The 71,441-nt window shown below is 43.6% G+C and overlaps 3 protein-coding genes and 1 long non-coding RNA gene across 6 annotated transcripts; 2 read left to right on the forward strand and 2 right to left on the reverse strand.

Annotated features, from left to right (window-relative positions):
* Positions 1-8,282: 8,282 nt before the first annotated feature.
* TRIM4 (tripartite motif containing 4) lies at positions 8,283-31,991 on the reverse strand. 2 transcript variants are annotated; one of them, XR_006889404.1, is made up of 7 exons: positions 31,276-31,991; positions 23,238-23,333; positions 22,077-22,307; positions 18,067-18,089; positions 17,706-17,803; positions 15,331-15,795; positions 11,780-11,908 (listed from the first exon to the last, which is right to left on the reverse strand). XR_006889404.1 is itself a non-coding variant. In XM_046667011.1 (6 exons), exons 1-6 carry the CDS (start codon positions 31,873-31,875, stop codon positions 11,322-11,324), a joined length of 1,635 nt encoding a protein of 544 aa, XP_046522967.1. In that variant the 5' UTR covers positions 31,876-31,985; the 3' UTR covers positions 8,283-11,321. The 2 variants fall into 2 exon arrangements, 1 of the variants encoding a protein (XP_046522967.1); XM_046667011.1 differs by lacking the exon at positions 15,331-15,795 and having other exon boundaries at positions 8,283-11,908; positions 31,276-31,985.
* Positions 31,992-36,014: 4,023 nt separating this feature from the next.
* GJC3 (gap junction protein gamma 3) lies at positions 36,015-41,357 on the reverse strand. The gene is made up of 3 exons (XM_046667052.1): positions 41,337-41,357; positions 36,557-37,341; positions 36,015-36,245 (listed from the first exon to the last, which is right to left on the reverse strand). The coding sequence occupies exons 2-3, from the start codon at positions 37,338-37,340 to the stop codon at positions 36,238-36,240; spliced, it is 792 nt and encodes a 263-aa protein (XP_046523008.1). The 5' UTR covers position 37,341; positions 41,337-41,357; the 3' UTR covers positions 36,015-36,237.
* Positions 41,358-51,171: 9,814 nt separating this feature from the next.
* Positions 51,172-53,843, forward strand: LOC124242243 (uncharacterized). Of its 2 annotated transcripts, none has more exons than XR_006889409.1 (3): positions 51,172-51,292; positions 52,843-52,977; positions 53,688-53,843. It is a non-coding gene; the product is annotated as an uncharacterized LOC124242243 (long non-coding RNA). The 2 variants fall into 2 exon arrangements; XR_006889408.1 differs by lacking the exon at positions 53,688-53,843 and adding an exon at positions 53,219-53,427.
* A 626-nt stretch (positions 53,844-54,469) lies between these two features.
* AZGP1 (alpha-2-glycoprotein 1, zinc-binding) lies at positions 54,470-60,477 on the forward strand. The gene is made up of 4 exons (XM_046667049.1): positions 54,470-54,626; positions 56,458-56,718; positions 59,005-59,280; positions 59,872-60,477. Exons 1-4 carry the CDS (start codon positions 54,551-54,553, stop codon positions 60,195-60,197), a joined length of 939 nt encoding a protein of 312 aa, XP_046523005.1. The 5' UTR covers positions 54,470-54,550; the 3' UTR covers positions 60,198-60,477.
* Positions 60,478-71,441: the final 10,964 nt, after the last annotated feature.

Genomic DNA, 71,441 nt, shown 5'->3' on the forward strand with positions numbered 1-71,441 from the left:
AATACATGTCAGCTCCAAAGACAAACACAGGCTAGGAGTAAGGGATGGAAGTCAATACTCCAAGCTAGTGGAAAACAAAAGAAAGCAGGTGTTGCCATACTTACATCAGACAGAGTAGACTTCAAGATAAAATAGGTAATGAGAGACAAACAGGGGTAGTATATAATGATAAAAGGGACACACCACCAAGAAGACATGATACTTATAAATATATATGCACCCAACACAGGAGCACCAAAGTACATAAAGCAATAATTAACAAACTTAAAAGAAGATATTAACAACACAATAATAGCAGGGGACATTAACACCCCACTTACATCAATGGATAGGTCATCCAGACAGAAAGGCAACAAGGAAATAGTTGATTTAAACAAAAAACTAGACCAGATGGATTATAGCACACTTCATCCAAACACAGCAGAATACACATTCTTCTCAAGTGTACAGGGAGAAGTTTCAAGGATAGACCATATCTTGGGAAACAAGGCAAGCTTCAATAAATTTAAGAAGATTGAAATCACATCAGCATCTTTTCCAACGATAATGCTATGAAACTAGAAATTAACTACAAGAAAAAAGCTGGGAAAGGGACAAAGATGTGCAGTCTCAACAACATGCTACTGAACAACCAATGGATTGTTGAAGAAATTAAAGGAAAAATCAAAAAATATCTGGAGACAAATTAAAATGAAAATACACCATCCAACTCATACGGGAGGCAGCAAAACTGCTCCTGAGAGGGAAATTCATAGCAATACAGCCCCACCTTAACAAACAAGAAAAATCTCAAATAAACAATCTTAAACTACACCAAATAGAATTAGAAAAAGAAGAACAAACAAAACCCAATGTCAGCAGAAGGAGGGAAACAATAAAAATTAGAGCAGAAATAAATGAAATTGAAACAAAAAAAGACAGTAGAAAGGATCAATGAAACAAAGAGCTGGTTCCTTGAGAAGATAAACAAAATTGACAAACCCTTAGCCAGGATGACTAAGAAAAAAAGAAAGAAGCCTCAAATAAATAAAATTAGAGACCAAAAAGGAGAAATTACAATGGATACCACAGAAATTCAAAGGATTATAACTGAATACTATGAAAAACTATATGCCCACACACTGGACAATCTATAAGAAACGGATAACTTAGACTCATACAACCTCCTAAAACTGAATGAAGAAGAAATACAAAATCTGAATAGATCAATCACAAGTAAAGAGATGGAAACAGGAATCAAAAACATCCCCAAAAATAAAAGTCCAGGACCAGATGGCTTCTCTGGTGAATTCTACCAAACATGCCAAGAAGATTTAATATCTATCCTTCTCAAACTATTCAAAAAAAATTGAGGAAGATGGAACACTTCCTAACACATTCTATGAGGCCAACATCACCCTGATACCAAAGCCAGACAAGGACAACACAAAGAAGGAAAATTACAGGACAATATCGCTGATAAACATAGATGCAAAAATCCTCAACAAAATATTGGCAAATTGAATACAGCAATACATTAAAAAGATCATACACCATGATCAAGTGGGATTAATACCAGGGACACAGGGATGGTTCAACATCCACAAATCAATCAACATGATACACCACATTAACAAAATGAGGAATAAAAACCACATGATCATCTCAATAGATGCAGAGAAAGCATTTGACTAGATCCAACATCCATTTATGATAAAAACGCTCAATAAAATGGGTATAGAAGGAAAGTACTCACATAATAAAGGCCGTATATGACAAACCCACAGCCAACATAATACTCAATGGGGAAAAATTGAAAGCCATCCCTCTGAGAACAGGAACAAGACAAGGGTGCCCACTCTCACCACTCTTATTCAACATAGTACTGGGGGTTTTGGCCAAGCAATTAGGAAAGAAAAAGAAATAAAAGGAATCCAAATAGGCAGTGAAGAAGCGAAACTCTTGCTGTTTGCAGATGACATGATTTTATACAGAGAAAAGCTTAAAGAATCCATCAGAAAACTATTAAAAATAATCAACAACTACAGTAAAGTTGCAGAGTACAAAATCAACTTACAGAAATCAGTTGCATTTCTATAAGCTAATAACAAACTAACAGAAAGAGAGCTCGAGATTACAATCTCATTTACAATTGCAACAGAAAGAATAAAATATCTAGGAATAAATTTAACCGAAGAGGTGAAAGACCTATGCAAGGAAACCTATAAGACATTTCTGAAAGAAATCAATGATGACATAAAGAAATGGAAAGATATTCCATGCACATGGATCAGAAGGATAAACATACTTAAAATGTCCATACAACCAAAGCAATCTACAGATTTAATGGAATCCCAATCAGAATCCCAATGACATTCTTTACAGAAATAGAACAAAGAATCCTAAAATTCATATGGGGTAACAAAAGACCCTGAATAGCTAAAGCAATCCTGAGAAAAAAGAACGAAGCTGGAGGCAGCACAATCCCTGACTTCAAAATGTAGTACAAAGCCATAGAAATCAAAACAGCATGGTACTAGTACAAAAACAGACACACAGATCAGTGGAACAGAATTGAAAGCCCAGAAATAAAACCACACATCTACGGACAGCTAATCTTTGACAAAGGACCTAAGAACATACAATGGAGAAAGGAAAGTCTCTTCAATTAACGGCATTGGGAAAACTGGACAGCCACATGCAAAAGAAAGAAAGTAGACCATTATCTTTCAGCATACACAAAAAATAACTCAAAATGGATCAAAGACTTGAAGGTAAGACCTGAAACCATAAAACTCCTAGTAGAAAACATAGGCAGTACACTGTTTGACACTAGTCTTGAATAATCTTTTCAAATACCATGTCTAATCAGATGAGGGAAACAAAAGGAAAATAAACAAGTGGGACTTCATCAGACTAAAGAGCTTCTGCAAGGCAGATGAAACCAAGACTAAAACAATAAGACGGCCCACCAACTGGGAGAAAACATTTGCAAATCATATATCCAACAAGGGGTTAATCTCCACAATATATAAAGAACTCACACAACTGAACAACAACAACAACAAACCTGATCAAAAAATGGGCAGAGGATATGAACAGAAATTTTCCAAAGAAGATATACAGGTGGCCAGTAGGCACATTAAAAGATGTTCAACATCACTAATCATCAGGGAAATGCAAATCAAAACTACACTAAGACAGCACCTTACACCCATTAGAACGGCTATACTCACCAAGACAAGAAATAACGAAGGTTGGAGAGGTTGTGTGGAAAAGGAAACCCTCGTACATTGTTGGTGGGAATGCAAACTGGTGCAGCCACTATGGAAAACAGTATGGAGATTTCTAAAAAATTAAAAATAGAAATACCATGTGACCCAGCTATCCCTCTACTGGGTATCTATCCAAAGAACTTGAAATCAACAATTCAAAGAGACTTATGCACCCCTATGTGCATTGCAGCATTATTCACAATAGCCAAGATGTGGAAGCAGCCCCAAGTGCCCATAGACTGATGATTGGATAGAGAAGATTTGGTATATGTATAAAATGGAATACTACTCAGCCATAAAAAAGACAAAATCCTCCCATTCACAACAACATGGATGGGCTCTGAGGGTATTATGTTAAGCAAAATAAGCCAGACAGAGAAAGACAAACACCATATGGTTTCACTCATATGTGGAAGATAAACAAACACACTGACAAAGAGAACAGTTTATTGGTTACCAGTGGGAAGAGGGTTGGGGAGTGGGCACAAGGGGTGAAGGGACGCATTTATATGGTGACTGACAAATAATAATGTACAACTAAAACTTCACAATGTTATAAACTATTATGACCTCAATTTTAAAAAGCTGTACATGTTTAATGAATAAAACTTGATGAGTCTGGATAAGTGTACACCCATGAAACCATCGCCATAATCTACGCCATAAACATACCCATAACCTCCAAAGCTTCCTCCTGCCTTTCTTCGTATTATGTTTTTGTCAGAAGAACACAACCTAAGATCTCCCTCTTAGCAAATCTTTAAGTATACAATACAGTATTGTTAACTGTAGGATCTATGCTGGACAGTAGACCTCTAGGATTTATTCATCTTGTATAACTGGAAGCATGTACACTTTGACTAACACTTCCCCATTTCTACCTCCTCCTAGCCCCTTGCAATCACCATACTAATCTCTGTTTCTATGAGTTTGACTATTTTAGATTCTTTATATAAGTGGTATCATGTAGTAGTTGTCCTTTTGTGTCCGGCTTATTTCTCTTAGCTAATGTCCTCCAGGTTCATCCGTGTTGTCACAAATGTGTGGATTTCCTTTTTTAAAGCCTGAATAATATTCTGTTGTGTGTGCATACCACTTTTCTTTATCCATTCATCTGATGATGGACATTTAGGTTGCTTCCATGTCTTGGCTATTATAAATAATACTGCAATAAACATGGGAGTGGAGATATCTCTTTGAGATACTGATTTCAAGCCTTTTGGCTATATAGTCAGAAGTGGAATTGCTAGACCATATGATAGCTTTATTTTTAATTTTTTGAGGAATCTCCATACTGTTTGCCATAATCTTTTGCTTTCTTGATAACAGCCATCCAGTGAAGTGTGAGGTGATATTTCATTGTGGTTCTGATTTGCATTTCCCTGAAGATTAGTCATGTCACGTGCCTTTTCACATACTCTGTTGGCCATTTGTATGTCTTCTTTGGAGAAATGTCTATTCAGATCCTTTGCCCATTTTTAATAGGGTTATTTGATTTTTGGTAGAGTTGTAGGAACACCTTATATATTTTGATTAACCCTCTATCAGATAATGGTTTGCAAATATTTTCTCCCATTCTATAGGTTGCCTTTTCATTGATTACTTCCTTTGCTGTGTAGTTTTCAGTTTGATGTAATCCCCCTTGTCTATTTTTGCTTTTGTTGCCTGCACTTTGGTGTCATATCCAAAAAATCCTTGCTAAGGTCAATGTCAAGAAGCTTTTTCTCTATGTGTTATTCTGGGAGTTTTACAGTTTCAGGTCTTATGTTTAATTCTTTAAACAATTTTGAGTTGATTTTTGTGTATGGTATAAGAACACGATTTCATTCTTCTGCATGTGGATATCGTTTTCCCAAAACCACTTATTGAAGAGCCTATAATTTCCTCATTGTGTATTCTTGGCATCTTTGTTGAAGAACTGTTGACCAAAATGTCAAACTTAAAATTATTTTTTAGGGGCCAGCCCAGTGGCACAGCAGTTGAGTGCACACATTCTGCTTTGGTGGCCCGGCGTTTGCCGGTTTGGATCCCGGGTGCAGACATGGCACCGCTTGGCAAAGCCATGCTGTGGTAGGCATCCCACATATAAAGTAGAGGAAGATGGGCACGATGTTAGCTCAGGGTCAGTCTTCCTCAGCAAAAAGAGAAGGATTGGCAGCAGTTAGCTCAGGACTAATCTTCCTCAAAAAAATAAATAAAAAATAAAATTATTTTTTAAAAGATGTATAGCTCTTTAAAGATCCAATAGCTGAAACAAAATAAAATTTTTAAATATTTTACTAATCCAAAAGAAGGCAGGAAAAGAGTAATAGAGAAAAAATAGGCCAAATTTTAAAAAGCAAGTTGATAGATTTAAATTCAACTCTATCAATAATTCAAGTAAATATAAACGAACTAAACAGTTCAATTAAAAGCCAGAGATTTTTACACTGGACGCAATGGATAAAGCAGCAAGAAAGTATGTGTGTCATGCTAAATGAGAAACCCAAAATGGGATGATGTGTCAACAAGAGTTCCATAGGTCTACACCATGACACCAATAATAGTAAGACTGTGAAAGCTGTTCTTCCAAGTGTATCCAGAGGACCCTGATGCCTTTGACACTGGAAATCTTTTTCACTTCAGAATCACCTATTTCCTGCATTCTCTTTTAGGCCTGAACCGAACCCGGGTCACTGAGAATTAAAGGCTGGAGTCTCAGCATCCAGACTCTAGAGAAGCTGTGATTTCCTCTATCTTTCCTGAGAGTCTCTCTTGGCTGCCTGAATATGGTCTATAGCTTCTAAGTCATCAGTATGGATACTCTATGACAAATATCTTTCCAAGATCTCTCATGAATCTTCAGTTACCTAGGTTTCTTCATTGTGTCTCCTTTCCATTATTTTTTTAAAGATTTTACTTTTCCTTTTTCTCCCAAAGCCCCCCAGTACATAGTTGTGTATTTTTAGTTGTGGGTCCTTCTAGTTGTGGCATGTGGAATGCTGCCTCAGCATGACTTGATGAGCAGTGCCATGTCTGCGCCCAGGATTCGAACTGGCAAAACCCTGGGCCACCAAAGCAGAGCGCGCAAACTTAACCACTGGGCCATGGGGCCGGCCTCATGTCTCCTTTCCATTTTTGCCTGTGTGTGTGTTACTGCATACCCCCTTACCCTTTTCAACATACCGGAAGAAGATGTTTAAAGCAAAAAAGTGTTTAAAGCATTAATAGTAACAGTGAATTGGGTGTTTATTGCATGTGTAAAAGTGAAATGTATGACAACAATGGAGCAAAGACTGGGAATCAAGGCCATACTGCTATAGTCTTTCACCACACATGTTTGAAGGTAGATTCAGATTGTTCAAAATGTACAATGTAAACCACATGGCAATGACTAAAAAAGCTTTCATTTTTTTAAAAAAAAGCTTTTAAAAGAAGTATAAATAATAAGCAAATAGAGGAGACAAAATGAATTTTATTTTTAAAGTGCTCAATAAAACTAGAAAAGGCAGAAAAAGGAAAAAAGAAACAGAAGAAATGAAACTAACAGAAAACAGCTAAGAGTCTATTTTAATACAACTATACAAGCAATAACTCTAAAGTAGAATGGCTTAAAAATAACAGTTAAGAATTGACAGACTGGATTAAAAAATGCAAGACCCAACTACATAAGCTTGTATTAGTCAGGGTTCTCCAGAGAAACAGAACCAACAGGATGGAACATTGACCATTGGCTCATGTGATCATGGGAGGCCAAGAAGTTCCACAGTCTGCTGTCTGCAAGCTGGAGAAACAGGAAAGCTGGTGTAATTCAGTCCAAGTCCAAAGGCCTGAGAACCAGGGTGCTAATGGCGTAAGTTCCAGTGGGGGCCCAAAGTCCCAAGAATCAAGGGCCAATGGTATGAGTCCCAGTCTGAGTCTGAAGGCCCAAGAACCAGGAGCACCAACGTCCAAGGACAGGAGATGATGGATGTCCCAGGTCAAGCAAAGAACAAATTTGCCCTTCCTCTGCATTTTTCTTCTATCCAGGCTCTCAACGGATTTGACAATGTCTACCCACACTGGTGAGAGTGACCTTCTTTACTCAGTCTACTGATTCAAATGTTAATCTCTTCTGGAAACACCCTCACAGAACACCCAGAAATGTTTTATCAGCTATCTGAGCATCCCTGAGTCAAGTTGACACAGAAAATTAACCATAATAGAGCTCTAAAAGAAACCTATTTTAATAATATGATAGAAGACTTCCAGTTTCAGCTCCAACATATAAAGAATTTGGAAGTCCTAAATCACATCCTTATAAGAAAGAGATGAGAAAACGAAATTAATGGCTTTTCTTGGACCCATGAGAGAACCAAGGTTTCACAGCAAATTACCACCCCAATTCTGGACAGACAGGCAAATCCAGAGTCAAAGCTGAGATGTGCTTACCTGAAGCAAAATCCACTGGAACAACAAACTGATAAGAATACTTAAACGGTAGTTTCGATGAAGTGCTAGAAGTTGGGTGTGGACTAGCTTAAGAGTGAGAAACTTCTGGGAGCTGCAGTATTGGAGCGGGGCACATATTCATGGGATTTAACTCCAAGAACTCCATCAAATTCTGAGTGAAAGGTTGAGAAAGATCCCCTCAGAGCTCTGGCAAGGGGAGGATGAATAGAAATCATCAAAAAATGTGCCAAGAGTGTTTTCCATAACAAAAGCCTAGTCTCTAGGGAAAAGACTTTAGCAGAGCCTTACCAGGGTCACAGTGTGCGCAGCTTACAGCGCCAGTGCACGTACCCACCAACTTTGGGGGCCAGGGCAGTGCAAGTCTAGGTCAAAATCTGAGATGGTCAAGATCTGAAGAAAGCGTAGGATAAACAGTCATTGCCAAACTGTCTTCTGGGAAGTCTTAATTGCTGCTCCCAGAGCTAAAATTTCTGTGGTGAAATAAGCTTGAGAAATGCTGCATAATGAATATCACTCCTAATGATTCCTATAACACATTAACATAGAAATTCATAGACTCAGAAATTAATACAGACTCAGGGAAATCCAAAGCAAAACTGAAAACTACTACAAGTTTATTCTTAATGCTGTTCGGCATGAGAAGCATCAGAAGAGTTTGTTTTATTTGTAATAAATATGACACCTGGGCCCCATCCCATACCTGAGATAAGAGGGGCCAACAGCAAGACTCAAAAAAGAAACAAAGAATTGTAAATAAGAAGGGTAGAGTAGAACATTTTTTTTCTCAGTAAAAAATAAGTTCTTTGCAAGAATTAGTAGTGATGGAAACCACAATGTGTCAGCCCAAAATATGCCTCTTTAACATAAAAACTATTTTGAGGTGAAGGCAGTTAAGCAGCAAACCCAGAAAAAAACTCCCAGGTTTCTGCCTCAAGGCAGGATATACATTCTCCTTTACTGGAGACAAACTCTTAGCTCAGAGACAGCAGCAGGGGAATCTGCAAACATTTCTCCATTAGTTTCCTCACATACGTTTATGTTCCCACAGTCTGCCACCCTTGGCAGCCTAAAACTGTCATTTCTTTCCTTTAGCATTTCTCCACAAATTTACTGTTGTTGAAGATACTATGTTAGCCAGAATTCTAAGCCACCGCTTTGAGTTACAATTCATTTTAGGTTTCTCCTGCATGATGTGCTGCATGTGTGAATAAATCATGGTTTTTTCTCTTGTTAATCTGTCTTTTTGTTCGAGTCCCAGCTGAAAACCTAAAATGGGTAGAGGTCAAGTTTCACCTTCCCTACAGCAGTATGACACGGGGCTCACAGAGGCTTGAGAAAAGAGGAAAAGATTTGGAATCACTGCCACCAGAGATATAAAAAGAAATCAAGGGATTAAAAAAATAAAGTTTGTTTACCAAGCAGCTCAAAGAGCCCACTTGAAGTCAAGAGAGATACTTCGTGGCAGAACCTGTCAACCTGGTTCCACAGCCCAGAAGGAAGAGCCAAGGAAAGGGATGGATGAGTTTCCCCAAGGACTGGAGATTAACCAGGCAGGGATGGAGAAAGGCCTGATGGGCAACTGTAGAAGTTTCCTGGGGCTGCCATAACAAAGTACCACAAACTGGGTGATGGACAACAGAAAATTGTCTCAGTTTCAGAAGCTAGAGGTCCAAAATCAAGGTGGTGACAGGGACATGATCCCTCAGAAGCTTCTAGCCTTTTCCAGCTTCTAGAAGCCCCGGGTATTCCTTGGCTTATAGCAGCATAAAGTCAATCTCTCCCATAGCCATCTTCCCTCAGCATCTTCACAGGGCATTTCCGTGTGTGTGTGTGCATGTACAAATTTGCCGTTAACTATAAAGGATACCAGTCATATTGGATTAGGGCCTGCCCTAATGACCTCATCTTAATTTCCAAATAAGGTCACATTCACAGTCAGGACTTCAACGTATCTTTTTGAAGGGCACAATTCAACTCATAATAGCAAGTATCTTGAAGAGTTAAGGAGGACTCAGCAGAAATAACTGAATGAGGGGGTTCATTCTTCCTATTCAGGCTGGACAGGAAGACAAGCCAGGATAAGCTGGGACATAGGAGGGGGAGGAGGGCTTAGGGAGGCTGCTGGAAGTTTTGTGAGAGGCCTCATTAAATCACTGCCAGAAAGTCTTTCAAAGTCTATGGAAAGTCTGGGAAGAAATACACTAAAATGTTGTAGAGGTGGGATTACTGATAATTTTAATTTTCTTTACACTTTTTTTATGTTCCAAATTTTCTACAATAAGTACAACATGACTTTTATAACCAGAGAGAAACAATCATTATTTTAAAAATAACTACCCAGTAACTGCCATAATCCTCTGGGTGCATGCCATCTAGAGAAGAAAGTGAGGAAAATACGCATACAAGATGAAAACAGATCAAAATAAAAACCTGAAACAAAGATGAAGCTGATCCACAATCTTCATGGTGGGATCTTCACGAACTGGTGGGATCAATCCCACAAAGTGATCCCACAAATGAACGTACAGGAGAAGAATGCAGGCTTTCACCTCAGAGAGATCTGGATTTAGTCCCAACGCTCCCATTTGCCAACTGAGCAATATGGAGCGAGTTACTCCAAAGGTATGCTCTCTCACTTGACAAAAAAGTATTTTAATTTCCATCTCATCTAGCTGTTCCCAAGAGTCACACGAGAGCATTATGTGAAGAGGCGTGAAAACTTAACAAGTGCTCCCAGCGTGTTCAGTGTGACGTTAATTATCTTGTATATACAATGTATGAATCTGACAAACGGATAGCGTAACACAGGAGGGCAGAGACCTGGTCAGGTGAAGAAGAGTAACGACACGGGCAGAGTAAGGGAAGATTTCCTCAATCTTCTGATCCAGAAAAGTGAGGGATATCAGAAGTTACTGGAAAGAGAAGGAATTACGTGACTAAATAGAAAGAGATTCTATAAATTCGTCACATTTCAGAAAAGGTGAGATAAGCCGCTAAGGTGAGATGTCCATGCTATGAGTCTATAGCACGTTGGGATGCTTCAGAGCGCAAGTGATGAAAACGAAACTACAATCACCTTATACAATAAGGGAGCAATAATCTCATATAACAAGAAATTTGGGATTAGTGAAATTTCAGCAACTGAACAATGGCAACAAAGACCATGTTTCTTCTTCCTTTCCACTGTTACTGTGCTTTCCTCAATTCCAATAGAGCAGCTACCATCAGAGGGGCTGCGTCTTCCCCTTCACACACTTCTAACATCTCTTTAAAAGCTACAAGAACTTTCCCCAGAAGCACCTTGGGAAACTTCTCCTCCTATCTCGTTAGCCAGAAACCCCTTGCATGGGACTGCCTCTCCTGAAGCACGTGGAGGGCGCATACTAAACAGCTGAATTAGGAAGAATCAGAAGAGAAGGAGAGAAGTGGGTGGGGCAAGTGGTTACTGGAAAGGCAACCAACGTGGTCTGTGCATACGACAGCCAGGGAGGTAAACAAATCATGAAATTGGCATCTGAATGGATAGTATTGATGTACTATCCAGGATCAATATGCATGAAGTGAAAGAAGAGGACCAAGGGATGTATGTCCCTGGGCTGGGGTATAGGAAGACTCTTGGGCAGAGAAAGAACAGCCTCATTTCCCACCAGTCACTGATGGAATGACTAAAGATGCTAATGGACTCAACCAAAAAAACGGCCGGAGACATGAGGCAAAAGAACAAGAAAAAGTGTGCAGATGCACTCCATCCACAGCATTGTAGAAGGAGACCTCCCCAGCCCCATAATCTAGGAAAACGCCCACCCGTTGAAGAGCTGGCTCTTGCTTGGTAGGACTTACAGGGAAGCTTGTTAGTGGCCGACAGCCAGCAGGACTCCAACAAATAGCCCAGATTCCCAGATTGGGGGACACTTTTGAACTATCAACAATCCCCATGATGTCCTCCCGACACACCCCCACAGCAATCTCCAGGCTATCTCGGTTCTCAACTTCCCAGTAATGTTTCCCTGAAGCGAAAACGTTTTTTCCCAAAACACAGGGTAAATGCTGAAATCTCTCTGCAAACTGTGTGGGCTTCTGAGGATTCCTCCATCCAGTAAAGTAGCTCCACGCTGTCGAAAATAATGGCCAAGAACTGGCTGATGCTCCATTTTTCACATATCTTCCGTCCTGGGAGAAGATAAGTTTGGGATGAGCTGTGTCTTCAGCTGGATTTACAGCCACTGTAGAGAAAATGAGAGCTGAGATAAATAATGCAATCGCTTACCACCAACCCTCCTCCAGAAATGCCCATCTTTTCCAGCTTCAATTCCAACCTTCTCCTCCTAACAAGTACCGTTAGAGATGATCCTCAGCTGGGCCTAGCAGGCCATAGTACAAGCTTTAGCAACCTGAAATCTTCATTCCCTTCTGCTCTCAAAGACCAAGACCTATAAAATGGGCAGCTCACTATTTCAGGACCCAAGTCTTCATAATCAGCATAAAATTTGGAGAAACATTAACAAATTCTGACTTATGGAATCAGTACCAGACCAAGGTTGTTGACCGGCTGGTACTTTGTACAGGTAAACATAGATGTCATCAGTGACAAGGTTTCTGCTCACTGGGCATCTCCACAGGCCCCAAGAGATAACTCAAAATGGAACTCATTATCCTAAGTCCCCTTCCACCCTCTTGAGACTAATCCTCCCTCACATGCAGACATCTTGTCTTCTATGTTTTCTAAGGTGTAAGAGCATTACTTCCATCCAAACAGTCATACTTTGAAATCTTGAGATTATTTGACTCTTCTTTCCCTCTGACCCTCAATAGCTGATAGTGACCAACTTGTATCAACTCTACCTCTGAAATATCACTCAGGTTCTTTTCCTCCTCTCCATTTCCACTGCCACTGCCTTCACTCAGACCTTTAGCATCTCTCACTTTAACTGTTTATAACTTCCTCCCTGTCTCCAAATTCTCTTCCCTCTCACACCCTCTCTGTCTCTCTAGTTCCAGAGACTCTTTTTTAAGCCAGGAATGGATGTTAGGTTTGACAAATGCTTCTTCTGCATCTACTAAGGTGATCGCATAGTTTTCCCTTTTTAGATTGCTAACGAATTACACTGATTTTTCTAATGTTAAACCAACCCTGCTTTTCTGGGATAAATCCCAACTGATTGCGATGTATTACCCTTTCAATACATTGCTAGATTCAATTTGCTAAAATTTTCTTTAGAATTCTTCTATGTTCATGAGGACCATTGATCTATAGTTCTTTTCTCTTTTAATGTCTTTATCTGATTTGGGTATCATGGTAATGCAGGTCTCATAGAATGAACTGGGAAATATTCTCTCCTCTTCATTTTTTTGTAAGAGTTCATGTAGAATAGATATTTCTTAAATGTTTGGTGAATTCACCAGTGAAACCATTTGGGAAGGTTTTTAACTACAACACCAATTTCCTTCACTGAAAAAGGGTTATTCCAGTTATCTATTTTTTCTTGAGTAAGTTTTGGTCATTTGTGTCTTTTAAGGACTTTGCCATTTCATCTATATTGTCGAATCCATCAGCATAAAGTTGCTCATAATATTCCCTTATTATCTTTTTAATATCTATAGAATCTGTGCTGATGTTGCCTCTCTCATTCTTGATAGCAATGTGTGTCTTCTCTTTTTTTTTCTGGTCATTTTGGCTAAAGATACATCAATAAAATTGATATTCTCAAAGAACCAGCTTTTGGTTTCATTGATTTTTCTGGGTTTTTTCCTTTTTTTCTGTATTCTGTTGCAATGATTTCTGCTCTGATTTTTATTATTTCCATTCTTCTGTTTACTTTGGGCTTTATTTGGGGGCTCTTCTTTTCCTGGTGTCTTAAGGTGGAAACTGAAGTCACTCAATTGAGAACTTTCTTCTCTTCTAATACAGGTGGTTAGTGCTATAAATTTCCCCTTAAGTACTGCTCTAGCTGCACCCCACAAATTCTGATATGTTGTGTTTTCTTTTCATTCAGTTCAAAGTACTGACTAATTTCCCTTTTGATTTCTCCTTTAATTCATGGGTTTTTAAGAAGTATGTTATTTAGTTTCCTAACATCTGAGGATTTTCCAAGGATATTTTTGTTACTGACTTCTAACTTAAATACTTTGTGGTCAGAGAGCATACTTTGTATGACTTGAATCCTTTTGAATTTACTGAGATTTGTGTTATGGCCTACACTAGTCTATCTAGGAAAATGTTCCATGTACCCTTAAAAAAAAACGTGTATTCTGCTGTCGTTGGGTGTTCAATAAACATCAGTGCGGTCAAGTTGGTTGCTAGTAGTATTCAAGTCTACTATATCCTTGCTGATTTTCTGCCTACTTGTTCTGAAAATTATTGAAAAGTCCATCTATAATTGTGGATTTGTCTATTTCTTATTGCAGCTTTATTAGTTTTTGCTTAGTATATTTTGAATCTCTATCATTAGGAGTATAATTGTTTAGAACTGTTATGTCCTCCTGATGAAACGACCTCTTTACCATTAGGAAATGACCTTCTTTATTTCTGGTAATATTCTTTGCTCTGAAATCTACTTTGATATTAATTTAGCCATTCCAGACTTCTTTTTACTAATGTTAGCACGGTATATCTTTTTTCACTGTTTTACTTTGAACATATGTAAGTCTTTATATTTAATGTGTGTTTCTTGAAGCATATAGTTGAGTCTTGCTCTTTTATTCAATCCAATCGATCTCTTCCTTTTGATTACAGTATTCAGATCATTTATATTTAATATGATTATTAATATGGTTAGGTTTGTGTATATCTTCTTGCTACTTGTTTTCTATTTGTCCTATTTATTCTTTTTTCTCTTTTTCTGCCTTCTTTGATTAAGTAATTTTTTTATGATTCCACTTTATCTCCTTTATTGGCTTATTAACTATAACTCCTTGTTTTATTTTAGTGGCTGCTGTAAGGTTTACAGTATACAACTTTAACTTATCACAGTCTCCCTTCAAGTGATATTATACCACTTCACATATAAGAACCATATAATAGTGTACTTCCATTCTCCTCTCCCAACTTTCATCTGTTGTTGCTGTGCACCTCACATGTTAATATGTTATAAATGCCACAATACATCATTTTTTGTCTGTCTGTTTAAACAGCCAATTAGTGTATTAGTTAGCGTTTGCCAGAGACACAGAACCAGTGTTTATAGAGAAGTGTATACAGGAAGCGCACAGAGAGAGAGATTATAAGGGATTGGCTCATATGTGACTTGTCAGTCACTATATGTGTGGGATGGCAGGCTCGAGTCCCAGGGATAGCCAATGTTCCAGTTTGAAAGCCTTCAGGCAGGAAAAGCCAATGTTACAGATGAAGACCAAAGGCAGTCTGCTGTTGGAGTCTCTCTCTGTGGGAAAGTTCAGCCTTTTGGTCTATTCAGGCATTCAACTGACTGGATGAGGAACACCCACATTATGGAGGGCAATCTGCTTTACTCAAGTCTCCAGACTTAAATGTTAATCTCATTCAAAACACCCTCACAAAACACTGAGAATAACGTTTAACCAAATATCTGGGCACCCCACGGCCCAGTGAACTTAACGGAAAAATTAACCATCACAATTACCATTTAAAGAGATTTAAATAATAACAAAAATATATATATTTACTCACATCATTACCACTTTGGGTGATCTTTTACTTCTTTGCGTAGATACAGACTTCCATCTGGTAACATTTTCCTTCTGCCTGAAGGACTTCCTTTAACATTTCTTGCAGTGTTGAACGTAAACTCTTTCCGTTTTTGTATATCTGCAAACATCTTTATTTCACCTTTGTTTTTGAAGTGTATTTTTGCCAGGAATAGGATTCTACGCTAACAGTTTTTAATTTCAGTACTTTAAAGATTTTGCTCACTTGCATTGTTACCAATGAGAAATGTGGTGTCACCTTTGTCTTTGTTCCACTGTTAGGTAACATGTCCTCTTTCTCCTGTTGCATGTCTTAATAAGATTTTTTCTTTATTGCTGATTTTGAGTGAGTTGATTATGATGTGCCTTGGTGTAGTTTTCTTCATAGTTCTCATGCTTAGGGTTTCTTTAGCTTCTTGGATCTCTGTACTTAGAGTTTTCATCAAATCTGAAAAATGTTTAGCCATTATTTCTTCAAATATTTTTTCTGTCTAATCTCCATCCTCACTCCTCTCCTTTAGGGACCCCGATTACCATATGTAAGGCTGCATGAAGTTGTGCCACAGCTTACTCTTCATTTTTTAAGTTCTTTTTTCAACCTGTGTTTCGTTTTGCACAGTTTCTACTGTTCTGTCTTCAAGTTCACTAATCTTTTGTTCTGAAATATCTACTCAACTATTAATCCCAACCAGTGTATTCTTCATCTCATCATGTAGTAGTTTTCATCTCCAGAAGTTTGATCTAGGTTTTTTTATATCTTCCATGTCTCTATATGCCTCTTTAGAGAATACAATTATAATGTATGAATGTCCTTGTATGCTTATTCTAACATCTAGATCAATTCTGGGTCAGTTTCAACTGATTCTTCTCTTCACTATGGGTCATGCTTTCCTACCTTTATGCATGCCTGGTAATCTTTGATCGGATGCCAGACATTGTGAATTTACATTGTTGGGTACTCAAACCTTTTTTTCATTTCCATCAGTCTTCTTGAGCTTTGTCCTGGGATGCAGTCAAGTTACTGGGAAGTAATTCAATCCTTTTGGGTCTTGCTTGCATGATTTGTAAGGTGGGTCCAAAGCAGTGCTCAGTATAGTTAATTATTCCACTAGTGAGGCAAGATTTTCCTAAGTACTCTACCCAATGCCCCATGAATTACGAGCTTTCCAATCTGGCTGATAGGAACAGACACTATTCCTAGCCCTGCAAGAGCACCAGGAACTGTTCCTTCTAATCATTTTAGAAACTTCCTTCCTCACCCTCAGATAGTTCTTCACAACCATGTACTGATCAGCACTCTGATGAATATTTAGGAGGTGCCTCTATAGATCGTCAGGATCCTGTCTCTGTACAGCTCTCCTCTCCAGTGCTCTCTGAACTTGCACTGCTTTATTCTTCCTGTTCTCTCAGCTCCATTCCCAATTCAGGGAGTCTACCTGGCTCCACCTGCTATCCTCCCTGAGATGGCCTGGAAACTCTCACAAGGCAGCAGGCTGGGGCAATCATAGAGCTTACCTCATTTGTTTCACATTTTTCAGGGATCACTGTCCTTCACTACCTGACATGCAGTATTTTGAAAACTGTTGTTTCATGTATTGTGTGTTCTGTTTTTGTTTTTTTAATTAACTAAGTTTCAGGCAGAAGAGTAAATCCAGTCCCTGTTACTTCATTTTAGCTGGAAGTAGAGACTCACAACATGGTTCTTAATCAGGGATGCGCACGTGAGAACTGCCTGCATAGCTTATACAACGTGTACATGCCTTGGTACTTCCCTGGAGATCCAGTAAGTTTATCTTCAGTCTTTCCTACACTCATCTTTTCAACCTCAGCTCCTGCTTTTCCCTAGAACGTACATTAAGGTTTAGTCACATTAGCTACCCCCCTTTCATTTTATCCACACCTTAGCTCATGCTGCTGACTCTGCTTGGAAGGGTATATCCCCATTTTCCACTCAGCAAACTCCTACTCAGCCCTCAAATCTCAGAACTGTCACCTCTGCCATGAAAACTCCCCCACCTCATCTCCAACAGAGCTCTTCTTCTGGACTTCTATAAGATGTTATTCACACCACTATATTATAGTAAGTGATACATGTCTGTCTCTGTAATTTGCTTATGAATTCTTAGAAAGAAAAGAATAGGTCTTCTTCTTTTTGTATCACCAGTACCTTATAACACACGGTATGTGTTAAATAAATGTTTCTTGAATGAAGCATATTCAAGTAGTTATTACCATTTTTCCTGACACTTGTGTTAACTGCATGCTCTGTTTCCTCCTTCCTTTCCAGACTTTTCTCACTAATTATTCTCTTACTTGAAAGATTTCTAGGGAGCGCCATATCCTAGAAATTCTGCTCACCTTGGAATCGCTTCAGCATTTCCTTCATCATTGGTATCCGGCACACAGTCTTCACGTTTAGAACTTCAAGGGAATAATTCACATCCTGGTTCTCACTCCTAAAGAAAGTACAGAGGCTGCTCTTTTAGGCGACAGCTAGGGCAGCCAAGACCCCCAACTCCCACCTGAAGGTCCCAAGCCCAAAGCTCAGATCACTTCTTTCGCATTCCTCCTTCCAAAAACGAACAGTAGAATTCCTCCTCCACAGACGCCTCAGGGTGTGCCCAGATTGATCTATGGAGCCCAGGCCATGTTTCCCTCTCTGCTCAGCTGTATCTTTACCACTCCAATCAGGGCCTCAAAAGAAAGCAGGAGCTCATACCTGGTCAACACATCTTTTGGATTCTGCAAAAAAAAAAGAAAGAAGTAAGTGATGGATCTTCCTCTTGAGATGCAGTACTCAACTTTGTAAGCAGGTATTTTCTGTCAGTTGCTTTTGTTAATGTCACATATGATCTCACGCTGCCAAAGCCAATGGGTTGATACAACGTAGTCTTTTTTCATGTGACACCTCTGCACTATTTGACAATGTTGACCAATTCTTTTCTTGAAACTCTATTCTTTCTCCTTTAGCACCATGACATTAACTCTCTCCTGGCCTTTTGCCTATTTCTCCATCTATTTAATCACAGACAACAAATATTGGTGAGGATGTGGTAAGAATATAAAATGGTTCAACCACTTTGAAAAAAGGTTTGGCAGTTTCTTAAAAGTGAAACATAAATATACCACATAGCCCAGCAATTCTACTCCTACAATCTACCCAAGAGAAATGAACATATATGTCCACACAAAGAATGGCAGGCAAATCTTCATAGCAGCACCATTCATAAGAGCCAATTGGTGGAAACAACCCAAATGTCCATCAACTGGAGAACAGATAAACAAAATGTGGTATATTCTACAATGGCATCCTATTCGGGCATTTTAAAATGTATGTTAATACAACACTAATATGTGTTACAACATGAATGAATCTCAAAAACACTATACTAAATGAAAGAAGCCATACACAAAAGACCACATATTGTATGCTTCTGTTTACATAGTTAGAAAAGGGAAATCTAAACAGTCAGAAAAGTAAGTTGTCTGGCCCTGGGAGTAGGAACAGAGATTAACTGTAACAAGCATGAGGGATCTTACTGGGCTGATGGAAATGCTATAAAACCAGACTGTGGTGAGGAATGCACAACTTGGTAAATTCAGAAAAATCACTCAATTGTACACTTAAAATGGGTGAATTATATGATATGTACATTATACCTCAGGAGAGTTGGGTTTTTTTAAAACAGTATATCAAAACAGTTAATTACCATATGAAAAAGTTCTCAACCTCATTAGTCATCAGGGAAACACCATCCACCCTTTGGGAGGAAGGAAGGAGTGTTGATCGAGAGCATGAGATAATATATATACATTCAGGATAGCCAAAATTAAAGAACTGACAATTCTAAGTATTGATGAGGATATTGAGCAATTGGATCCCTCACACATTGCTAGTAATGGTGGAAATTAATACAATCACTTTGAGAAACCGTTTGGAATCATTTACTCAACTGAACATATGCATGCCCTGTGACCAGGAATTGTTCTCCTAGGTACACAATGGACAGAAATGTATACATAAGTGCACCAAAAAAGGCACGCTCATAGTGCTTTTTTGTAACAGTAAAACTAGAAACAACCCAGATTTCACCAAGAAGAAAATGAATAATACATTTTGGTATACTGACACAATGGGATACTATACAGCATGGTTTTCCAACCTCGGCACTAGTAACATTTTGGGTTGGAGAAGTCTTTGCTGGGAACTGTGGGAGAGGCATGTTCTGTGCATTATAGGATGCTCAGCAGCATCCATGGCCTCTACACACTAGATGCTAGTAGTAACTACCCCTGAGTTGTGACAACAAAAACATCAGATATCATCCTCCTCGGGAAGCAAAACGACTCCTGATTGAGAACTACTGCTCAGCAGTGATGAAAACAAACATCTACTGCCAAGTACAACAACATAGAACAATCTCACAAACATAATGTTGAACAAAAGAATCCAGACACAAAAGAGTGCATACTGAAAGATTCTTACTCAAAAGCAGGCAAAAAGAAGAGAAGTCTAGAAGGAGAATACCTTTGAGGAGAAGGGAAGGTGTGTTGACTGGAGGCATGAGGAGGGCTTCTGGGATGCCACTCACATTCTATTTCTTGAGGTGGGTAGTGGTTACATGGGTGGGTCGCTTAGCGATAACTTGTCAAGCTTATGATTTATACATTTTTCTCTATGGATGTTATACTTAAAATGTTTTTAAATGTTTATTATGACAATAAAAATAATATTGCCAAAATCTGTGGACACAGTTAAAGCAATACTTAAAAGGTGAAAGCATAGCATAAATTTACCAGCAAACAAAAGGGTAAATCTAAGTAAGTTAAGCATGTCAACTTGAGATGTTGAGGAAAGAGCCAGAGAGCAAACTCAAGAACCAATAAGGACAAAAACAATAACGACAAGGGCAGACATTGATGATTTCACTACAGCATTACTTGTAGTGGTAACAGTGCTGGGGGCAACCTGGGTATCCATTACTAGAAGAGGGAAATGGCACAAAAGGTGGTGGATGGACATATGGATTAAATGTCTATATAGCAACAGGACTGGATCTTAAAAACATAGTGCCTAAGGAAAAAGGCAAGAAACAGAATGCAACAAGAACTCAAAATCATTGTATAAATTAAAAACAGATACACCCAAGCAATGCTACATATTTTGCAAGAGCATTCAAATCAAAAGATAAAAATTAAGCACAACAGAATGATTTTTATTTTCAATGTTTCTGTTTCTAAAAAGAATAGAAGTTAGTTATGTGCTAAAAGTGAAGGAACAAATGAAAAAAACAAATGGATAGACCCATGGATGGACAAAATCAGTAAAATAAGTTCTCTTAGGCTCCGAGATCCTATGATCCAGTTCCACCTTCTTTAATCACTTCCCTAACCCTGCACTTATGTTGGCTGATATATTTTTTTGTAAGCATTCTGCTGCTTCATGTATATCTTTGAGGTTTTAGACTCTGACTAGATGTTAAACCTATATTTTAAGAACACTGTTTACACATGGTCTTCCAAAGATTCTGCTGGAGTATATATTTGGATATGTCATTGTAGCTTCATTGCTCAAGCAAGTTGTACAAGTTCTAGACAATTCTTGGAAATCATTACATTTAGATATAACACCCAGATAGCAATTTCTTGTTGAAAATAACTGGTGAGTGGGTCATGTTTCTCTCTTCCTTAAGAGTAAAATAGAAAATTGTCTCCTTCTGATAAGAAAAAATAGTAATGGCAGACTGAAGGTATTCTTGAGGACACTCTTCAATGGTTCCTTTATCTTCAGTCACATGATATGGAGGAAAGAGAGTTCTGAGGGATCTGAGACCAAAAGTGAATTATTTTAGTGAAAGAAAAAGAAGACAGTCACAAACGTTGGATCCTCCAAAAACTGAAAGAAGCTATAAGGACACTTTACCTACAGAGGATATGATGGTAAAGATTAACTCAAGGGAAGGCCTTTTGGTAACAAAGTGGCCTACAGACCCAAATCTAAGTGCTAATGAATCAGAATTATAATCTTTTAAAGATTGCTAAATATTTAGAAATTATTTAAATAAACATACCAATCAAAATCTAGGGCTAAGAACAAAGTTATATCAAGCTGTGATTGTAACGGTTAAAAATTAGTGAGATGGGGCTTGCCTGGTGACGTAGTGCTTAAGTTCACATGCTCCACTTTGGCAGCTCAGGGTTCATGGGTTTGGATCCCGAGCACAGACCTACACACTGCTCGTCAAGCCACGCTCTAACAGTGTCCCACATAAAAAACAGAGGAAGATTGGCACAGATGTTAGCTCAGCGACAATCTTCCACACCAAAAAAAAAGAACTAGTGAGAAAGATAAATTTCTCTTAAAAACTGTCGACACAATTATCTACTTTGTGGTTTTATGTTTGCTGTTTTACTGTTTTAACAGAGAATTATAAACATATAAATAAGATGAACGGAAGTCTTATATGTGCTTTACATCCTAGATAAACCATTAGACCAAGTGAATCTAAGTACCTCACATTACCTGAGCTCAGCATACCTAAATTTCACCTTAATTTCCTTTGAATGGTGAATCTTTGACTCTAATTTTATAATGACAGTAGTAACACAATTATCAACAGAGAAAACATTTCTTCTATTAAACCCACTCACCAAGAAAGACATTCAGCTCTAAAGACCAGAGGGAGATCAGTTAACGCTGTGAACTTACCCCTCCCCCGCCCGCCTCACCTGAAGCAATTCCAGGGTGGAGCTCTGGCTCTTCTCCCCGACCTCTGCGATGAGCTTCCTCAGGGAAGCGATCATTTGATTGAGCCGTAACATGTTCTCTTTCCCCTTCTTCTTCACCTCTTCTTCTTCTTTGCTCAGTCTCTGAAGAAACAGTTGCTCTTCTTCAGCCAGAAAGCGGTGCAACTTTGCAAACTCTGTGCTGAATCTTAACCGCTGATTCTTCAGCTTCTCCTACAGTCACATGAGATTTGCTCAGTCCATGTTGTGCTTGGCCCTTGCGCCTAAATTCCTTGCATGTCTCCCCAACAATCCATGGTCCTTCCATCCTAACCATCTCCTCCAGAAAAGCTCCTGCCCACCGCCAACAAATTTCCACTACTCCTCTATTTATATTTACTTGATATCTCCGTACTAGTCTTTACAGTATTAATTCATTCTTTGTAACATTTGAGTCTCTGCTGAAGTCACGCACCACAAACAAAGGACCACAAATGGTCCTTTTTGTTGTGGTCAACACAGGACCACAAATACAACAATGGTCCCATAAGATTAGTATCATATAGCCCTGGTGTGTGACAAGCTATAGTATCTAGGTTTGTGTAAGTACACTCTATGGTGTTCACAAATTGATGAAATCACTAACGATGCATTTCTCAGAACATACCCCAGTTGTTAAGCGATACATAACTGTACTGATAGCAGTGCCCTGTTTGTATACTTTTTAACTAAAATGCACTTTCACATCTATTATTTAGTTTAGCTCTCAGAACACCTACTGTTCAGTTTTGTGAAATCTTTAGATGCGCACGTGTGCGCACATCATGCCTCACAACAAGACTAGCATCTCTGAAAGCTAAGTCCATTTTACCTTCCACAATGCCATGGACCGGAAGTGACTCCAAACTAGGATGTATATTTAGGAAAAAGTGGTAAGGAAGGGCACACTACCACAAAATAGAGATATGAGGATGAAGTGTGTGGAACTCACATCTCTCAAAGCCACAGGTCAGTAGGGACAGATGCTTCCCGTTCTATCACCTTATCTGCCAGGCGCCTGACAAGTGATGACATCCTGCAAGCTCTTCCAAGCAAAACCCCTTAAGCAGCCTTGGACTGAATGGGCCTCAGGGGCAAGAAATGCCCGACCACTTCTGCTGTTACCTTCCACTCTGCAGCATTCTTCACTTCCACGTCCTGTAAATCCATGGCTTTCTTCATCTTGGCCATCAGACTACATTGAATCTTAAGGAGTTTTTCCTGCCAGCAGAAACACATATCAGAGAGAAATCACCTCTCCAAGTATCTTCCTTGTTCAAGAGCTAAAACTCACCTAATCCAAAAAGGGAATGAGACTGAGAAAATGTTGAAGGTCACAGGCCTATGTGAAAGAAATACTCTGTTCTCAAATCACCATAACACTTTATAGAGTTTGCCTACTAAGTGGGCAAAAACTAAAAATTGTTAGAAGATTAATAATTACGCAGTATTGGCAAAGGAGAAGGCATCTGGCACCATAATAGTAGGAGAGTAGAAAGGTGCCACCTCTTTGAAGGAAACTGGCAGAATTAACAAAATTTAAAATGTGCATAATCCTACTTCTAATAATTTATGCCACAAAACACTAGCAAAAATAATCCGTGTGCATAGGAATGTTTACTGCAGCATTACTCATTATCCATAAATGGGGAAGTAATACATAAATTATGGTATATTGATACTCTGCATCAATTTCAGGCAGCTCTCTATATATCGACATGTTATATTAAGTTAAAACTAAGCTGTAAAACAACAGTATTGCATAATTATGTTTTGAAAAGAATATACATGCTTGTGCACGTGTGTGTGCGTGTGTGTGTTTGTATTTGAACAGAAGGAATATCTAGAAGGATATATACCTAAGTATTATTAACACTGGTTATTTCTGGGGAATAAAAATGGGTTGGAAGTCGGGGGCGAAGACTAGAAATTTTATAAATTTCTGTTTTGTTTGAATTTCTACAAGAGGCATATATGATTTTTGTAATTTAAAAACCTGAATAAGCTATTAAAAAATAAAATGAGTCAATCAACACTAACAAAGTGGGCTCTGGACAGGGGCAGCACCTGATAGCAGATGTCAGACACGACCTTAGAGACAGAAGTGGGCAGGTGAGAGACACACACAAGGGGAAAACCAACAGGAAGTGATGACCAAATGGTTACAGGAGGAAGGAGTCTAGCTTTAGCCCCTGGGTTCTGGCTTGAGTAAATAGCTGGATCGTAGGTTATTTACCAAGTTAGGAAATAGAGGAAAATGAGCAGTATGCAAATGGAAGGAAAGAAAATAAATTCAACTTGAATCAACTGAGTTTGAGATGTCTCTGGGACAGACAAGTGGATATAGTTAGCAGTTAAGAGTCAAGGAGGAGATCTGAGCTGCAGAAGCAGATTTAGGGGTTAAAGCACAGGCAGCAGTGGAAGCCACGCGGGTGCGTAAAATGAGCGGGTAAGATTCTACAGGGGAAGAGGAGGATCAAGGCTAGAACTGCAACAACTACATTTAAGGCGTGTGCAGAGGACGAAAATCCTGCAAAGAAACTAGATGAGTGGTTGGCGAAAAGCCAGGAGAGAATGGTTTCTTATATACCAAAGGTAGAGAAAATTTAACTTAACAAATGGTGAATACTGTGAAATGCTGAAGAGTGGCCTAGGGCAACTTTCCTTAAGTCTGAATGTACATCAAAACAAAAAGCTAAAAGAAAAAAAAATGAATAGAACTAAGAAACTAGCAATACAATTTTATTTTAATTCTTCCCTAGGAGAATTTTTTTTTTTTTAATTAATGTTATGATAGATTACAACCTTGTGAGATTTCAGTTGTACATTTTTGTTAGTCATGTTGTGGGTACACCTCTTCCCCCTCTGTGCCCTCCCCCCACCCCCCCTTTTCCCTGGTAACCACCGATCAGATCTCCTTGTCAATATGTTAACTTCCACCTATGAGTGAAGTCATATAGAGTTCGTCTTTCTCTGACTGGCTTATTTCGCTTAACATAATACCCTCGAGGTCCATCCACGTTGTTGTGAATGGGCCAATTTTGTCTTTTTTTACGGCTGAGTAGTATTCCATTGTGTATATATACCACATCTTCTTTATCCACTCATCAGTTTCTGGGCATGTAGGCTGGTTCCACATCTTGGCTATTGTAAATAATGCTGCAATGAACATAGGGGTGCAACGGACTCTTGAGATTTCTGATATCAGGTTCTCCTAGGAGAATTTTTTAAAACTAAGCATTATCAGTTTACTTCCAATCATTTACAAATGACAATGGTTAAAATAAAGTTAGATAATCTAAAAGGCTGACAACACCAAAGGTGGCAAGGATGTGGAGCAACATGAACTCTGATACAATGTTGGTGGGTGTGTGAAATGGTACAACCACACTGGAAAAACGTATAAAACTAAACATACATTAATCCCAGGGCCCAGCAATTCTCCTCTTAGACACAGGAAAAATGAAAACATGTGTCCACAAAAAGACCTGTACAAGAGTATTCAGAGCAGCTTATTCACATAATGGAATACTACTCAGCAGTAAAAAGTAACAGACTACTGACACAAAGTGGATGAATCTCAAAATCAACGTGCTGAGCAAAAGAAGCCTACTTAGAAGAGTACAGACTATATGATTCCATTTATATGAGGTTCCGGAACAGGCAAAACTAATCTGTGGTGGAAAAAAACGAGAACAGTGGTTGTATTAGATGGGGGAGCGAGCAGAGATTAACTGGGAAAGGGTGTGACGGAGCTTCCTGGGGTAAGGGTAGTGTTCTCTACCTTGAGATGAACCTGCGGTGCCCAGGTATATGCATTTCTCAAAGCTTAGCAAATGGACACTTAAAGGGTGTGTATTTAATTGTACGAAATTTTACCTCAAATAATACCATAAAAAATGTTAAATCTGGTTAATGATATGCATGCTAAAATACAGGAAGAAGTGTACTATCTGCAATTAACTTCAAAATGCTTCAAAATAAAATAATTGGTAGATGCAGAGAAGATACAGACGGATAGATAGGTGATAACAGAGTAAAATGTTAATGGCAGAATCCAGATGTGGGTATACTAGTGTTATTATAAAATTCCTTCAACTTTGATGAATGCTTGAAAACTGCATAGCAAAATGCTGGGGAAAAATAAAAGTAGGTTATAAAGAGATTTATATAATTCTGTTATAGATCACACAATCACCTGTGCTATCTTCTTCCTAATACAATGTTTCCTAACATTATACAATCTATTTATTACCCATAGTTGTTAACTAGGTATATAATCCTGCTACTCAGTATGCTAGCTCAAGTAATTTTATTCCTTTATTCAGTTATATATCTGCCACTTTGTCATCAGTGTCAAATTTGATCTACGTGTGAGGCTTGTAATGAGATCAATAGCTCCTCTGAATTGTGACCAAGATTTTTTTTTTTTAATTTTTCACTTTTGTTTGATAATGGGAAAAAATTAAATAATCTTTTAAATAGAACTTGTCAATTTTTCAAAAGTCCTTAACAATTCCAGTATGCAGGAATTATCCTGTATGATTGGTTCCCATTAGCCAACACTCCACCTAGTCTTTCTGAATCCTGCCACAGCCAGATCTAACCAGGGCCCCTGAGGAAACCTGGCAACCTTTTGAGAAGGTTAGAAAACTCCTTCCCTGCAACGACAGGAACTGCCACAAGGTGGCAGGAGGGCAACACCAAGCAATTCAAAGACAGAGGTAGCAGAAGTTTAAAAAATCACTTTCTTTGCATTTAACATCAGAAAATTGCATATAGAAAATCATAAGCATAATAAAAAAGTATACATTTATACAACGAATACGTTTGCTGACTTGTAGTTCAAATAACATCGAACTTCAAATCAGACCTGAGTTTCGGTCTAGACCTGCACAAACTAGCTATGTATCTGAGCAAGTCAGCCTCACACATTTCCTGTGTCACAGCTTCCTTAACTATAAGATGAAGACCACTGGACTAGCTGGTCTCTTGAATACCATCCCAGCCCTTAGGTTCTGTGAATTTCAGTCATTGTAACCTCTGTATTCAATCTAACGACCTCCACCATCCCTACCGCCACCTCCTGGTTCAAGCCACCACCGTCTCCTGTCTGGACAACTACAATAACCTCCTGACTGGCCTCCCTACTTTCAATCTTGTCCTTCTCTCATCCACTATCCACAGAGAAGGCAGAATAATTTTTCTAAAAATCAATCAGATCATGTCACTCCCCTGCTTAAGATTCTTCACTGACTTTCCTCACCACCAAGAAAACCCAAACACCTTATTATGGCACCTTATTATGGCCCAAAATGACCCCACCCTTGTCTACATCTCCCAGCTCATCTCGTGCTACTTTTCCCCTTCTCATGATGCTCCAGGTGCAGAGACCTTCTTTCAGTTCAATAAATACGTCCAGCTCTTCACAGCCTCAGGGTCTTTGAATTTGCCATCCACCGTCTGGAACGTTCTTCCCACAGCTCCTCAGATGGCTGACTTCTTTTCATCCATCAGGTCTCAAATGAAATGGCATCTCCTCAGAGAAGACTACTCTGTTCACCTTATGAAAGCCCCTGTTACTTCTCTGTCATGGCACATTATCTCTTTCACAGCACACATCACAACCTGTGATTATGTCATTTATTTGTCTGTCGATTGTTTACCTTCTAAGCCCAGCCCAACTAGACTGTGAGATCCATGGAAATAGTCTTTGTCTTGTTCACCATTGTATTCCCAGTGCTGTGTCTGGTACTGCAGTACAGTATCTGACACAAAACAGGTGTTCGAGAAGTATTTGTTAAATGAATACCAATGAAGGGATTGGCTCCTAGAGTCAGTGGACTAAATATTGGCATGAGGGAAAGAAGAGCTGTGCTTGGAAGCCTTTTCCATGCAAACAATTTGCTCCCTGAAGTTTTTGAAGCTATTTCTTTCTCTGTTCTTTCCCTCCCCCATGACCAACGACTCTCTTAAAACCAACTTCCGTTGGAAAAGATTTTTTGAGATTTCCCTCCGTGAAAGTACTAAGATGTAGGTCCATGGTTCTCTATCTTATCTGTACATCAGAATAGCCTAAAGAACTTTTAAACAACACTGACGCCAACAGCCCTACCAACTGAATCAAAATCCTGGGGGCGGGGAGTGAGGGAGACGCCTGGTTTGGCTATTTCCTAAAAGTGCTCCTGGGTGGTCCCAATGTGTATCCTGAACCACTGGTGTGGCCCAAAGGAGCAAACAGAGTGGGCTAGGAATTCATCGAAGCAGGTTTCCTAGATACAGTGCTCAGGGGCTCAGATCCTGAGAGGAAGCATCTGGCACACGTGTGCAGGGCCAGGTATGGGTGTAGGCCAGGGGGTATTTTCCATGGACTTAGAGAGGTCCCAACTTCTAAGACACAGTGCACCCATGTGAGTTTGAGCTGGGAATGGGATGGTGGAAACAGGGTCGCTCCTCCCAAGAGCGAGTTAATGCTTTTCTAACTTGGGGTGGGGATGGAGCTGGAGATGGCTCAGTGGAGCAATGACTAAGCAGAGGAGGGTGCAGAAAAGGACACACACTGGGGAATTCTGCCTAATGACCTGACTCCTGAATACCTGCCCAGTCAACGTTGTGACATTCAACCCACCGCAGCATTAGTCTTACCCACTCACTCCCCAGCTGCTGGACCATTTGTTTAATCCTGAAATCCCACCTCTTCCAAGAAGTCTTCTCAGCTAGACTGGCTGTAGCATAGTGAAAAGTGCAATGGACTAGGGGTTAGAGGACCTCAGTCCAAGCTTAGCCACTTCCTAGTTCTGTGACCTTTGGCAAGTGACCTCACATCTCTGTGCCTCAGTTGCCTCATCTGCAAAATGGGGATAACAAAATCCATCTAATAGAGCTGCTATGGGGATTAAAGAATTACTACACAAAAAATGCTTAGAACTGTGGGTGGTGCATAAGTCATCAATAAGTGATGCTAGTATTAATATTATTATTACTATTATTGCTGAGGATTGAAGCTTTAAGTGCTGTTTTCCCCTTTCAGATCCAACCACTTACACTTGTCTCAGCCCTCCCCCACAAATGTATTTCCCTTCCACTTCTCTCATGGGTCCTTTCAATCTCTTTTGGCTACTAAATATTGGTGTTTCCCAAGCTTCTCTTCACGCCCCTCTTTCGTTACCCTTTATGTTACCCTTTTGTCCCCCTGGGAAAATCTCATCTGCTTACTTCTTCCATGACTTCAAGGATAGGCTGATGATTCTAAAATACTGTGTTTCTACCTTCCTATGCCCCCTGCCTCCTGTCCCTCTTCCTTGGACTTTCTGTCACAGATACTTCACACTCAACACATCCCAAATGAGCACCTGATACCTGGACTGCCATCCTAGACTCCCATCTCTCCCTGACCAACCAAGTCCGATTAGTCACCAAGTCATTCATCTCCAGCTCATAATTAATCCATCCACTCTTCTCCATCACCCCTGCCCTGCACTAATGCAGGCCCCTAATAACTCCTGCTTGAAATGGTGCAACAGTAGCCGAACTGGCCTTCTCCATTCATCCACATGGATGCCAAAGGGATCTTTCTAAAGCAAAGAAACTGATCATGTCACTCCCTGCCTTAAAATCCTTCGATGACTGCCATTGCCTGAAAGAGAAAGCTCAATCTTTTCAGTATGATGAACAAGATCCTTCATGACTGGCTTTCACCTGTTTCTTCAACCTCAACTCCTTCCATCCTCCCTCCCAAGCTCTACACTCCAGAAGTACGGAGCAACCTCTAGTCCTCTTATATAGCACACATTATTCCACGGCGCCACACTGCTGAATATGCTGTTCCTTTGGCCTGAATATTCTCTCCTCTACCTTGTACTCACCCTTCAAGAATCAACTCACATTTAACTCCTCTGTGAAGCCTTTCCTCACTCCTCACTGATCCCTCCAGCCTCAGACCTTCTGTGTACTTGGAACAAACTTTGATAACTCTCACATATACTGAAATTATTCGTCTACATGCTTACGTCCCCAGCAAGTCAAAGCCCATGTCTTTCTCATCCATTGACGTCGATTCTAGAACAATACCTGACATACAATAAGCAACAAAAAAGGTTACTGAATGAAGAAATGAACGTACACTTTCCAGTCTAGCTTTGCATCTGTTTCTTGTTCATAGTCTGCTGATAAAACTGTCTAGCATTTTACAGTTTACATTTTAACTTGTATCATTAAATTCTTGAATTTAACAAGTACTTACTAGATACCAATTCTGTCGGAGAGCACTGGAGTTACACCATCAGTAACGGAAGGGGGTGGGGCTACTCTGGAAAGGATGATCAAGGAAGGTCTTCAAGCTAAAAGCTAAAAGGATCTAAAGGATGGAAAGTGAGGGTAAAGAAAGAAAACAGGCTTGAAACAAAAGCAAGAAGGCCAGCGTGGCTGGAGCAAAGAAGGTACACTGATTTATTCAACTAAGGCTTCTTAACCCACGAGATAGGCAGGACAGCCAAGCTCCAAACTCAAATATTAAGTGATTTTTCCCAGCTGATGAGGGTAGCTAGTAACAAAACCCAGCCTCATCACTCCAAGTCAGGCTTCTCCCAAATCATCAGTTGTGTATGACACTTGTACATACAGACCCACACTGTCCAATATAGCATCCATGAGCCACATGAGCACCTGAAATGTGGAGAGTCCGAATTGATACGTGCTGTCAACAGATTTCAAAGACCTAGTATGAAAAAGAACTAAAATACCTCACTGATAATTTTTCATACGAATCAATGCTGAATGACAATAGTTTGGACAATAGGGTTAAATAAAATACATTATTAAAGTTAGCATCATCTGTTTCTGTTTACCACTCGAAAAATTTTCAATTACATATGTGGCTCATATTATGTTTCTTTTGAACGGCACTGGTATACACCCTGTCAGTATGTTTGTCTCAAACCAGAAGCCCCTGCGGGACAGTCCCTTGAAAATTCTGCACAGTGATGACTGAGCCTTGCACCGCCCCTCCCAAGGCCAGTTTTAACTCCAACTCTGAGATCCGTGTGTCACTTAACTTCTCTAAAACTCGGGGGGAGGGGGTCATTCTTGCAATGGGACTCGTGGGTCTTTCATGAGAATTAAGTATTCCCGGGCAATACCAGCAGCCCCGGAACGGCCGGCTCACCCGGTAGCTCTCGAAGGCCTCGTCGATAGGCGCCATGGAGTGGCCCTGGTGCTCCTGGGACTCCCTGCACACCAGGCACACGGGCCGCTGGTCGTCCTCGCAGAAGAGCCGCAGCGGCTCCCAGTGGCGGCCGCAGACGCCGGGGGGCACCGGGCCCTGGCGGCGGCGCCGCGTCTTCTCCGTGAGCCGGGCCAGGGCCCAGTTGGGCCGCAGGGCCGCGGGCGACGACAGCTGCCGGCACTCGGGGCAGGGGAACGGGCGGCCGCCCGGCGCCCAGCTGCGGTGCAGGCAGCCGCGGCAGAAGTTGTGGCCGCACTCGATGGACACCGGGTCCTCGAAATAGTCCAGGCAGATGGAGCAGGTCAGCTCCTCCTGGAGGTCCTCGGCTTCCATGCCGCTTCTCTGCCCCAGAGCCGGAGTCGCGGTCGGCGCCTCCCAAGGGAGGGGAAAGCGTAGTCTCTCTTCCGGGGTTCGGGACCCAGCCGGGGCGCGCGCCGACCCGACGGCGACCCTCCTCCGCGGGCGCTGCGGGCTCGAAGCGCGCGAGACCGGAAGCCGCGGGTCTCCGCCTGGGGCGGCGCTGGCCTGGCCGCGGGGCATGACGGGGGGGCGCCTTCGGTCGACAATAGAGATGCGGAAATCCCCCCGGGCAGCCTAGAGGGGACTGGAGGAGCCCACGGATTCATGGAGTGCGCTCTAGGGCTGCGACGGAGCCGCAGGTGGAGCAAAACGGGGAGGCGCCAACGGACTTGGCCTGTCCGTCAAGGCTGAGGGGTGGGGTCAGCGTTCGCCGGCCGCTCCCGGCACTTTCAATCCTGGAGTCCTAGGCTGCAGCCTAGCGGCCTGGAGGGTGGAGGGCTGGAGAGGTCTGGGAAGCTGGGCTGGAGTGGGCTAAGGCGGCCCTGGGCCCGTTAGGCTTGCTCTTCCTGAAGTCTCCCCTTTTTCGTTCAGCCTCCTTCTCCAGGGAATAGAACCTGTTCTCGGCCTCCGACAGCAAGGTCTAGTTGGGTTCCCAAAAAAGCAGGATTTCCTACTGCCCCCAAGAAGCCCACCAATTGGGAGCCCACAACTCTTCTGGAGTTTGAGGAGTCCAGGGAACTGGAGAGCCGACTTTCCCGGGGACAGAGCAGGAAAGGGAGTGCTCCCCCACGAGCTAGTGGGGACTATCTGATCGCCCTCACACCCTGATTTCCTTCTCTTTCTTCCCAAGCATCGGAGACAGACTCCAGGTAGAAGCAGCCCATTCTCATAGCATGGGACACACTCACCCACTGCAGATAGAGGTTCTGATAAGTCAGGGGAAGAGAATCTAGGATTAGATGGTCTTTCCTAGATCTGAGACTTCCCACCAGTGTTTTAGGTGGTTCAGTTCCCGGGAGGTCTGTGAGCCGGCTACGGATGCTCTAAGGCAACTCTGGCTGATCTGCTATGAGTGGCTGTCATCTTCAGATGCTGGGAGGGAGCAGATCCTGTAGCTGCTGGTGCTGGAGCTGTTCCTGATCCTCCTACGTGAGTAGGTCAAGACCAGGGTGCCAGAGCAGTGCCTGGAGAGTGGAGCTGAAGCTGTAGTTGTGACGACCTTGTGAAAGACCTGATAGGGCCGGGAGAGTGGGTGAAAAGCAACTCAAGTTTTTTGAGTGGGAGTGGTTAAGATTCAGAAGCACAGATACGTCGCCGTTTGGTACCCAACTTGAAGAAGAGCAACCATTTTGCTCTCCCAAGGAACATCCATTGAGGCTTTCAACAAACGATATGCTTGCGTGTTTCAGAGAATTATCTTTCTCTTCAGTGGATTTTTGATCTTGTGTTTCTGAGGTGGTTTGTTTTTTATTCTTCCCACTCTGTTCCTTTTCTATGGATGAAATTTTTAATTCTTCTTGTGTCCCAATATCAGATACTGCCTTTCCCATAATATACTCAGTAAGTAGTTACTGAATGTATGAGTAAATGAATTGGAAAGGGGTTCCTATGATCTCTATTTTGAGGTTTTTGATACAAGCCCCACACAATATCTAGTTTTAAAATGTTTAAATTATACAACTAATAAATGCCCATTCTTTGGAAATTAGAGTACTGTGTTAAGAAGGAATCTGAGTCTTAATATGGACCAAACAGGACGAAGTGCTTTCATCAGTTACTGATGTTTGCCATGAGTGTCTGTGGTCTGAGTGTGTATGTGTCTGGATGTCTGCCTGTGTTTTGAGTGGCAGACATAAGGTCCTGTCTCCTTAAGGTCGTATGTCTTATCTTGCCATACTGCTGAGATGAATATCCTTTTTTACTGAAAATATTGAGGATCCCCAGTTCACAATTTTATTCATGTGAAATTTCAGGGGACCCCAAATAGCCAAATAATTTGAAAAAGAACAAAGTAGGAGAACTGACTTCCCAATTTCAAACCTTATTACAAATCTACAGTAATCAAAACGTGGTACTGGCATAAGGATAGACATGTAGATCAATAGAATAGAATTGACAGTCCAGAAATAATGCCACATGTCTACAAACAATTGATTTTCAACAAGGGTGCCAAAACCATTATATGGAGGAAAAATAGGCTTTCAACAAATGGTGCTGGAACAACTGGATATCTTCATGCAAAAGAATGAAGTTGGACTCTTATCTCATACCATATACAAAAATTAATTCAAAATCAAAGACTGAAATGTAAAGCTAAAACTATAAACCTCTTAGAAGGAAACAGGCATATGTTCATGGCCATGGATTAAGCAATGGTTTCTTAAAATTAATGCCAAAATCATAAGCAACAAAAGAAAAAATTGATAAATTGGATTTCATCAAAATAAAAACTGTTGTGCATCAAAGGACACTATCAATAAAGTGAAAAGGAATCCACTGAGTGAGAGAGAATATTTGGAAATCATAAGTCTGATAAGGATCTAGCATCCAGGATACATAAAGAACTCAGCCACAAAGATACAAATAACCGAATTTAAAAATGGGCCAAGGCTTTGAATAGACATTTCTCCAAAGAAAATATGCAAAGGGCCAATAAGCACATGAAAAGATGCTTAACATCATTAGTCATTAGGGAAGTGCAAATCAAAACCACAATGAGATACCACTTCACCCGGCTAGGATGTCTGGAATTAAAAAATCAAACAAATGAAAAACAGAAAATACCAAGTGTTGGTGAGGATGTGGATAAATTGGGACCAGTTTATGCATTGCTGCTGGGAATGTAAAATAGTACAGCTGCCGTGGAAAACAGTTTGGCCGTTCCTCAAAAACTTTTTTAAAGAGTTACCATATACCCCACTAATTCCACTCCTAGGTATTTACCCAAGAGGATTGAAAACATACATTGATGCAAAAACTAGTACATGAATGTTCACAGCACCATTATACGTAAAAGCCAAAATGTGGAAGCAATCCAAATGCCCATAAACTGAAAAATGAAGAAATAAAATGTGGTATAGCCATACAATGAAATGATATTCAACCATAAAAAGGAATGAAGTACTGATACATGCTACAACATGGGTGAATCTCAAAAACATGCTAAGGGAAAGAAGCCAGACACAAAAGACCACATATTGTGTGGTTCCATTTATATGAAAAGCCGAGATAGGAAAACCTATAGAGACAGAAAGTACATCAGTGGTTGCTTATTTTAGGGGGTCTGGAGGTTGGGGGGTAATAGGTAAGCATTGGAGGGTTCCTTTTTGAGTTGAAGAAATGTTCTAAAACTGTGTTAATGGATGCACAACTCTGACTATACTAAGAACCATTGAATTGTATATTTTAAATGGGTGAATTATATGGTATGTTATATACTATATCTCAATACAGCTGATTAAAAAGGGATGCTATCAAGGAGGAATTCAGAATGATGACATTTGCCTGGTCACTTGGCTGGGCTCTGGCTACAGTAGGTAAGGGATTCTTTATGAGACATTCGTGTAGCAGAAAGGAAAATTATTATTTTGCAAGTTGTTGCCAGTGTCCCTTGGGGAACCAAATATCTTTCCTTAGGAATGGGCCCTCCTCGTTTACTTGGGGATAATTTGGGATTCAGAAGGAGGAAAAAAACACTAGGTAGCTACTCTTTGTTGAGAATTTAAGGGCAAGGAAGAACCGAGAAGAGAGGTGTTTCTGCAAAAAAGTGGGAGGCTAGAACAGTCTCAGACAGAAATGACTGAGACATTCAAGAAAAGAGAAGCCTGATATTAAGCTTTAAATCATCTATTGAATTATACTGTGATGTAAACATCCCTCACTGTTACCCCTGAATCAGCAGCAAATCTCTACTGTCTTTTCTGTGTGGTATTGAGACGTATGCGTTTAAAAACTAGGGCCTTGGCCCCACATAGGAGGTGCTACAGTGCACCAAGCAGAGGATGAGGATTGAGTAGAAATCAGAGTTGTCAGTGGTCAAGGAGACATAAGCCTCTGATTTCCCAGTAATCTTCCTAAAGGGTGTGGCCAGGTATTTGAATAAACCCAATCTATATATTAAAGGACACTGGGTCATACATGTTTGGAGGGCCAGAGCTTCTGGTTATGATATATGCTGCAGAGCTGAGGGCATTCATAGGTTAAAGTACTTTGAAGGTGGGGAGAGCAGAAAGTGTGGAACAATAGGAGAGGTAAGTAGAGTCACTGAGACGGGAAGGAGGATTGTCTTCAGCAAGAGGAATTCCAACAACAGTAGTCGATATTTATTGTACAGGATAGGGGAGAGGCACAGTTTTAATGGAGGCTTCTGCTGGCTGACTCTGAAATCAAGCCCATGAAAATTGTTATGCTGACACCAGAGAATTCTGATGAGAAGGCACAAGCAAGCATTCTTCAAGGAAATGCTTTAGATAGCATGGCCTGTCATGGCCCTTAGAGATGCTTCAACAGCCTCTAATTTGTCATGGAGGCAAAACCCCACTCATAGGATGTTTGGAAGAAGATCCAATCATAGGGTTTCCTTCAGAGGTAAGCCAGGTGTCTTCATAACTCTGCAAAGTAGAGAATCAAGAAGAAGCTGAGACTTTTTCTAAGTAGGAAAAGACCTAAATGGAAGGGCAGGAGACAACTGACTGAGCACTCTTGTCCCGGTTCGTTGGAAGGAATCGTCAAATTGATGGGGATGAAGGTTAGGAGATGGGTTGGGAGCAGTGGTCAGAACACATCTGCCTAGTACCTGGTTTTCTACTATGTGACAATGTGGGAGTTGTACTTCCCAGAGGACGAGGGACCTGCCATGGGAGACCATCAGGACAGAGACATCAGGGGCAGGAAGAAAGAGGGATATGAGTGCCCTTCTCACCTGCTTCTCGGAACTGCTCTTTTGTTTCCACCACCAGGAATTTATCAGTTGGTTCCTTGTGTCTTCTGGTACTCTCTGAAGTTGGGAAGTAATTAGAAGAGGGAGATTTATGCTTCCGGGTCCTCCACCATCTCCCTAGGCCCAGGAGCACAAGCTCCAAGAGAGTAAACAAGAGACAGAGCCCAGTGACCCCAAACATGGTCTTTAGGAAGATGGTCTTCTCAGAGGGGCGAGACACAGTACAGGTTATGCTACCAAGGCAAGGCTCTCGACGACATGCAAAGGAGCTGGGCATCTTGAACCCATACAGATGGTACTGCCCCCCCAGGGCTGCCCCCTCGAGGACCAGTCGCACCCCCAGCTGTGCCACATAGGCCCAGAACAGCCTGGGGCTTCCAGATCCTGAGGCATCTCTGCTGTCCTCCCTTTGGCAGACCAGGGTCTCCTCTTCTTTCTTCACCTTTTCTGATTCTTCCCAGTGCCAGATCACATGATACAGCGTGAAACCCACGTAGAGGATGCTGGGCACGGCCACCAAGATGACTTGGAAGGCCCAGAAGCGCAGTGGAGAGAGAGGGTGGAAGGCATCGTAGCAGGCGGCCTTGCAGCCTGGCTGCTGGGTGTGACACACGAATTCACTCTGCTCATCACCATAGACCCCTGTCCCACTGGCAGCCAGCAGCACAAGGCGGAATCCCAGGAGCACGGGAAGCAGGAGGCGCCCCACGTGGGTGGAGTGCCGGCTCTCCTCAGCCACCAGCCACCTCAGGAACCTGCCACACATCCTGTTTTGGAGCAGAGGACAATGATGGGTGTGGGTGTGTTGCTCACTGTCCTTTAGGAAGAGTGTCAGGCCACCTCTTCACTCCTAACCCATCAATAGGTGGAGCAAGCCTTCTTGCTCCTCTCCAAGAATATGGTTGATCAAATACCAAGACTCTGACTGCACCTAGTTATAGTTAATGGAATCATCTACGTAAAATAATAATAGTGAGAAGTACAGTCCCCGCTCTGTTGGAATGGAGAGGAACTCTCCCTTTCCCTCCATCCCTCCCTCTCATCCTTCCCCAAAGGCTGAATGTCAGAGACCAGAGTCCCCTGAAAACAGTTGTTTCCCCAAGTGATGGCTGCCAGGTCTGGTGCTACTGTTGGCATCACCTGAATGAAATCGGTGCTGACCCTGGGGGCAGTGTCCATTCTCTTGCTGTCTGCTTTTCTCTGGCCCCTTGACCTCGGGTGCTCACAGGTGTGTCTGGGCAGCCTCTGCTCCCCTCACAGTGGTGAGATTGAGATGCAGTTAGATTAGCAGGCTCGATGGAGATCAAGTGAACCTAGTGAGTGTCGAGGCTTGCTTTAGTCTGATGTTCTTTAGACTTACAGCTTAGGGAAAGGAGAACATTTTGGGAAAAAAGAAAAAACCAGCAGAATCTACTAGTTAATTGTAGTGGAGTTTGAGGCCAAAGCCAGAGCCGGATGGATAAAAAATTCGAAATTTGACTCTGCTTTATCATTGTTCCTTGGGCTTATATCTCCCTTGTGGTGAGAGGTGACCATGGCCAGGGACAGGCTTCAGAAATTCTTCAATTCCCTAGACAAATATTATCATGCTACAAGCCCAGTTTGCCATCTTTATCTTTATCCTAATCAGCAGCCTGCTCAATGCCGAGCGGCTGTTTCTAACCATCCCCCTTCAGTGCAAACTGTTCCACACCTAGTTCCTCTCACTCTCAGAAGACCATGCAAACCTCTGATTCCTCAGAGAAAAAAGATTCTTTGATGTGAAACCCCACAGCTACCACTTCTCTTATCTCCATAGTCACCTCCTTCTGCAGCATCTTAGAGAAAGAAGTGGTCCTACCCTTGTCCAAGGCTACTCTCCCTCCCGGACCTGTGCCCTTGGGTCTCTCCAGCTTCTCCAAGGATTTGATCCCCAAATGATCTTTCCTGTAATTTGAATCATCTTTGTTTCCTCTCTGACTATGAACTTGCTTAGGTTTCTCCCTTTTAACTCTAACAATGACAACCTGAATTGCTAAGTTCACATGGCAGCAAATGAGACATGGCTAACTTGTCTCATACCAGCTTCCCAATTATAATACCCAGAAAGATGCACAAAACAATTTTAAATGGGTGTTAGTGTTATAAACTATAGATAAGAACAGGCCATGTGCCTAAACTTAGGCAGAACGGTCACTTCTGTACAATCAGGAAGGATGGATTGAGATGCTTCCAAGGGACTTCCTAAAGGTCTCAACTGACCAGAGAAATATGTCGCCACCCACCAACTGTGAAAAACCATTTTTGAGCCACTAGGAATGAGAGTTTGAACCTCTGCCTGCTCCTCAGTCCCTGTCTTTCTACCTCCATCACAGACTGTGAAGACTCAGAAATATATCAGGCAGCTGAAAACTCTTTTCTATAAAACTGGGTTAAAATTTTTAGAGGAAATGTATTTTTAGTCTCTAGAAAGATGTAAAATTGGTCTCATGATTAAAGATGGCGGATTGAAGATGAAGATTTATCCCCTCTCATTCCCAAGATTCCTCGAAAATGAGAGTAAATGGATCTTTAAACATATAAACATGACAAATAGAGCAGGAGGAAGATCACCAGTGGCACAACCAAAAGCCGCTTTGGAGGCAACAGGACAGATTGAGAGGAAAATCGGAGTGCGGTGCTGGAAAGAATTCAGTACCACACTCTGACTCTTCCAGAATTCAGAGGAAGAAGGTGAACAACTGAAGATTATGAAAGCTAAAGAGATAAGGGAACAAAATCTGTTTCCTAACTTGAACAGGAAGACAATGATAAAACAAAATCACTAGCTTATTTAGTGGACAAAAAAGCGCTTAGCGACATGCCTGAGGAAAAGCAGTTTCTCTATAAGTGTTTAACTGAGTTTTGTTGGGAGAAGCACTGAGCTCCATGGAGGACAGAAAGGAAGGCCAAGTTCTAATGCTGGTCCTGAGTTTCTCAGCGTTGGCACTATTGACATCTGGGGCCTGGTAATCTTTGCTTGGGGGTAGGAGGGATGCTGTCTTGTGCGTTGTAAAATGTTTAGCAGCATTCCTGACCTCTATCCACTAGATGCTGGTAGCACACTCTCCCTGCCCACCCACAATAGTCTCCAGACGTTGCTGAACGTCCCCTGGGGTCAAATTCACCCCTGGTTGAGAACCACCGCTTCAGAGCTGTGCTGGTCCATCAGCTCTCTACTCTTGGCTTCAGTTACCAGGTCTGTAAAGCAAGACTTCTGTACCAGAGCATCTCAAAGGGCTTTTATTTGGTGGGGCATGATAATCAGCCCGTTTCCAGGCTGGTTGTGCATCGTCCCTCAAGCAGCCCCGTCTGTGAGGACGCCTGCAGTCCCTCTCCACCTCAGAAGTCTACAGGGTCCTCGCCCTTAGGGCAGGCAGCCCCAGGCCCTGAGGATTTCTGCCCTAGCTCTCCTGGAGAGTTACCAAATGCTAATTTGGTAACTTCTCAAGTCTTGCTGTCAGCCTCATCTCCTTTCAAAGTACAGGCCTAGCACCCTCTAAACATGTTTCCAGCATGTTCCCAGCAAACCTGGAATTTAACACAGAGTAGGCCTGCCCTATTCCAAGTGTTGGGAATGTAACTCGTTTCCAGAGACCCTGTCTCTGTTCTTCTCTCTCTCCCATGCCCACCCCTGACCCATAGCTAGACACCCAAATGTCCTCTGAGAAGCTCACCACGGAGCTTTGGGGGTTTGGAAGGGAGAGAGGGGATAAAGCAGGACAAGAGGACTTGCCTGAAAACTCTTTGGTTTGGAGTCCCCATGTCTAATTCTCAGCACCTTTTGATGTCCTTTGTCCCACAGCTATTATCACCAAAACAGTGCTTATTCTGCACACATTCCAGGGCCTCATGGAAGGCTCAGACAGAATCATGCTTCATCTCCCACAGTCTGCAGACCAAAGGGTGTTTCCTATACAACCGGAGCCTAAACACAGCCCCCCCTTGTCCCTCATCCGCTGCTTTCCTGGGGCCCATCTGTTCCAGCTGTCCCCAGGCCACCTGTCTCATTCCCTGAGCCCAACATCCTCCTCCCACAAACACGTCTGCAGCTTTGTCCACAGGAGCCAGAGCCCCCAGGCCAAACTTCGGAACCTGAGGAGCTGAGGGCTCAGCATTGTTGACAAAGCTCAGTTCAAGGGACGCCACTCTGTTTCTAGGAATGGAGAAGCGGTTTGCAGATAAATCTATTTGGGAGGGAGTTGGCAGGATCTGAGCCCTGTCAAGATTTCAGTCAGTGAAGCAACACCTGTGAACTCAAGAGCTGCGAGAGGGAGGAAAGCGCAATTTGAGGGGATTTTCAAATATGTAAGTAGATTTTTTTTTAATTCCCTCATGATTTTGGTAAGGATTTGTCTAAGCATCTCTATTCTTTTGGAGAAAAATTTCAAGATTCCATTGGTGGCAGAATTCATCTCAGATAGTTAAGGTGTGAGGCAGAGATGTCCACTGAGGACAGTGCTGAATCGAGCTCACTGCTCCTATCTCAGCCTCCTGGCCTGGAAAACACTCTAGATTCTTTAATTTAAAGTGGGATCTGTGGCGCAGCAGCCTGGCATCACCAGGTATGCAGAATCTCAGGCTGCATCCCAGGCTTAGCAAATCAAATCTTATTTTTAATAATATCCCCAGGTCATTGGTGTGTGCAGGAGTTGGAGAAGCACAGTCCAGAGCCCCAGGCAGCCCCCACCGCCACTCCCCCATGCCCTGAGCCAGCCCAGCTGCTCTCCGCCTGAGCACTCACCTGGCAGCTTTGAGCAGAAGCAAGAACAGCAGGGAAAGTGGCAGAGAGGAGCGTCCTTAGGCTGGAGCCCTCGGGGTCCCAGCTCTCTGCCAGGCTCTGCCCCTGCCACCGCCCCCATCCTCCCCTCCCCCTTTCATTCCTGGCAGCTTTAGTGAAGAGTAGAAGAATTGCAGCTGAAGGAGCAGGCGGCCCTGCTGTTAAAGAGTGGGCTCTGGAGAATAACCCGCTGTTGTTGAGGGTGAACTGAAACAGGGATTTTCAGATCATCTGAAATGGAAGCAATGGCTTCAGGGTGTTTCCAACCTGCAGGCTCGCAGGCAGCAACAGATAGAATTTTGTTCTGTTTAAATCTCTGTTATGACCCCCACTCTCCTGGCCAAAGTACCCGAAGCACAAGAAGAGTGTGTGTGTGTGTGTGTGTCTGTGTGTGGGTTTGTGTCTGTGTGTGTGTTTTTACTTCATTTCCTCAGGCAGCAGCTGTCCCAGAACTCGTCATGCTCTCAGGAAGTCCTCTCCTCTTGGCTGGAAGAAATAGCACCGGCTTCCCCTCACAGCATGATGGGCAATTGCTGCATGTCCCCTCAGCAACTCAAGGAGCCCAGCCCAGTGAGAACTGCAATGCCTGCCCCTACACCCCTTCCTGCCCCCATTGCTAGAGCCAGGATCCCCTCCAAAGATATGCTGGAGAACAGGAAGGGGAGAGGTGGGGTGAGCAGGTGGAAGGGTGAGAGAGTAACTCAAGAGTGCAGAGTGAGGGATCTGTTCACTCCCTTGCCTGCAACAGCTCCCAGAGGAGAGTTGGAGGAAACCTCACTTCCAGATACTGCCCCTGTGGATATTTGGGACATCATTCCACTATTTTCTAACATGTACTGATGGTATGGATAGGTATAAGTCCAGCTTGACAGTCTTCACCTTTTAAGTGATTTGATCTTTTTGACAGTGGATTCTTTTTTACCTCTGAAGCCTGTTCACTCCTCCAGGGGATTCTGTTAAGCAAGACATACGCTCCAAGGAAAAGAAAAACTTATTTGTGAACTAGCCAGACAGATATGAGAATTTCTGTTAAAATTTAAACATTTTGAAATACAAATGAATAATAATGATTTTAAGCATTGTTCTAACATTGAATCAATATGCACATTAATCAGATCAGTAGCTCCTTACCACATAACAAAGGCTGTGTTATTTTGCTCTACTAAATATACTAGATCTGGCCCAGTGGCTAAACATTGGGGGTCCTACTTGGTTAATTCTTCAGTAGCCCACCATCATCTGCCATGATTCATTCTGTTCTTCAAGGACCAGACTGGCAAATTACCTGGGGATATGATGGAGACCACCCCCAGGCATTCCTTAACTATTTGAGAATGCCATTGATTTCTGCCATTCCTCCTGAGATGCAATGTTGTTTTCTATTTACTATATTGGCCTAGTGTGTGTTGGGGCGTGGGGTCACTTGGCCTTTGCTATATAATAATTTTACTCCACTGGTCAAGGAATCTGAGTGGGTTCCTGGCAACTGCTAAGTTTAGCCATTCTGACTGGACACTCTGGAACATGGGAAATGACTACCAGATGGGTCTGTAGAGCCGGCGAATATAAGATGTGCTGTGAAAGGGAGCTGGGCCAGGGCTCCATTTATTACCAAACCTCCGTATGCACTATGATGGAACTTTGGATCCTGTATCCGTGTATCCAACCATCCTCAAAAGTTCTCAGTATTCCCCTTCCCCGTTGTGTGGTTATTTGAATAAATGGCTGTAGCTTACTTTGGGGAAGAACTCAGGGAATCGCTACTGCATGTGCCTCACGTGGTGTTGCAGGGTGCTTCCACATGGAGATCCCACCCTTCAATCGATGGATTCTCGATCTAACTTACTTAAAACTAACAGTTGTCGGAACTAACTCAGTTCAGGAACTTGTTAAGGACTCATGAATTTGCATTAAGGTGTCTTTTCTTAATCTATTCTTAATCTTTTCTTAATCTATATTTATTACACCATACCCAAAAGTTGGCTGTCCATCTAACTTTTTTATAACAGCTTTATTGATATATAATTTACATGCTGTAAAACCCACCCTTTCAAGTGTACAATTCAGTGGGGTTTAATATATTCAAACTGTTGTGCATCACCACTATCTAATCTTAGAAAAACTTCATCACCCCTAAAAAGAAACCCCTTACCCACTGACAGTCGCTCCCTGTCCCCTCACCAATCCCATGGCAACCATTAACCTACTTTGTGTCTCTGTAGATTTTCCTATTCTGGGCTTTTCACTATAAATGGAATCATACAATATATGATCTTCTGTGACTGACTTCTTTCACTTGCAATAACGTTTTCAAAGTTCAGTCATGGTGGAGCATGTACCAGTACTCCATTCCTTTTTATTGCTGCATAATATTCCATTGCACAGATTTACCACTTTTATTTATTCATTCATCAGTTCATGGACATTTTGGTTGTTCCACTTTTTGGATAATGCCACTATAAGTATATGTGTACAAGCTTTTGTGTGGACGTATGTTTTCATTTATGGCAAATCTATGTTTAACTCTTTGAAAAATTGCCAGATTGTTTTCCAAAGTGGTGGCAACATTTTACATTCCTAACAACAGTATAGGCAGCTCTGTCTTCTCCATATCCTGACCAAAACTTTTTTCCCCAAGCTTTATTGAAGTATAGTTGACATGTAACATTTTGTAAGTTTAAGGCATACAATGTAATGATTTGATACACGTTTACTGATTTGCGTATGTTGAACTATCCTTGCATCCCAGGGATAAAGCCCACTTGATCATGGTATATGATTCTTTTAATGTGCTGTTGAGTTCATTTTGCTTGTAATTTGCTAGGAATTTTTGCATCTGTATTCATCAGAGATATTGGTCTATAGTTTTCTTGTAATATCTTTATCTGGTTTTAGTATCAGGATAATGTTGGCCTTGTAAAATGAGTTTGAAAGGGTTCCCTCCTTGTCTATTTTTGGAAGCATTTGAGAAGAATTGGCATTAATCCTTCTTTAGTTTGGTAGAAGTCACCTGTGAAGCCGTCTGGTCCTGGACTCTTTTTTGTTGGAAGGTTTCTCCTTACTGATTCAATCTACTTACTTATTAGCAGTCTGTTCAGATCTATTTCTTCAGGATTCAAACTTGGTAGATTGTATATTTCTAGGAATTTGTTCACTTCTTCTAGGTTGTCCAGTTTGTTGATGTGTAATTGTTCACAGTAGTTTCTTATGATCCTTTGTATTTCTGTGGTATCAACTGTAATGTCTTCTCTTTCATTTATAATTTTATTTATTTGAGTCATCTCTTCTCTTGGTAAGTCTAGCTAAAGATTTGTTAATTTTGTTTATCTTTTTAAACAAACCAGCTCTTAGTTTTGTTTATCTTTTATATTGTGTTTCTGGTCTCTGTTTCATCTATTTCTGCTCTGAAAGAGTCAGGATGGGAGCCAAGGGTGGCTCTAGGGTCAGACCCTTCCCCCTCTACTGAACCATTTCTCAAGGAGGAACCACTGAGTCAGCTGCCTTTAACACATCTTTGATCACAGTGTGTGATCATCTCCTTGGAAACCGAGAGCTGTGACCCCCCCCCCCTTTTGGGGCTATGCAGATAGTCCAACCGGAGTGATGACCAAAGTCGTCGTCTAAATGTCTGAAGTGGGGGTGGAAAGTAGGGAGATGCACAGGGCCTGGGACTAGGGATACTTTTCAAAGTTGCATGAATTTCTCTTGATTCTTCAATGGCTCTATTTATAAATGTCCACAGTGCCCGGGTCAGTGTGGGTATCAGGGCAGGAGGCTACGGTTGGTGCTTAGGGTTGGGGGGCGGGGGTTTCTGCCTGGTTACTTCTAAGCTTCTGACAGGACCCTAAAGTACCAAGACAAACTTCTCTTTCACAGTAAGTTTCTGAGGACTGGTGCCAGGAAAGAAGCCCCCAAGGGTAAAGAGAACTCTCAACCCACTTCTTTATTCCACTAAACAATGCCCTCTTTGTCTCCCCTCTGCCCACTAGATGAGACGAGCCTCCTCCCACAGCCATATGTTGACGATATGTGCCAAGACCTGGAGTAGCAGGGTGTCCAGAGTGCAGGGAGCACCCAAGAGTAGGGTGTGGAAAGAAGTGTGGAGGTCTGGCACCTCTGCACCCCACAACGATGGGAGGAGAAATCTTTCTTCTCTCCCTCCCTCCCTCCTCCACAGCTGGACGTATCTATCTGGTTTGGGGGATAGTGAGAGACCACCCTGAACTAGGGTCGTGGAGAGGTCAGCAGAAGGAAAGTGTGAGAACAAAAAGGGAAACATCTTCCCAGGGAACTGATACAACAGCACTGGGCCTGGAATACTATGTGACCTGGCGAGAAGGGAGCTAAGCTAGTCCTGGGCCCACCAAAAAATATAAACTCATGATTTCTTGAGATTGTGCAGGTTTAAAATCTGTAACATTTACAGTCAGCAAATGCGTTCCTCACCAGTATGGCCAGGATTCAACTTAGCAACACATTTAACTCAAAGCATTGGTGATACAGAAGCAGCATCCTGGTTTTATCCCATTTGGTTCGTTACCTGAATTTCTAGAAAATTCTCCTTCCTGCACTTTCTACCATACAAAGGCAAGTTTTTGCCTGTGTGAGCATGCAGTGCCAGGAGGCTGACAGGAAGGAAAGGCTAGAGACCAGAGGCCATGATCAGCTGTTGATCCCAATGACGCAGTCTTCCTTCTTGACCCTCTGCTGCCCCACAGTAGGACTCACAGTTGATCCACACCGCAAAGTCCTCTTCAGTTTGGCAGGTCCTTACTCTGTGACTTTCTTTACACCACGTTTTCCAGGCCCAGTGAAGTCTCCCCTAGCTTTTAGGCCACTGCCCACCCCAGTGATCAGGCCTTCTTTCTCTATGATTGCGAAGGCAGTAAATCCCTGAGACACTAGAGCCAGGTGATGAGGATGGACGACGGGAGGAGAGTTAAGTTCAGACCAGGGAGGACATCCTCATGATGACTTTGAACGACATCATGGACTATTCCAAGGACAGAGAAGGCCAGTGGACAGAAGGCTATGGATGGAAGGTAGGAATGTGCTGTTTTCACAAGCTCTAGGGGCAGTCCCAAGTAGGTGTGAAAAGGGGAGTTAGCAGGAAGGAAATATCAGAGCCCCAAAAGATCAACAGAAGACACAAGTAGAAATACACAGACATTTCTGCACTCCCCTCACCCCACAACACACTTGCTTTCCTCCTTCCTCGTCACGTCCCCCATCCTCACTCCCAGGCCTCAACTCTCACAAGAAGTGATGGCGGAGCCACTCTTATCCAGGCACATGTGACCTCTCAGCTCCACACCCCCGACCGTCTGAGGCTGATCCCACTTAAGAAGGTGTCAGACTCACCCCTTCCCAGGGATGTTGGGTGGAGAGTGAGCCAGCCTCGGGGTGAGTCAGACCTGGGTTCACATGGTGGCTCCACCAGTCACTAGCTATTTCACAGGGACTTCATCAAGTGACTTAATCATCTGGGCTGCATTGCATCAATGAGTCCTTTCATGGTTGTTGTGAGAATTCACTTTTTTAAAACTAGCCTAGGTAAGCTTCGTGAGGGCAGAGGTGCTATGTTTCTTGAACTGCGCTGTACCCTCGTCACCAAGGACATTGCTCAGCATTTAGAACTCGCTCAGTAAATACTGTCATAGTTCACATCAATGCTAGGTGCTCACTGAATGTCGTTTTCCTTGCCATAGACTGTTACAGCTACATGGAACCTGAAGGATCCTCCAGCCCACTTTACACAGGAGGAAACAGACTCGGAATAGATAATTTACATGGGTCATACAGACTGCAAGATGCAGAGCAAACAAGAGGCCAGTTCCTCAGATCTGGTGAACTGTTGATACCAAGGCACAAAATGCCCAAAAAGCTGCAGGGAATCTGAAATCTCCAGGAGGACAGGTCAGGAAAGTAGCCTGCACTATGTCTCCTAAGTAGGAGTTATTAAAGCACAGGGGACTGGAAAGACATTGGCTGGAGCAGAAAATTTGTGGTCAGAAGTCATGAATAACAGGGGTGCTGGACGAAGACAGAGAAAAGGGGACACGAGGTACTTATAGCAGATGGCAATTGTTGAGCAAGTACTATGTACCAGATACGTGTTATCTCACATAATTCTCATACACACAAAAAAACTCTATGATAAATCTGTTGTTATAACATCCATTTTAGCGATGAGGAAATTGAAGCACAGAGGAATTAAGTACTTTGCTCAAGGTCACAAGTTAAGCAAATGGTGGCGGAGCTTGGATTCAAACATGAACTTGCTATCTGTAAAACCTGGATCATTAGCCAAAATGCCCACTGTATTGAGTAAATCCTATCTAGAACAATTTTGAATAATCAGAAACCCTTCTGAATAATCAGAAAGAGGAAGGATGTGGCAGCCCTAGGGAGGGATTACACTGATCCCAAAAAGTGGGTGTTCAAGGAGGAGAAACAATGGAGAATTATTGAAAATGGGTGAGGGGGTGGTAACATTAGGAGTTTAGGACAAGGACAATAAAAGCCAGATCAAGGACCAGATGTAATCACTACAACCACGCGACTGGACAGTTGAACTCCTAAGTTGGATGGAAAGAAAAATTGCAAATAATCTAACGATTAAAAATAATTTTTATTTGGTTTTGGAATACCTATGAATGTTGCTGTGTCTGATTCCCTCAGCATTCACAAGATATCCAAAGAAATAAATTCTGTTCAATTGCCATCCGTGCTGATTTTCCTCTCCCAGCCCACTGATAGCCTCCCTCTTGTGGCAAAGTGGGATATTGCCTCTAAGATTCAAGAAACACCAACCCAAGCGTGAAAGTCTGGCTCCAACCTTAGTGAAGGGAGGACACTAGGTATCCGATGTCGGCCGCAGAGTTCCAGGAGGCTGGCAGCGAGGCTGGGTCATCTGACTGTTTGCCCTGCAGCGGTGGACCGGGTTTCCCAAAACTGCACCTGCATATCTATGCACGAGGGGCCTCCGCTGCTCAACCCTCCTTCCCCCATGGCTGGGGTACACACAGGCGGGTTGATCAGTGTGGCACCCAAATTACCCTCAGCCAGCAGGGATCCAAATGCAGACAAGGGAGGGGCATGGGACCATCTCCTGAAGCAGGTGCTTGTCAGAGTCTGGAATTTTGCCTCACTTGCAAGCCAATAAATTAGCCTAACAGCAACACTGTTTCAAGGATACTGGCAGAAGACAGGAGAGACAAAGGACTAATGATAATGGCACAGCAAACAGCATTAACATCGTGTTGGCCAGGGTTCCCCTGGACCCCTAAATCTCAGACAGTAACTCCGAAGGACCCACGTGGGTGCTATACAGGCTTGCAGTGCAGTCATGGAACACCAGGCTTAGGAAATGCATCCTTTTATAGTGAGCTGTCACAAGCTTGATCTTTTTCCAAAGGGGCTCAGTACCTCATCCCTTGAGGTCGCTTGCTGCAAACACTACCCTGGGTAAAGATCACACAGGGCTTTGCATTCCTGGCATGCCCAGTAAGAATGTGCAGGAAGCTCAAGGCCCATAGCAGACTGCCCTTCCCAGCAGCACTGTCTCCACCTCCTCCGCTCAACTCCCACCTCTGCACTGGATCCACCAGTTTTCTGCAGGAGCTCCGTGACTCACAAGCTAATTGCTCCTACTGGTGAGGCAGGATTGCATCAGAATGGTGCTAACACACTGATGGCCGTGGAACACAGGACGGTTCAAGATTCTGGGCTACAATGGGCCACTGCCCTACCCCTCTGTGTATGTTTGGGGGTGAGAGGGAGAACCTGTGTCGTGCCAACTCCAATGTGTAGCACCCTGGGGCGGTGGGAGTGGTAGCCAGTGTGCTTTACCCCAGCTCCCCTCACCACCAGCACCCAGGACCGCCCTCCGTTCCTCATGTCAGGCATGGGGGAGGGGGAGAGCACTTATTTTCCTAGCTGCACTTTCCAGACAAATGAAGCGGAGGAGTATCCTGACTTGCAGTGATCAATGCGGTGGCTTGGTGCTCTCCTGGGGGACATAAGCCATGAAGGGCTGCCTGCCCTTCTTGCTGGGCTCCTTGGCCTTCCTCCTCCTCAGCTTTGTGTAGTTTGTGGGGGGGTGGCTCATACCCTCCCTTCCCCAGGGTCCCTCTGTCTCTTGTGGGTAGCCCTCTCTACCAAGAGGAGGGAGGGTCCTCCCGTCATTGGACATCCCCCTCCAGACCCTCTCACTGGCCCTGGAAAGCTCCGGATTGTCCATCAGACTCAGGAGCAGAGCGATGGGTCATTCTGTCTCTGGAGCCCCTCGGCCAAAGGGGAAGGCATTTCCTTAGTTGAGGAAATCTCCCAGAAACTATAGGAAAAAGGAAAAGTAATGGAAAGTCAGAGAGAACAGAAAAGAAAATTAGCCCGGCCGGAGAGTCCAACAGCTACAAACTAGGAGTTCCATAAAGAATCGAGAAGCAGGAATAGACGCATACCAAGGCACATCGTTATGAAATTTCATAAAGCTAGAGAAAAAAATAAAAATTTTACAAGCTTCCAGAGAGAACAAAAAAGTGGATCACATGAGCCAGCCCTGATGGCCCAGCGGTTATAGTTCTGCACACTCCGCTTCAAATTTGAGTCAAATTTTTTGTTTTAAATAAACTTCCACAGTGTTACTTCCAATTGCATACTTTTTTGCAGTTCCTTCAATTGGAAGTAACACTGTGGAAGTTTATTTAAAGCAAAATATTTGACTCAAGCCTCAACTGCTTTTATAAACTTACAGGATAAAATAAATAATGAATATGAAACATTAAAATTTTTTAAAAAACAGAGATGGAGATGATGCTATGAATGAGGCAGGACATGAAGCCAGACCAACAGACTGACTATGTGTGGGGTCCGGGAGGCCAGACCTTCAGGGTCCCACGCCTTCCCGGGAACATTGAGAGCTCTGGAGTGAAAACACAAAACAAAGCAGGGTAGCGTTCTGGAGGTATGCCTACAGTGGAGAGATTCGCCAAATTCAACAGAGAAATCCCAGCCTGAGTCCCCTTGGGCCCTGCAGCCCTGGACACCAATCAGAGGTGGGAAGCAGGGAGCACCTCAGTGAGGTGGCTGAGGCTCACCTGGAGGAGGAGTGCCCTGAGATGCTCTGAGGGATTGCCTGGTACCTGAACTAAGTCTTCACTGCTTCTTATGTTCTACTCTCCAGCACTGAGTAAGAGAAGGAACGAGGAACCTTGAGGAGAGGGGATATAAGAGGATGGATGACCCAGTGGAAGAGAAAGAGGAGGGCTTAGAGGTATGGAGTGGTGTTCCTCAGAATCCTACTTAACCCATTAAAAGTACTCCCAAAAGCTCTAGGTTCAGGACAAGGATAGAGACAGGGAAGGACATTGCCAGCCCACTCCTGAGACTCAAGGAAGGAGCCTAATTTGGGATTCTGTCCTTGTCCCGAGAGCCTCAGGGAGAAACTGTTCTAGATAAGTTCTGCTGTCCTTTAGTTCTGTCTCACATTAGTATTTTTTTCTTATACCGTGATGAGTGAGCAATATGCGGAAATGCTGTCTTTGATATTTAGTCATGGAAGAAAAAACAAACAACGCAGAAGGAAATAACCCAGCTGTTGATATTTGAAAGCAACTTCTGATCTTTTGAACAAATAAAGAAAAACACGTGACAGGAGAAAAGTTTCAGATCAATGAGGAAACTCAAAGTTCACATGAACAGGCAGAGCTAAGGCAGACTGGAATGTGAGATCCGGCCCCACTAGGACAGGAGAGATGGGGCAGGGGTGGAGGAGGGAGAAACCCCAGAAGACCCAGTCCTGGCCAGGCGTAGGGGAGGAGGAGAGGGGCACAGGGCCGCTTAGACACCCAGACAAACTTCCTGGAAGGATTCTGATTTCAGAGCAAGTGCGAAGGCCTAAGACAGCTTACCAAGGAAAGGTAAAAAGATTGTTCCTGACCAGTTGGGTGACAGACAGCTGATAGGGGAGGGTCACAAGGGCCTCAGGCGACCTGAGGGTGGGGCTGGGCTATGGGCATCGACTGAGCACACCAGGGAGGATGGGGGTCCAGAGAACCAAATGTGGGTCCTTCCACGTTCACCTCCTGCCCACCCAACAAAGAACACCAACAGATTCTCCTGCAGGCAGGACCGACTTCAAGTGCAGTTTGAGGATGTCCCACCCCAGGAGGGCCTCGTTTCCACAAATTGTCTCCTTCTTAACAATTCCTCAGTCACTTTAGAATAGCATGTTGTTCTGTACCTGGGAGACTCCTCTGCAAACAGCCCATCAGCCCCCGAGGCTGCACAGAACAACTTGTGTTTCCATGTAACTAGCTTCCTCTGTATTCTATATGCTTTGTTTTATGCATTAAAAATTATCTTGAGAGGCCAGCCTGGTGGCATATTGGTTAAACTCAGGTGCTCCACTTTGGCAGCCCAGGGTTCATGGGTTTGGATCCCAGGTACGGACCTACTCACCACTCCTCAAGCCGTGCTGTGGCAGAGACCCACGTACAAAATGGAGGAAGACTGGCACAGATGTTAGTTCAGGGATAATCTTCCTCAAGCAAAATGAGAAATATTGGCAACAGATGTTAGCTCAGCACCAATCTTCCTCACCAAAATATATATATATATATATATCTCTCTTGAGAATAACTGGTAAGAGAGTAAATGGCACAAAACGTTAAGAACTGCTGACCTATAAAAATGTATGTTTGGTCAACCTTTGAGATTCTTTTAGTATGTCTAGGATTAGAAATTAGATATGTACCTTTACTAATAGGAAGACAAAATTTTAATTTAGTCTTGTTATGCATATATCAAATTCTAGAACAACATAACATTAGCCTCGATATCTGGTCATCAAAGTCGAAGTTTCTAGCTAATTTGCCTTTCAAGATCTAAATTCAAATGGAGGCTGACCTAATATGTCGTGTTGCTTATTTTTTACGTGAAAGGAGTTTGTGATATTTCCCAGGACCATCTTTCCAAGCAAACTAGTCACCTACAATGTGAGGCTAGATCTTTAATAAAAACTGATTTTCCAGTCAAAAGGCAAAAAAAAGAGCTGCTGACCTAGAGGGATGGGGTATGCAGAGAAGGCAGGCTGTGAGGGAAGAGAGACGACAGCAGGATGTGCCTCATTCATGGACTGACATTGGACGCTCATTGGATCGACACTGTATGCTCACTGGATCGGGGAGCTCCAGAATCTGACTCCAACCTCCCATTTGAATTTATCACCCCGCCTGCCCAACCCCTCCACCTTCTTCATCAGCTCTGTTTCCACCAAAGTGGCCTCAATGACCTTTAAATAGGTGTGGTAACATCTCTTTTTGTCTTTGCTCCTTTATCCATTGATCTATTTTTGTGTTTACTGGTTGTCTTCTTTGTACCAGGCACTGGGCTAAGACCCAGGGACAGAAAGATGAACGTGACAGATACCATCCCTGTCTTTATGAAATTTGCCCCCATCTGCCAACAGGAATTCTCTCCCTGTTCCATGTCCTGCTCAACCATATCTCTCACGAAGCCACTCCTGCTGCCATTCCAGATTTTAGTTCCTTCTCCGATGAAGCTCTTCTTGGCACTCACCGTCAGTACCAATCGTACAAAATTGGTAGGAATGTCTTGATAACTCTTGGGTATCAGATTTATTAGGTTTTTGTAATTAAGTTATGAAACCTAATTTTTTTTGTTAGGTGTTAACCATTAGGCGTTAATAGGTTTTTGCCTGTTTCATCCTTGTAACTGCAAAAGACAAAAGAGTCTTTCCCAGCTATCTCAGAAATTGCCTGATTTTCAGACTGTGCCTTGAGTCAATAATTTCTGCTTTTGCGTTTATTCTCTTTTTCATTAAGCTTTTCAGCACTTTTGGACTCAACCTTCCCAGACTTTATCTTTGAATTCCTCAAGTCCTTCATGCTGTGCAACAGTATTGGGACCTAAAATTTTGCCTTCGATGAACAGTTCGTTCTAGTCGACCACAAGAGATAACACAGTCACTTGTTTCACCCTCCACTGCGTTCCACACTAAGGACGTCCCCAAGACGACTGTATTTCTGCTGCCTTCAGCCCCTATCTGGCCCCATAACCGGTCCCAGTTCCCCTCCCTCCGTTCCCCTGAGCAAATGTTGCCTGAAAACAATCCTTGCACCAATTTTGTATCCATCAGAATCATTACTTGCTAGAAACAGAATCCAATTCTGACTTTGAGCAGAAAATAAACGTATTTATGGGTCGGCTCTCAGAATCAATGTAGAGACAGGAGAAGAACAGGCAAAATCACGAGACGGGACCAGTTCTGTAAACACGTGCTACCGTCAACAGGGACACCGGATGCCACCTCATGGACCGATGACACCACCCACTGGACGCTGGACCTCCCCCTCATGGCTACTGCTGCCCTGCTGCCCCCATGAGTTGCTGAGACAACCAGACAGGGCTGTCCATGATGCCCTCTTCTTTGCTTCACTGACACCTGACCCTGTGTCTAGGGCACGAGCATCTGCCTCACTGAGCCCAAGCCACGCACACTTGGTCTGTTGCAAGAGATGCTGTGAAAAGGGGATCCTGGCTGTTTCTGCTTCCATGATGGAAAGGCCTGGATTCCCCAAGCATCGAAAGAGAGGGAGGCAGACATGTGAATGTCCTCCAGACAGCACTCTGGTGGGATGGGGTGTGGGAGAGTGAGGGTCACACCTTAATTGGGGTCTACCCAGGCAGATCCAGGCTCTGGACATGTTGAGAGCTCTTCCAGAGGAGGGGAGTGAAGGCTGGTCTGACAACAGCCAAATCCCCCTACTGACCCCAGGGTGGGAACATCATAATAGACTGGAAGGGTGACACACATCTCAGGCACCTGCCACTTGCCACATACACCCCCAGCCCACTGGCATTCTTTCACCCGGGGATACAGAGTCCCTGTCCCTAGATCAGCTGTCTCAGTTCTCGGTTTGGAGACTGTCCATAGACTCACTGAGCACAGCTTCTGCCCAGCCTGGCTGGTGCATCTTTTTCTCTCACTGTCAGGGGAGGAGCCCATCCTGACACTCTCATTGGGCTGTGGATTCACCTCCCTTGGGCTGGGCTCAAAGCCCAGCCATTCCCATAACTATACCTGGCTTTCTTTCTAAGTAGCCTGCTCTGAGCTCCAGGATCCAGGGAAGCCCAGAACCTTCCAGACAGCCACTATGAGCACAATGGTGCCTGTCCTGCTGCCTCTGCTGCTCCTTCTGGGTCCTGCCGTCTCCCAGGAGACTCACACTGGTGAGTGGGGAAGCCAGGAGTGGCTATGGAGAAGAATGGAGGGGAGATAAGGAACAGGATAGGTGGGCTGGGAGAATGATGCCCGAGGCAGCTGCGATTCCCAAGTGTACTGCGGGAGTGGGCGTCCAAGGCTGTCAACCAACTCAGCTCACCCCCTTCTAGAAGCATTCAGGGAGCCTGTGGACTCATGCAAAATAAGACCTTAAAGAATCGGAACCGAAAACTCTTCATTTAAGACCCAGAGAGGAGAAATTACCTGCCCAGGGTCATCCAGCCAGGACAGAGCAGGAGCCACACAGGTGGAACCTCTTGTTCCTCTCCTCCTTCCAACGGCTGGATGTACCTGTCTGACTCTCAGGGAAAGAGGGAACAACCTCAAGGGGCAGGTGTGAAGGCAGCTTAACTGGAGGGATGGTTCTGGAAGGACCTCACCCCACAGTCAGACACTACTCCAGTGGGCCTGAAAGGTAAGTGATTGTGAAAGGAGCCAGCTGGAGCTTGGAAAGAACCAGCGTCAGTTCTAGGATGGGGGAATGAGGCTGTTTTTTTGACATGCAAAATTTCAAGATGAAGAAATGTAAGCCAAACTGTACAAGTGTAAAATTCGTTATATTTATAAACAAGCAGAATATGTATTTTATAACAATTAATGACATTTAGAATGTTATCACCTCCTACACCAAAATCTGTGTTAGTCAGGGTTCTCCAGAGAAACAGAACTAATAGGATGTATACGCAGATAAAAAGAGATTTATTTTAGAGAATTGGCTCACACAGTTGTGGCAGCTGGCCAGCCCAAAATCTGCAGAGTAGGTCAGCAGGCTGGAGACCCAGAGAAGAGTTGATGTAACAGTCTTGAGTCCAAAGGCAGTCTGGAGGCCAAATTCCTTCTTCTTTGGGGGACCTCAGTCTTTTCTCTTATGGACTTCAACTGATCAGATGAGGCCCACCCACATTATAGAGGGTAATCTGCTTTACTGACATTCTGCTGAGTTAAATGTCAGTCACATTTAAAAACCAATTAGCAAGAATAATTTCAGTACTTGAACTAGGAATCTGCCATATGACCTCTAACATTATTAACACTCAGGTAAGTCATATCATGAATTAATTATGGAAATGTCCCCCCCGCCCCCCACCAGTCCCTGCCTTCTACCAAAATGCAAGGTACAGGCCTGGGAATTCTGAGATCGATCCTGGTCTTAACCTGTGCTGATCCATTCTGGGTCATTTCCCGAGTTTTCCAGTAAATTCTCCTTTCCGCACTTTCTAACTATATGTATTTGTCAGGTTCGACTAGGCTATGCTTCAGTAGTAAAGTTTTTAGTGGCTTAACCCTACAGAGGTTTCTTTCCTGCTCATACAAAGTTGACTACAGTTCAGTTAACTTTCCTCTCCTCCATGGGGTGACACAGGGATCCAGCTGTTCGCATCTTGAGACTCTCCTGTCTCATCCTGGGGCCTCCACAGTCATCGCCTAAAGGGAAGAGAGACAGATGGGGCAAACCAGCTCATCAGTCCTCAGACCAGAAGAAAGACATCACTTCCCTTTTGACAGAACTCAGTCACATGGTCCCAACATACCTACAAGGGGGCTGAGAAATATTATGTTCTTCTGTGCCAAGAAAAGGAAACAAGACACAGAAGGGTCTCTGAAATGTCATCCCAGAAAAGACGTAGAGCCCTTTTGCTCGAGCGAGCCTCCAGTGGTGTGAGGCTGACAGCAGGGTGAAGAGAGCTGGGGAGGAGGAGGCCCAAGGACCAGGTCTCCCTCCCTGGCCCTCTGCTGTCTCACGTTGGCCCCCACACCTCAAAGTCTTCTCTTTTGCAGGGCCTTACTCTCTGAGCTTCCTCTACACTGGGCTGTCCAAGCCCGCTAAGGGTTTCCCCAGGTTTCAGGCCATCGCCTACCTCAATGACCAGGCCTTCTTCCACTACGACAGCGAGGGCAGGAAGGCTGAGCCCTTGGGCCCGTGGAGCCAGGTGGAAGGGATGGAGGACTGGGAGAAGGAGAGTGAACTTCAGAAGGCCAGGGAGGACATCTTCATGGTGACCCTGGAAGACATCATGGACTATTACAAGGACAGAGAAGGTCAGTGGACGACGGACTGCTGGGGTGGAGGGTCTCAGCTCAAGAGGCAGCCCTGTAATTGTGAGTAGAAAAGGGTCAGCAGGATGGAAATAATCCCAATCCTAAAGGAGGAACGGGAAGCACAAGTAGAAATACACAGACATTTCCGTATCTCCCCCACCCCACAAGACATCTGCTTTTCTCCTTCCACATCACTTCTCCCATCCTCACTCCCAGGACTCAACTCACACAGGAAGTGATGGCAGAGCCAGCGCTTATCCAGGCACATCTGACCTCTCAGCTCCACACCCCTGCCCGTCTGAGGCTGATCCCACTTTAGAATGTGTCAGACTCACCCTTGCCCACGGATGTTGGGTAGAGAGTGAGCCAGCCTTGGGGTCACTCTGACCTGGGTTCATGTGGTGGTTCTGCCAGTCACTAGCTGTTTCACAGTGAACATATTTCTTAATTATCTGGTCTGAATCTGCAAAATTCGGAGCATTGAGACTCGCCTTCAAGCGACTTCATAAAACTTGTTTATGAAAATTCCCTGAAGGCTGGGACATAATCTGTCTTAATCTCCCCTGTAGCCCCATCATCTAGGAGAGCCAATAATACTTGCTCAAATGAAATTTGCTGAGTGATTGAGAGGAAGTACCTAGCACAGACCATGACCCATACGGAGAGCTCGGGAATGACTGAATTCAGGACCACGATGGTTAAAGTTACATGGAATCCTAAACACCCTCTTGTCCATAAGGAGCAAACTCAAGAGGGGTCAACTGGACATGTGGTGTGAGGAGCTGATCAGAGCATAGCACAGAGACTAGTTCTTGTGTCTCTCAGCCCAACACTCTTTCTCCTGAACCACACTGCCGACCCCCACTGCCTACCCTCGAGGGTGAGTGTCAAAAGATGGGTTTCTTGAGGGGGCCTGCATGGTGGCAGAGTGGTTAACATGCTCTGCTTCAGCGGCCCAGGGTTCACAGGTTTGGATCCCAGGCGTGGACCTCGCACTGCTTATCAAGCCATGCTGTGGCCGGCATCTCACATATACAGTAGAGGAAGATGGGCACGGATGTTAGCTCAGGGCCAATCTTCCTCAGCAAAAAGAGGAGGATTGATGGCAGACGTTAGCTCAGGGCTAATCTTCCTCCAAAAAACAAAAAAAAAGATGGGTTTTTGAGTACAAAAATGCCCAAGAAGCTACACAGAATCTGAAAGTTTCCAAAAGGAGGCAAGAGTTATGCAAAACTGAAAGATGTGGAATGAGAAGCCCTGGTAAGGAAAACGCCCTGGTTTGTGTGTCAGAAATAGGAGAGGGTAAGGCCAGGGAGGACACTGGGAGACATTGTGATTGGTTGGAATAGAAATGTTGAAGTGAGTAACTATGAGTAAAGAGGATAAAGAGACTAACACCAGGTATTAGAAAATAATAGCACCTCATATTTAGTGAGCAATTACTATGTGTCAGCACATGTATTAACATGTGCAACGCTCACAATAACCCTCTAAAATAGTACTATTGCCAATGCCATTTCAGAGATGAAAAAATTGAGGCACAGAGAAGTTAATGGCCCAACTTCATGCAACAAGCCAGGCGGGGGTGGGGAGAGATCTGGGATTTGAGCCCAGACAGCTTGAGATCAGAGCCTGTGCCAATAGCACTAATCAGGATTCGGTAAACACCTACTTTTATAATCGAAATGGAGAGGTCATGTCCCCTTTCCCTGAGGAGGCCCATTTCCAAGGGCTGTTGCTAATGGGGAAGGGAGATGGCGCTTTAGAGATTTTTATTAAAGATATCAAACACCGGAAAAGAGGGAACAAGTGATCAAGCTATGTTTACTCAAGTGGTGACATCAACTCCACTTAGAAGTGAAAACAAAGGAGGGATTTCGTAATCTATATAAAACTACAAATAATTTCTATTTAACTTGGAAATGCACTTCAGCATGGCTGCATGAGGTTCCTAAGAACTCACAGCATATTTGAACAAAATTCATTAAATGAGATGATGCAGAGGTGCTGGCAAGCCGGTCTACAGTCTGTAGCTCTCTGAAATTCCCTGGCTGGGAAGAATGCAGCTCATCTCAGACTGGCCTAAAACACCAAACCAAACCAAATTTCCCTCTCTCTGTCTGCTGTAACGTCTGGCAATAACCCATTTGTCAAGATAAAGCGATGGCATGCTTAGATTTCAAAAACCTTTCTTCCTATTGGGTTGCAAACTGTGTAGGAGTAAGAGTTATTACGACTGGATTGATGCCAGGCTGACTGACTCCCGGGGGGCTGGGGGGGATGCAGGGTCTCATACCTTTCAGGGACTGTTTGGTTGTGAGCTCCGGAATAACCAAAGCAGCGGAGCCTTCTGGAGGTACGCCTACGATGGACGGGACTTCATCGAATTCAACAAAGAAATCCCAGCCTGGGTCGCCCTGGACCCAGCAGCTCGGGACACCAAGCAGAAGTGGGAGGCAGAAGAAGTCTATGTGCAGCGGGCCAAGGCCTACCTGGAGGAGGAGTGCCCAGGGATGCTGCGGAGGTACCTGCAAGACAGCAAGATCTACCTGGACCGACAAGGTACCCGCCGCTTCCTTGGTCCTGCTCCCCTGCACTGAGCTGAGACAGACTGAGGTGGTCACAGGCTGGGAGCTCAGGGGAACAGCTCAGGAGAATCCCACAGTGGTTTGTCTCTATGATGATGCCTCCTGGCTGGACTGTGGAGAGCAGGCAGGCGTGTGAAATGTCTGTGCTGGAAGGATGAAAATGAGCAAGTGTGACAAGACTGATTGTCACAAGCTGAGACTTTAGTTTGAGAAGTAGCGAGAAAGAGGGTCTTGTGGGACAGAGCTGGGAAGGATCTGATGGACGGAGTGGCAGGCAGAACTAAGGGGCAGGGCTGACAATGGGGGAGAAGGGAGCCACCAAGCTCACTCAGAGGTTTGGGAAAAAACAGAAAGTTGTATGTGGGCAATCACAATTTCTTGCCATCAAAAGTCAGTAAGTGGAGGAGGCGCTGGGGCAAGAGAGCAGCCACGGACACCCCGTGACCCAACAGGCAAGGCTCAGGGGAAGCTCTGCTCTAAGATCACTGACATCCGGGGTGGGGGCGACATGAGCAGGCAGATGTCTGCTTCAGGCCCTCAGTACCCATGCTCTGTCCCTCCACAGATCCTCCCTCTGTGTCAGTCACCAGCCACGTGGCCCCAGGAAAAGAGAGGACACTCAAGTGCCTGGCCTATGACTTCTACCCACGAAGAATTGGTCTGCGCTGGACCCGGGCCAGCGATGCGCAGGAGACTGAGTCAGGGGGAGACATTCTTCCCAGTGGAAATGGCACTTACCTGTCCTGGGTGGTGGTGGGAGTCCCCCCTCAGGACAGAGCCCCCCACTCCTGCCACGTGGAGCACAGTAGCCTGGCTCAGCCCCTCTCTGTGCTGTGGGATGAGAGGCAGGAAGCAGAGGTTAAAGGTGGCTTGGGGACTCGAGCCCAGTAGTTAGCCTTTCTGCAGGACACGAGAGATCTGAACTCTAACAATCACTGTCAGCGTCATCAGCGGGGCCCAGGGAACAGTTCCAGAGGACAGGTGGTGGATCTGGAGACGGAAGACTTGAATGCCGGGCACGGAGCTGATTCACCGCCAAACCGCCTAGCAAAACCCCAGCATCAAATCTGTAGGATCAGATCAGTAATAATTGCCTGGCCTAGCACCCAGGATAGAAATGTATCTGTAAACCGTGAAATGCTGTAGAAGTGTGAATAGATTTTATCCTTCATCCCGTCCCCCTGAGTATTTGATTCATCTGAAATTCTGGGCATCCACTCGAAGCAATGTTCACTAGGCATCTTGACCTAGGATGTCTACCGTCTCGTGGTGTGGACCACCTGGTCTCTCGGGCGTTGCTCAGGAGCCCACTGCTGATGTCCCCTCTGCTTGTGAGGTTGCAGAACTCTGTGGCCTCTTCAACACAAACCCAATCCTCTTATGTACCTCAGCTTCGCCAGCACTCCCTTGCTCCCTGTGAGACACCATCCTCCACTCCAACAATTTCCCCCTTCGCACACCATGTTGGACCTTGGGGCCACGCACCACGCTCATTTGAGAGGCTCCGTGTCTCAAGGACACACTCCCAGGGAAGCAGGAAGCTGATATTCCTGGACTCCCTCCAATTTCATTTGAGTGTGTTTGTATAACATTCATAGAAAAACACATTTTTTTTTCTAACTTAGATTTAAACCTCAAAGACAGAGCAGAACTCTCACACCTGACCTTTTCATTAAGCTTGCCTACCTATGACTGTTTTTTCTTTCCTGTGTGACAAGACCTTCCTTCAAGGACACCCCATCCTCAGCCTCCAAAGTCAACCCTCCAAGCAGAGCTCCTTAAGGAAATCATTCCCAGCCTTCAGAATTCTGAGCTGACTCTCTTGTCTTTCTTGATAGCCTGAATTAAAGTCTACACTTTTTTTTTTTTTTTGGTGAGGAAGATCAGCCTTGAGCTAACGTCTGTTGCCAATCTTGCTCTGTTTTGTATGTGGGATGCCATCTCAGCATGGCTTGATGAGCAGTGTGTAGGTTCACACCCAGGATCCAAACCTGCGAACCCCAGGCCGCCAAAGCGGAGCACAAGAACTTAACCACTACGCCACCAGGCCAGCCCCAAAAAGCTATTCCTTTTTCTATTATTATTATTTTGAGCCAATTTGAAAATCAAAGCTGAGAAATAGCTTCTTTAGTCTATATGAGATCCGCATTCCTCTCCTCTGGGGCAAAAAAGTTCTGTCTAAACCCCCTGTAGAAGGGCTGCAGGGAAGAAAATCCAAACAGTCAAGAGGGAACAATGTGGTGACTGGTATTTCATACGTTATGACACTTGGAACAAATAAGAAAAACACAGTTTCAGATCAATGAGGAAACCTAAGGGCTACATGAACAGGCAGAGCTAAGGCAGACTGGAATGTGCAATCCCACCCACCAATGACAGGAGAGATGGGGTGGGGGTAGAGGAGGAGAAAAACCCCCAGAAGACCCACCCTGGCCAGGTGTGGGGGAGGAGGCGAGGGGCACAGAGCCACCTGGACACCCAGAGAAACGTCCTGGAGGGATCCGATTTCCAGAGCAAGTGTGAAGGCCTAAGACAGCTTGTCAAGAAAAGGTAAAAGGATTGTTCCAGACCAGTTGGGTGAGAGACAGCTGAGAGCGGAGGGCCACAAGGGCCTCAGGTGACCTGAGCAGGGGGCTGGGCCATGGGCATCAACTGGTCACACCAGGGAGGATAAGGAGTCAGGAGAAGCAAATGTGGGTCCTTCCACAGTCACTTCCTGCCCACCCAACAAAGAACACCAACAGATTCTCCTCCAGGCAGGACCGACTTCAAGCGCAACTTGAGGATGCCCCACCCCAGGAGGGCCTCGTTTCCACAAATTATCTTCTTCTTAATTCCTCAGTCCCTTAGTACTAGCTGGTCTCTCTGGAGCATTCCTCTGGCGATCGCTCACCAGCTAGATGGGAGGGATGGAGCGCTCTGAACTAGGCAGGAGACACCAACCTGATATAGCCCTTAAACAGATTCTCTGTTACAATCCTCTTCAATATGGCTGAATGCTGCTTGTTCCATCCTTTTTCCCAGCTAGAACTTGCTGTTCCAGCCAAACAGACCTTATTGTTCATCAGACACATTTAGTATTTTCTACTTCTTTTGCTCATTTATCGGTGAATTCACTCAAGAATTATATATTGAGTGTCTATTTTCTGCTCGGTACTATAATAACCACTGGAGACCTGGTGGAATAAGGTAGGTACAGGTCCTTCTTGCATGGAGATTCCCCCAAATCTGCTTATTGAAACAATACCTACTGTCAAGGTCCAGCTCAAATCTTACCTCCTCCCATGACCACTCCCGTGACCACCAGTGTCAACATATCCTCTTTCCATGCTGAGATTTCTCGCAGATAGAAATATCAGGGAAGATTTCAAGAAAGACATTTGAGTGAAGCCAGTCTCCACACTATCTAAGGATGTCACAAGCAATCTCAGACCACCCTATCACCTATTCTCTTTTTTCTTCCTTCCCAAGTGAAAAGAAAGGGAAAAAATAAAGAAATCAAAGATGGGACTATCTAGAAGAAACGCATTTGGAGAAAAGGGCACAGCAAATGCTAAGTGCCCAGGGGCAGGAACAATCTTGATGATTGAAAGACAGAATAAATACCAGTGGGGCTGGAGCATCACGAACGAGAGCAGAGTCATAAGAGAAGATGTTGAAAAGGCAGATCATGTAGAAGCCAGATCATGTAGGGCTTTGTAGGCCTTGGGAAGGAGTTTCTATTGCAAGTGGCAACTCATGGTGGACTTTAACCAAGATGGTGATACGACTTGACTTAGATTTTTAAAACATCCCTTTGGCTGCTGTGTGAAGAACTGACAACAGTGACACAAGAATGGAAACAGCGAAACCAGATATGAGTTCCAGTGAAGGGCTTGGACCAGTGTGGTAGCAGTGGGGAAGGTAGTAAGCAGCCAGTTTTAGGATACGTTCTGGAGATCAAGCCTGCGGGACTTGCTGTGGATCCCAACGAGCACTGAGTTTGCTGATAGGTTGGATCTGAGCTGTGGGGGAAAGGAATGACTCACATCTGAACCCCAAGTTTTTGATCTGAGTCACTTCTTGAGGCCCTCTCCTTCGAGGGCTGTCACATCACACACAGGCCTCCACACTTCTCTTCTGAGCCAGGACCCTAAAAGTTCTTCTCAGCTCCCCTTTTCCCTACCCACCAATCCCAATCCATCACCAAGTCCTGTGGGTCCTTCTTCCACAATCCATTCCAGTCCTCTGCTGACCTCCCCACCATCCAGTCCTCAGGGACTCGAGGTCCATGTGGCTTCAGAGAGACTGGGACATTCTGAACCCTGACCTTGTTAAAAGAAAAAGCAGCTCCCTGCTTCCCACCTGGGCAGGAGTTTTCAAGATGACCCCCCGGGAATAGTATTTCCAGGGCTCCCAGTCACCACTTGGGAACCCACAGTAGCTCCTCCCTGAATCAGCCTCCAATCCAATCCGTGCTATTCCTTTCTGCACTCTTCCTCACTCTTCCAGCTCAAACCTCCGTCTTCTCTCCCTCTAGCCCAAGCTGCAAGCTAAGTTCCCAATTGCCCCCGACTTGTAGCATCCTCTCCTTACCAGGCCTGACCCTGCCTGCAACCTTTCTGACAAGATCATCCTCAACAGCCCCGCCTGCCAAGCCCCTCAGACGCAGCTTCAGCGTAGCTCACGGCGCCCCCTCGTGGTCCAAAAGCAAAGGTGCAGGCTGGCGGTCCTCACCTGGAAGGGATCTCCTTGCGCTTGAGCGTCAAGATATCCTTTGCCTCCCGTGGAATCTGGTGAAGCCAAGGTGGCTGGATTAATATCCGCGAAAGCAGGAGGGCTCCTGGAGGTGGAAATGCTTTCTACCTGGGAGGTCAATAACTGCTATAGATCATTCTTAAACTAAGAGCTGGCAGAGAGAGGAAGGAACCCATGGTGGCCCAAACTGAAGAGACCCAGCTGAACTTGTCCCCGAAGCGAGGTTGACAGAGGCTCCTCCTGCGCGCTGCCCCGGGAGGCAGAAGGGCAAAGACTCCCAGACGGCGTCACCAGACACCTCCTCCCCCAGACGTGCCACCCCTTTCTTTCATCATTTTGCTTTACTATGTTTTCTTTCATTTTATTTTATTTTCCACTCCCCAGGAAATCAAGTTCATCATCACTCCGCAGGACACAGCACATGGTTAGCCTCAGACGGCTCAAGGCCTCTCTGGCTTTCCTTTACGAAATTATTGTCCCAATTCGTCTCATCCTAACGTTGCAGCCCTCTGGCTGTTCATAAAGCCCAGCCTCCACCCCACACACCGCCTTCTGGTGGGTTCTCTTCTTGCTGGGCAGATGAGTCAGGGTGAGCAGCCTCAGGAGCTGTGGGGATGAAGACTTGCTGCCTTTCTCTCTGTGTCATCCAGGAGTCATGAAATCCCTTTGCTGTCACCCTTTAACTCTGGGAGAGCATCACCCCCTTGAGAATCTGGCAAAATGAGCTAGCCCTCTGTAGCAGACGCCGCTGGTAACTGACCCACAGCCTCTCGGCGTTCCTTGTTCTCGTGCAATGGATGCCGTAACAGAGTATCACAGACTGGGCAGCTTAAACAACAGAAATGTATTTCTCACAGTTCTAGAGCCTGCAAATCCGAGATCGAGGTGTCAGCAGGGTTGGTTTCTGCCGAGGCCTCTCTCCTTGGCTTGCAGATGGCCGCCCTCTTGCTGCCTCTCCCCATGGTGGTCCCTCTGCACACGCACATACCTCGTGTCTCTTTGTGCGTCCAAATTTCTTTTTCTTATAAGGACATCGGTCATATTGGATCAGGGCCCACCCTAACGGCCTCATTTTAACTTAATTACCTCTTTAAAGGCCCTCTCTCTACATACGGTCACATTCGGAGGGCTTCGGGCTGGAGGTTGGGGCTTTGACATATGGATTTGAGGGCGAGCAGACACAATTCATCCCTTAGCATTGTTGTTGCAGGCTCCTGCTACTCTGCCTGGCAGCTTTTCTGCTCTGGGCTGATGCTTAGTTTACACATTGCAAAATTGTAAAGGCTTTTTGGGGTAAGAATGCGCCTTCTTAAGGATCCAGGGGAGTGGAGAATTAAGTCCTGAACATCTGGTTTTGTTTTGTTTTGTTTTGTTTGAGGAATATTAGCCTTGAGCTAACATCTGCTGACAATCCTCCTCTTTTTGGTGAGGAAGACTGGCCCTGAGCTAACATCCATGCCCATCTCCCTCTACTTTATATGTGGGACGCCTACCACAGCATGGCTTGCCAAGTCATGCCGTGTCTGCACCCGGGATCCAAACCAGAAAACCCTGGGCCGCCAAAGTGGAACATGCGAACTTAACCGCTGCACCACTGGGCCGGCCCCCTGAACATCTGTATTTTAATATTGGAATTAACCTGTCTAAATACATTGCAATTACTGACACTGTTGAATTGTCTCACCTCATCTTCTGTTTTCTATTTACCATGCTTTCTTGTTACTTCAAACTTACCACGTGTGAGGCCCAAGGCTGAGGGCACAATGGTGAACAAGACAGGCAAAGTCCTTGACTTGGCAGGACCTACCATGATGCAGAGTTGTGTCCAGGAACATCCTTGGTGGCAAACAACAGGTACTAGCTGGCTAACTTAAGCCCAGCCCCACCCCCAAAAAAGGACTTTATTGGTAAAATTTTGGGTAATTCAAGATTTTGAGATGTAATCTTCTAAGGCAAACACAGAAAAGAAAAGTATGAGGTGAAGGCCAAATTGCTCTGGATTAAACATTTTAATGTGAAAATCAAACTCTTAAATATCTTACTGGAAAATATTTTTATAACCTTGGGGATAGGAAGGATTTCCTAAGCAAGACTCAAAAAGCATAAACAAGGGGCTGGCCCCGTGGCCGAGTGGTTAAGTTCGTGCGCTCCGCTGCGGGCGGCCCAGTGTTTCGTTGGTTCGAATCCTGGACGCGGACATGGCACTACTCATCAGGCCATGCTGAGGCAGCGTCCCACATGCCACAACTAGAGGGACCCACAACGAAGAATATACAACTGTGTACCGGGGGGCTTTGGGGAGAAAAGGGAAAAAATAAAATCTTAAAAAAAAAAAAGGGGGCTGGCCCCATGGCCGAGTGGTTAAGTTCACGCACTCCACTGCAGGCGACCCAGTGTTTCGTCGGTTTGAATCCTGGGCCTGGACATGGCACCGCTCACCAAGCCACGCTGAGGCGGCGTCCCACATGCCACAACTGGAAGGACCCACAACGAAGAATATACAACTATGTACCAGGGGGCTTTGGGGAGAAAAAGGAAAAAAATAAAAATAAAAACTTTAAAAAAAAAAAAGCATAAACAAAAAGAAAGATTGATTAAAGTCTGCTGTGTTAAAACTTAAAACGTGTACAGCAAAGACACAAGTGCAAAGCAAACCCACATGCTGAGAAGACGTATTTTGCAGTGCATAAAATCAGCAAAAAATGTAATATCCAAACGGACTTTAAAACTCTTGCAAATCAATGAGAAAAGGCTAGTGGGGAATGGGCCAATATTATGAATGGGAAATCATAGAAGAGGAAAGAGGAATGGATAATAAACATTCAACTTCAGTCGTAAATAGAAAAATGCAAATTAAACCATGAGGTATATCAAAACCACAATGAGATATCCCTTCACACCCACTAGGATGGTTAGAGTCAAAAAGACAGACCACCAGTGTTGGTGAAGATGTGGAGAAATGGGAACACTCGGACGTTGCTGGTGGGAATGTAAAATGGTGCAGCCCCTGTGGAAAGCAGTTTATCAACTCCTCGAAAGGTTGGCATTACCACGTGACCCAGAAATTCTACTCCCTAGTACATACCCCAAGGAAATAAAACTATATGTTCGGCGCCACCCTGATAACCTACTGGTTAAAGTTCAGTGTGCTCTGCTTCAGCAGCCCAAGCTCAGTTCTCAGCTGCAGAACCACACCACTCCTCAGTGAGTTGCCACACTGTGGCAGCAGCTCATACACAAGAACTAGAAGGACTTACAACTAGAATATACAACTATGTACTGGGGCTTTGGGGAAGAAAAAAATATATATATATTTTATGTTCACATAAAAACTGGTACGGAGGGCTAGCCCAGTGGCATAGTGGTTGAGTTTGCACACTCCACTTCAGCAGCCTGGGATTCACCAGTTCGGATCCAGAGCACAGACATAGCACCTCTCATGAAGCTACTGTGGCAGAGTCCCACATACAAAATAAAGGAATATTGCCACAGATGGTGGCTCAGTAACAATCTTCCTCAAGCAAAAAGAGGAAGATTGGCAACAGATGTTAGCTCAGGGCCAATCATCCTCACCCAAAAAAAAAAAAAAAAAGCCCTTGTACAGGAATGTTTATAACAGGATTATTCATAATAGCCAAAAGGAGGGGGAAAAACACATGTCCATAATTACTTAAATAAGATGTGGTATATCCATACAGTAGAATACTATTCATCAGTAAAAAGGAATGAAGTACCAATACATGCTAGAATATGGATGAATCTTGAAAACATTATGGTAGGTGAAAGAATCACATATTGTATGATTCCATTTATAGGAAATGTCCAGAACAGACAAATCTATAGAGACAGTCAGTAAATTCGTGGTTGACTAGAGCTGGAGGTAGGGGGATTGGGTTATATATACAATATTGGTCAACTTTTGTGTGGGGTTTCTTTGGGGGTAATAAAAACGTTCTGAATTGACTGTGGTGATCGCACAACTCTGCGAATACACTAAACTCCACTGAAGTAAATACACACTTGAAATGGGTGGGTTTTGATATGTGAATTACATCCTAATAAAGCTGTGGGGTCTTTTAAATGTTGGGAAAGGAGTTGGGGCAACCTCTTTGGAGAATATCTAGTAAAGCCAAAGATTCGCATATCCTAAAACCTAGCAACTCCACTCTTGGGTTTATGCTCTATGGAAATCCATGCAGAGGTGCAGAAAGGAACAAGTGAAATGTTATTCATTGCAACATTGTTTCTAACAGTAAAAATTTTTTAAAAAAAGACATTTGAAGCGTTCATCAACAGACTAATGGATACATAAATTGTGGCATATTCACATAATGGAATGCTATACTGAACTCAGAGTTAAACTAAAGCTACATGGATTAATATGAATGAATCTCAAAAACATACAATTGCATAAAAAAGTGAGCTTCAAAATAATATGTATAGTATGATATCCATTTTATTATGTTAAATACATGTAGCCCAGCATTATTTACACATACACCATATGCAGTAAACTAACAATATGCAGAGGAAGGAGAACCCCCATGTTCAGAAAGTGGTTACCTCTGGCGGGGAGGATGAAGATTGGGGCCAGGAGAGACTATCCACAAAGCATCATCTGCTTCCCATGTTTTAGATCTTTTTTTAAAAAAAGTTATATATGTAAAATATAAATGCCAAAATACTACAATTTAACAAAACTGGGTTTTGGCTACACGTATGGTTATTATATTATGTTCCTCATTTTCTGTATGATTGAAATATTTCATGATAAAGTGAAAATGCTAAATGGCTTTTAAAATGAGACAATTAACATGTATCATTTTATTTAATTTTTAAACTTTTAAATACTTACCAATTATTCTCAGCGGTGAACTTATCTTGGTGAACAATTTAATGCTTTTAAGATTCCATGAAGCCCATGAATTCGTGGACAGAGGCACAAGGCAGAAGGGAAAAAAGATTCACAGCAGGAATTAATCCTAGTTTTAAAGGTCATAAATGAAGTTTCAAAAAGGAAATGGTCCAGCCAAGTTCATGCAGTTTATGAATGACAGAGGCAGACCTTGATCCCTAAATGGGATCAAGAAGAAATTCCTGATCATAAGGTCAGCGCTATATTCGCTGCACTTGTCGCCCCACAAGTTCAAAGTCATCCAGATTGCTCATGGAGGAATTCAGAGGCATTCGAAAAACACTTCTTGAGACCATATAAGTATTAGGTTATTCACCAAAACAAACAGCATTGCTAAATGCACTGTTACTGTAAAATTAAAATGTGTTATAAAGTATTGAACATTCATTAAGGAAAATTTGTCTATTAAAGGAAAATACACCAAAAAAACTCAACAACGTCCCATCATTTAAATATAACCTTTCTCAACATTTTTGTTTTTACTATACATTGGCTTTTTAAAAATACATAGATTTGCAAATATAATTTACATCCTAATTGTTTCCCCATGTTCTGGAATATCCTATGAAAGCATTCATTCTCCAATAAGAACATTCCATTGAATTGATATTCTTGGCTTAACTAAAACACTTCCCTCTGTTGAAGGTTTGGGTTGTTTCTTGTTTTGATAGCATAAATATTGCTGTGATATCGTCATGCTTGCCTTTTTTTAAGCTTCTTGGTATATATTACTAAATTGCCTTCTGAAATAATTGTTCCATCCTTCTTGAGGACAATTTGTCTTTAGGTGTGGGAACAAATTCTTAATATAACAGTAACCCCCCCCAAAAAATATACAAAACAGTGTATACGTGAGTTAGTATGGGTTACTAGTTAAGCAAGTGGATTCTGAAATAAGATTTAATGGCTCCGATTGGAAGCTGTGCCATTTATGTGTGATCTCTCTACCTCGGTTGTCTCGTCTGTGAAACAGAAATGTTGTATTATTTTCCTGGAGTAAGGTGTTGAGGATTAAGTGGTAGGTACATGGTACTATTCAAAACTCTACCTGTATTAAATAACTTACTCCTCAAGACAACAAAAGTATTGGGTGCTCCCAGGTCGGGCGCTGACAGGGAGGGGATGAGCCCTCCTTCCCCCTTGGGTCTTCCCCATCCTGCTCCTTGAAAGTGGATGTGGTTCCTGAGGTTCCATCTTGATGATAATGAGGCCCACACCCTGGGGATAGTGGAACAGAAAGCTGGAAGCAACCTGGGTCCCTGGTGACGGTGGAGCCGCCAATCCAGCCTTGAACTGCCTAAATCCAGACTTTTTAAATGTGAGAGAAATGAACGTCTGTTTTACTTAAGCCACTCTTATTTGGAGTCTCGTTCCCAACACGTAAACCCAGATCCTAACTAATACAGCCTGCCACCAGGCACATTCTGCCTTTTCAGTCGTTCCTGGGTTTTGTACTGAAATAAAGGCTCAGACTTCTAAAACGGCCTTTCCTTAAACGGAGACAGGGCCAATCAAAAGGAGATAAGCCCAAAACAAAATGTTTTCCACTCAGTAATGTTGCTTAGGGACCACCCAGGCAGACCATTTCTTTAAACGAGAGCTGCCAGGCTGGAAAAGCCTACGTTGTACATTGCACATTGATAGCTGGATGGAAAGGTGGAAGCACGAAGGAGACCCCCAAATATTTTCAATATACACACTCTTCTCACCCCACCGTGCCCCATTAACTTTGCCTTTCAAATCCGTCCATCCAGGAGCCATTTCTACTGTGCTGTCCCGCAGGTGCCTCCTAGGCTCGTGGCACCTGCTGGGGGAGCAGCCAGCTTCTCTGGACCCTTGAGCACCCAGTCCTTACGTGCAGGATCTTAAGACACATTGCGCGGGTCAGTATCAGATTTCCCTCTTAGGCTAATGCCGCTTCCGGGATTCAGGAAAAGACATTTCAGCCCTAGAGTGCAGGGGCAGTTGCAGTTTTATGTTTTTGCCAGCAGAGGGCACTATGGATCCTGCTAACGGACTGGGAGAAGTTCACCCAGAAGCTTTAAGAATATGCAGAGTTGGCAAGGAGCCCTGGGTGAGAAGGGGAGAGGACTTTTCTCTTCAACTATGTTTGTGGGTCCCTTTTATAATTATGGAGTCATCTCACTCCGTTTCCACAACTGTCCCCCAACATTTCCTCCTGGGTGTCCTGAAGACACCTCAGAATGACAAGTCCAAATTCCAGCATGATCTTCCTCACTCCATCCCATCCCCCAAAAAGAACAAAAGCAACTCTTCCTGCTCCTCCTCCCTCTCCTGCATTCTCCTCCCCCTCCCCCAGCTCTCCCTCCCCCTCCTTCCCCTCCTTCTCCCCTTCCCCTTCCTCCCTCCTCCTCTGCCTCTCCCTCCTCCTCCTTCTTCCCTTCCTCCTTCTCCTCCTCCTCCTCTGACTTTCACTTTCTCAGTTAGGGGCATCTTTATCCTCCCAGCAATTCCAACTAAGA

Source organism: Equus quagga, chromosome 7, assembly GCF_021613505.1.
Source record: "Equus quagga isolate Etosha38 chromosome 7, UCLA_HA_Equagga_1.0, whole genome shotgun sequence".
Taxonomy (NCBI): Eukaryota; Metazoa; Chordata; class Mammalia; order Perissodactyla; family Equidae; genus Equus; species Equus quagga.

Bases quoted from the DNA above. Each gene is read 5' to 3' on its own strand.
- TRIM4 (XM_046667011.1), bottom strand. From the start codon at position 31,875: ATGCCCCGCGGCCAGGCCAGCGCCGCCCCAGGCGGAGACCCGCGGCTT. The intron at 23,334-31,275 runs GTGAGCCGGCCG...TTCTGCTGGCAG, and splicing joins AGGCCTTCGAGAGCTACCGG to GAAAAACTCCTTAAGATTCA. The intron at 22,308-23,237 runs GTAACAGCAGAA...ATGTGACTGTAG, and splicing joins AGAATGCTGCAGAGTGGAAG to GAGAAGCTGAAGAATCAGCG.
- GJC3 (XM_046667052.1), bottom strand. From the start codon at position 37,340: ATGTGTGGCAGGTTCCTGAGGTGGCTGGTGGCTGAGGAGAGCCGGCAC.
- AZGP1 (XM_046667049.1), top strand. From the start codon at position 54,551: ATGAGCACAATGGTGCCTGTCCTGCTGCCTCTGCTGCTCCTTCTGGGT. The intron at 56,719-59,004 runs GTCAGTGGACGA...GGGGGGATGCAG, and splicing joins CTATTACAAGGACAGAGAAG to GGTCTCATACCTTTCAGGGA. The intron at 59,281-59,871 runs GTACCCGCCGCT...GTCCCTCCACAG, and splicing joins GATCTACCTGGACCGACAAG to ATCCTCCCTCTGTGTCAGTC.